This window comes from Ambystoma mexicanum, chromosome 3p (genome assembly GCF_040938575.1).
Source record: "Ambystoma mexicanum isolate Mex_15411 chromosome 3p, UKY_AmexF1_1, whole genome shotgun sequence".
Taxonomy (NCBI): domain Eukaryota; kingdom Metazoa; phylum Chordata; class Amphibia; order Caudata; family Ambystomatidae; genus Ambystoma; species Ambystoma mexicanum.
Genome location: NC_090925.1, coordinates 489,945,314 through 490,017,402, shown reverse-complemented (window position 1 = coordinate 490,017,402; position 72,089 = coordinate 489,945,314).

The window sequence follows — 72,089 nt, the reverse complement described above, 5'->3', positions numbered from 1 at the left end:
GATTTCAATTAAAAAAATCAATATCTAAATTAAAAACAGCATTATATACAAACAAAGTTACTAATTTGAAGCTTTTACAATTGCAGTGAAGACCAGTCTCCTGAAAAGAAGCAGCCAAATTCGAAGAACAAAGAAGAACTAAGAAGTTACCTGTTAATTTAAGAAAAAAAGCAAGTAGAATATCACCATAATATTTGTATTATTAATCAAACATACTATAACGTTAATACAAGCTATTTTGGGGCCTAAAAATAGAGATTGTCAAAAAATCTCCATGTCTTAAACAACGATTTACAGCCAGAATGGCCCACAAATTCCTATTTTTGGACACACAAATTAACCAACTGAATGCTACAATTTTCATATTAGAGAACAAACAACTGTTTTAATTGTATACATTAGATTTACTATTTGTACTTTTCCACACCACTAGCTTACTTTTTTTTTGTCATCTGAACCCCAGTTTAGTAACACATAAATTCAAGAATACCTATCCCTTCTAGTTGTACTTCCCAATGCACAATCACACACCATTACATACATCTTTATCATCTTACTCAAACACTCATGCACACAGCACACATACATTCCAGAACACCCTAACCCATATCTTCTTTATTTTTTTCAACAGACCCTAAAGAATGCCTACCAAAAGTCAAATCCGTAGAAAGCAACACAAAAGTAGAGCAAATGAAAATAAAAGTGTCCAACATAAGCATCCATCTCTAGCAGAATTTATAAAAAAAAGTTGAAACAAAACAGCTAATACAGTCATTTAGTGAAACACAAGAAGTTTCAAGTACAAAAACTTTGCCTCCTCTATCAAAATGTAAAACAAACCAAAAAACAATTAACAGAAAATCAGCTATCACTACAGATAAAACTACTCTTCAAATTTTAATATAGTGCAAGTTAGCATACCAAGAAAAGTATTTTAGCCAAAATGTACCGTCACAAAGTCCTTCAAAATCTTATAAAAACAGGAGAGAAATCAGGTTCAATGCTTAAAACCTATCGTAGGAAATTAATCTTAGAAGCGTTGATGGACAGTGCAATTCTTCTGAGAAGAAAGTTATTTATTTTACTGTTAAACAAAATGAAACCACTAACAAAACTAATAACTAAATTACAAAAAAGACTTCTCAATAAGCGAAATGTCAACAGAAAGAACTTCTTAAGTATCTGCGGAGGTGAATTGAATCACACTACGAGCACAGAACCATATTTTAATGAAGAAGCGTACAAACAAAAGCAAACAAATACAATTGCCATACATAGCAGTGGTCGAGGTTATGAAAAATTGAATAATAGCATAATGGAACAAGAAGTACTCCTTACAAAAATATGCCCTGAAAACTTAGAATTACCCCTCCATTCAACTGAATCAGAACGTCTAGTGTACAAATGGCCTTGCACGTCAATGTGTAACATTCCCAAACAATGTTTCAAATCTTTACGCCAATTCCTCAATAAATATGTAAAAAGCAAAGACAAAATCAGAATTAAATTACTGCAAAATATGGATACCTGTCCAGTGTGCAAGTAAACAGGACTACAAGGACATTCATTGGCCTGCATTTCAGGACCTACTTGTAAAACCACTTTCCATGATATCAAAAGGATATCAACACATCATTCAACTATAAGAAATCTAGTCTATAAACTGTACTATGCTAAAAGTCCTGCTTTAGCACTAGCAAAGTTAAATAACATCCTTCTGCACGGTACAGCAAAAGACCTACTTGAAGAAATTCACTATATCCAGAAAAAATATTTTGAAAGTGAAAGCCATTTACAGAATGAAATAGCGTTAAACCAATTAAGCAACAATTCTACATATGGCAACCTTTTGCTAAACACATACAAAAAAGAAATACTAAAATTTAAAAGTACATCAGCTGAAGTACCAAACCATGTATGTGTATGTTGCCGTAGAACTTTTTATAAAAGAAACACAAAAACTGTAGACCTATCATACAAAATAGAAGACAATGAAGATTCTAAATGGTTTGAATTAGCTCTCTACCTTGTAGCAGAAAACAAATACGAAATAACTGAGCCCTTAATACTTTGCAGTTACTGCACTACAAAACTTGACAACAACCAAACTCCTTCACGTGCTATCACAAATAATTTGGAATTATACCCAGTACCAAAACCCCTACAACAACTTACAGGGTAATTCATAGAAATTCACACAAAAATGGCGCATGCGGCTGGCGCACAGTGTCCCCGTGCGATACACTGCGCCAGCCGCGTGCGAAATAATCCTTTTCATCGCACAGCGTATTCATGGATTTTAGCCTCCGAAACCAGCCGTGGCGCAGAGTGGCGCAGCGACCCTGCAGCAGTGCCAGTTACACCCCCAAGAACGCCCTCGCGCAAGGCAAAGCCTTCAAAATCCCCAAATCATCGCAAAGGGCTGCGCTAACCCTGGACCAGTTCACAAGGCTGCCAAACAGCAAACGCCAAGTGGGGAACGTGTATTTCAGTGGTTCGCGGGAAGTTCCACACGCGATTGTCCTGGGTACGTGTACATCAGGGGTGCGTGGGAAGTAACACACGCGATTCCATCAGGGCACGTGCATTCCAATGGTGCGCGGGAAGTATCACACGCAAAAACAGCAGGATACGTGTATTCCAGGGGTGCGCAGGAAGTATCACACGCAAAAGCAGCAGGGTACGTGTATTTCAGGGGTACGCGGGAAGGATCACACGCGATTCCATCAGGGTACGTGTATTCCAGGGGTGCGCGGGAAGTATCACACGCAAAAGCAGCAGGGTACGTGTATTTCAGGGGTGCGCGGGAAGTATCACATGCAAAAGCAGCAGGGTACGTGTATTTCAGGGGTGCGCAGGAAGTATCACACGCGATTCCATCAGGGTACATATATTCCAGGGGTGTGCGGTGAGCACCACACGTGAATTGCACGTGTGGGTCCTCCCAGGTGTTCCCTCTACACCCTCCACGGCCCCTGCAGGTGGCCCACACCACAGGGGCCTACCCTGCACATGTCCCGCAGGCACCCCATCCACCATGGCCATGCCCCCCAGCCAACCCACATGTCACCTTGCACTACTGCCCACCAACGCATGTCCCCCTGCACCCCCAGCCACCAGGGGCACCCTCCACCAGGCCCCCACTCATGTCCCCCACCCCCCCCAAACCCCAGCAGTGCAGGGGCAGCCTCCACCAGGCCCCCACTCATGTCTCCCACCACCCCCACCCCCCAGCAGAAAAATAGCGTGTGCGTGTGTTCCTGGGTGTGCGGGAAGTTCCACACGCGATTAGCCTGGGTACGTGTGTTTCGGGGTGCGTGGGAAGTTCCACACTCAATTGGCCTGGGTACGTGTACTTCGGGGTGCGCGGGAAGTTCCACACGCGATTGTCCTGGGTACGTGTACTTCGGGTGCGTGGGAAGTTCCACACGCGATTGGCCTGGGTACGTGTATTCCGAGGTGCGCGGGAAGATTCACACGCGATTTCAGCAGGATACGTGTATTTCGGTGGTGCCGGGGAATGCTACACGTGATTTGGCCGTGTGGGTCCTCCCAGGTGTTCCCTCTACACCCTCCACAGCCCCTGCAGGCAGCCCACACCACAGGGTACTACCCTGCACCCCTGCTCATGTCCCACAGGCAACCCATCCACCATGGCCATGCCCACCAGCCAACCCACATGTCACCTTGCACTACTGATAACCAACACATGTCTCCCAGCACCCCCATCCCCAGCATCCAGGCGCACCCTCCACCAGGCCCCCACTCATGGCTACCATCACCCCCACCCCCCAGAAGTGCAGGGGCACCCTCCTCCAGGCCCCCACTCATGTCTACCACCACCCCCACCCCCCAGCATCCAGAGGCACCCTCCACCAGGCCCCCACTCATGTCTACCATCACCCCCACCCCCCAGCAGTGCAGGGGCAGCCTCCACCAGGCCCCCACTCATGTCCAACTCATGTCTCCCTGCACCCCCACCCCCCAGCATCCAGGGGCACCCCCCACCAGGCCCCCATTCATGGCTACCACTACCCCCACCCCCCAGCATCCAAGGGCAGCCTCCACCAGGCCCCCACTCATGTCCCTTATTACCCCCACCCCCCAGCATCCAGGGGCAGCCTCCACCAGGCCCCCACACATGTCCCCCTGCACCCCCACCCCCCAGCAGTGCAGGGGCAGCCTCCACCAGGCCCCCACTCATGTCTACCACCACCCCCACCCCCCAGCATCCAGGGGCACCCTCCACCAGGCCCCACTCATGTCTACCATCGCACCCACCCCCCAGCAGTGCAGGGGCAGCCTCCACCAGGCCCCCACTCATGTCCCCCTGCACCCACACCCCCCAGCATCCAGGGGCACCCTCCACCAGGCCCCCACTCATGTCCCCCTGCACCCCCACCCCCCAGCAGTGCAGGGGCAGCCTCCACCAGGCCCCCACACATGTCCCCCTGCACTCCCACCCCCCAGCAGTGCAGGGGCAGCCTCCACCAGGCCCCCACTCATGTCTCCCACCACCCCCACCCCCCAGCATCCAGGGGCACCCTCCACCAGGCCCCCACTCATGTCTCCCACCACCCCCACCCTCCAGCATCCAGGGGCAGCCTCCACCAGGCCCCCACTCATGTCTACCACCACCCCCACCCCCCAGCATCCAGGGGCACCCTCCACCAGGCCCTCACTCATGTCTACCATCACCCCCACTCCCCAGCAGTTCAGGGGCAGCCTCCACCAGGCCCCCACTCATGTCTACCACCACCCCCACCCCCCAGCATCCAGGGGCACCCTCCACCAGGCATCCACACATGTCCCCCTGCACCCCCACCCCCAAGCAGTGCAGGGACAGCCTCCACCAGGACCCCACACATGTCCCCCTGCACCCCCACCCCCCAGCAGTGCAGGGGCAGCCTCCACCAGGCCCCCACTCATGTCTCCCACCACCCACACCCCCCAGCATCCAGGGGCACCCTCCACCAGGCCCCCACTCATGTCTCCCACCACCCCCACCCCCCAGCAGTGCTGGGACATCCTCCACCAGGCCCCCACTCATGTCCCCCTGCACCCCCACCCCCCAGCATCCAGGGGCACCCTCCACCAAGCCCCCACTCATGTCTACCACCACCCCCACCCCCCAGCATCCAGGGGCACCCTCCACCAGGCCCCCACTCATGTCTATCATCACCCCCACTCCCCAGCAGTGCAGGGGCAGCCTCCACCAGGCCCCCACTCATGTCTACCACCACCCCCACCCAACATCCACCAGGGGCACCCTCCACCAGGCCCCCACTCATGTCTCCCACCACCCCCAACCCCCCAGCAGTGCAGGGGCAGCCACCACCAGGCCCCCACTCATGTCTACTACCACCCCCACCCCCCAGCAGTGCAGGGGCAGCCTCCACCAGGCCCCCACTCATGTCTACCACCACCCCCACCCCCCAGCATCCAGGGGCACCCTCCACCAGGCCCCCACTCATGTCTACCACCACCCCCAACCCCCAGCAGTGCAGGGGCAGCATCCACCAGGCCCCCACTCATGTCCCCTATCACCCCCACCCCCCAGCATCCAGGGTCAGCCTCCACCAGGCCCCCAGACATGTCCCCCTGCACCCCCACCCCCCAGCAGTGCAGGGGCAGCCTCCACCAGGCCCCCACTCATGTCTACCACCAACCCCACCCCCCAGCATCCAGGGGCACCCTCCACCAGGCCCCCACTCAAGTCTACCATCACCCCCACCCCCCAGCAGTGCAGGGGCAGCCTCCACCAGGCCACCACTCATGTCCCCCTGCACCCCCACCCCCCAGCATCCAGGGGCACCCTCCACCAGGCCCCCACTCATGTCCCCTATCACCCCCAGCATCCAGGGGCAGCCTCCACCAGGCCCCCACTCATGTCCCCCTGCACCCCACCCCCCAGCATCCAGGGGCACCCTCCACCAGGCCCCCACTCATGTCCCCTATCACCCCCACCCCCCAGCATCCAGGGGCAGCCTCCACCAGGCCCCCACACATGTCCCCCTGCTTCCCCACCCCCCAGCAGTGCAGGGGCAGCCTCGACCAGGCCCCCACTCATGTCTACCACCACCCCCACCCCCCAGCATCCAGGGGCACCCTCCACCAGGCCCCCACTCATGTCCCCCAGCCAACATGTCACCACAATCTAGATCCCTGGCCCATATGGTCGGCCTCCAAATGCCAAACACCCACCTGAGTATTGCATCCACCCACTTGATAGAACCCCAATTGCAAGTTTGGAAATGAACACATGTCCCTCACATACACCCAATAGGTGTCAGTGAATGTCAAAACCCATATCATGATATGCATGAAACCAATGAGATGATACTACACATTGAAGTTTTGAAGAGAAAATATGTATTAAAAGCAACATACATTGAATCAAAAATAAACAAACAATAATGGAAATTAAAAAAAAAAACAGCAGGTACGTGAAATAATGCAAAACCACAAATCATAATGCAAAGGAAAGGTGTCCAAAGTCACAGTCCACAAAAGTAAATCCAATGGAAAATTAAAAACGGAAAACCATTGCTCCATGGGGAAATCATAAAAAAAAATGAAAATCCAAAAGTCAACTATATACAGATAAACAATCCAGGGTCCATGATCCCAACCGAAGAAATGAAACCTATCTAATAACACTACCTAAAAAATAAAACTATATACAAAAATGTGGCCCATTGTCCAAAAGGTCCAAAAAAAATGCTAAACCAAAGGAAACCTAACACTAACTACAGAACTATTTACAAGGGCAGCGGGCTAGTCCGACGGCTCACTTCGGGATGTTCCGGGCCAGGGCATCATCGAACTCCTGCTCAATGTCCCGGAGGCGGTCCTCCTCCATGGCCCCAAGGGTCCGCAGGGCCGTCCACATGTTCACCCTAAACTCCCTGCGGATTGCCTCGAGGCACTCGGCCCGCCTCAGGGCCCACCACATGGAGTTCTCCGCCCTGACCATCGTGAGCCGTGCCTCTTCCGCCCGCTGCCGCTCCGCATCTATGGCGTGGCCCAACCGCTGCCACACGGAAGACAATTCCCATCCTGGGTCCTCCTGCCCTCCGGCCGATGCCTGCCCCTCCGATGTCAAAGGCCCCGAGCCATCATGACTCCCACCACATTGCTGCTGCGCCTCTGCCTGTGCACTGCCTCCTGCTGCCTGCACATCCTCCACTGGCTGGGGTGCAGTCGTTGATGTGGCCACCCCTGCTGGACGTCCGACTCCTGACTGTGGCAGGGATGCCTCCTCCACCAGCCTGGCCGCACCGTCAGAGGCAGCTCCACAGGGCACCCAGGTGACTGATGGGTGGGAAGATGGCACGGAGGACGACTGGCGCATAGGGGGTTCAGTTGAGGAGGGGGTCTGAGCAAGCCCCATCAAACGGAGGAATCCGGCCTGGGTGACCTGTTCCAGTAGGCCGACGCGGTCAACGAGCCATTCGAGATGACGTGCAGTCTCCTCATGAAAAGACTGCAGGTCACCTCGCATGGCCCGTTGACGCAACGCCACACCAGTCAGGACAGGCTCAACCCGGACCCGGATAGCCACGTCCGCAGGCAGAGGAAGGCCAGTTGTCGTGAGCTCATCCCCTGCCTGAAAACGGGTCTGGACGTAGGCATCCCTGCTGGTGCAAGATGATGCAGTGACAGGATAAGGGACAGGATTGCACACAGGCACCTCCGCGGCGACCTGTGCTGCCTCCTGTCCCTGGTCCTGCACTGCACCACTAGCACCAGTGGAATCCCCACCTCCAGACCCCGTCTCTGTTGCTTGCACGGCCTCCTCCTCCACCAAACCCCCCACCAACCTGGATGACTCCGTGCCATCTTCCCCCGTTGGGCCCTGTGGGGTCCCAGCTGCCCCTTCTGCTGCAGAGGAGTCCAACTCCGACCTCTGCCTCTTGGACCTCCCCCCGGCAGCTGCGGCCTGGGACGCGGCACCGGACTCCTCACTCCCCAACGAGATCACAACCTGGGAGGGGAGCCGGGCCTTGAGTCTCCGGCTGGCGGTGCGATCCCCGCCGCTGTGCTCCACAGCACCTTCTCTGCCCTCTTCATCAGTTGACGCTGCAGACAGGGAGAAATAAAACACAGGCATCAGGGCACTGTACAATGACACATACACACATGACAGTTGCACATGAGTGGCATTGGCAAACCTCAGACATGGCATCACAATTGGCAACACACATGTCATTTCAACTTGCACACATGAGCCATACCACAGCCACATCGCAACTGCCAGCACCATCCATACACATACAACAGCATGAGCAGGCAAAGGTGAGCCAGACATCACATGCAACACAGGGAGTGCACTACACATGCACGCACACCACCACACTTGCATGCATGTGTACACCTCAGCCAACTGTCGCAGTGTTCCGATGGGCATCCATGTCACATCTGCCAATCAGGCTTACACATCCCGCTGTCACATGCATCCAAGTTGCATCACTGTTGCACCCTTCTCAAATACACACACATGCACATGTACACAGTGCTGATACATGCAGCTGAAAACAACATACATGCGTGACATCACAAACATGCCTACTTACATATACATTCATCCAAACATGTGTGCCCACACAACTGCCTTTGGCATGCAAGCCTACACACACAAGCACCATCCATGTCTCACACATGACAGCCCTCGCATGTGTTAGCCTCATGGTCCTGTACACCCCTACCCATACTCAGCCCTATACAAACAGATGTGCAACCGGCACACTGGCACATCACCACACGCACAGCTTACAATCATGATGCATGTACACTTACCGCTCGACTCCAGACGGGTCTGCCTCTCAAGGACCTGGACGTGGAGCCCTGGGGATATGCGTTCCAGGACCCTCATCTGATCTTCCGACAAGTGGCCCCGGCGCCCCTTAGCATCCGCTGCCTTCAAGAGGCGCCGGGCCTTGTTCAGGGTCCTGGACCTGAAGTCCTCCCAGCGCTTCTTGACATGTTGGAAGTCGCGGACTGCCACCCCCTCCGCGTTGATGGCAGTCACGATGTCCGTCCAGATCTGAGTCCGTCCTTCCTTGTCGGCGCGCACACTTCCGTAGAGGGCATCATACTGCCCCAGGACTTGCTCCACCAGCTTCATTGCCAGGACACCAACTTCCCTGGCACTGAAGCTGGTGCCCCTCTGCCTCTCTGGCCGGGGGTTGTCAGTGGTCCCAGATGTTGCAGTGCCCGACATGACAACCCCAGAGGCAGGAGTGGGTGGGCAACTGGGTCCTGGGGCTGGGCTGTGGAGCGATGGAATCCCAGTCGGGAGTCTTCGGTTCCAGCAGGGGTGGTCACAGCAACAGCACCCCTGGCTGATGTGCAGGCAGCAAATGGCAGGGCACGTGGGCAGCAGGCAGTCAGGCAGCAGCAGATGGCAAGTGGGAGCGTGCTCGGGGCTCTGGGGGGCAGTAAATCGGCTTTGTGGGCAGGAGCATGGTCTTCCGTGTGCTTACGCGTGGCCAGCTTGATACGGAGTGGTTTGGCACGTGAAAAGTCCTGCACGTCTGCGTGCAATTCGAGGAAAGGCCCTTATCGCGTAAGCGCGTCTGCACGCATACGCGATTTCATTGGCCCAAAGGCCCCCATGCGCAGCTATGACGTCACGTGCATGGCCGTAGAGAATGGCGCGTGTAAAAAAATACACATCCGAGTGTCAAAGCGTGCAATTGATGGAAATGGCCTCATCGCATATGCGCGTCTGTGACGTGTGTATAAAAGGTACGTGTAGAACGCCATTTCCTTGTACGTGCTTTTCGTGGAGAGCGAGTGGGTGAAATCTGTACTTCTTGTCGGTTCACACGCGATTTACTTCACGGCGTTTCAAGTTCGTACTCCCTGTTACCTCTGACAGCTTTTTCTCTTTTCCTCTTATTCCTGGGCCTGTATCCTCAAACTGCATTCCCTTCTACTGTTGTCCTGTCTCCTCAGACAGCATACAATTCTTCTTTTGGCGGGGGTGTTGCCAACGCGCACACGCGCATATTTTTCACGCTTTTGTTCCTGGCAGACAGTGAGTCGCGCACGTATTTAACATCTGTGCTTGCCCCGTGTGTCGCGTACCCCTTCAGAGGTCATTCTAGGCTGCGGGTGACACGCATACGTTCATTCTTGTGTTTCTGGGTGCCACAGCGTAGTGCAGGTTTATTTTTCCACACACGTGGTCTAGGAGGGGTTGCGTGCACCTTAATTCCCTTTTTTGGGGTGCCTGTGCGTTGTGTGGCCTGTCATCTTTCCCCAGGGGTGACATACAGCCTTGCTAGAGCACTAGGGTACGATTACCATCTGGTACCCAACCCCTTTGACCCCCAATTGCCCAGGACAATAGTTCACATCGACTCCCATACGCACAATAACATCAGTGCCATGGCTGGGAGGCGAACAAGCCGTAAGGGTGGCAAAGGTGGCCGAGCACCAAGAGGTGGCCTTTGTGGATCCGGTAGGGGACGTGGCCGTGACTTGCAGGCTGCCCCTAGCCCCCCATGTGTGGAGGAGCAGTCAGGGACACCCATGCCCCCCCTCCCTGGTTGAGGTTAAGATGGCTGACACCATCCATGCTCAGCCCTTGTTGGACCAGCCCACTGTGAAACCAGACCTGGCACAGGGTGACTCCATGGCTGACTTCCAGGTCAGCAGGTCTAGGCCATGTGCGCCGGTGCACGTTGGTGTCATCAGGCCACGTGGATCAGGGGCAGCTAGGTCATCTGCTGCCCCGCGTAGCCAGGCTGTGGAGGCTGCAGGGGCAGCTGCGGCTCCATCCACCCCACCTCTCACACACCCAGCCAGGACAGTGTCGGTCCAAGTCCATCATGCTGACATTCCCCCTGACACCATCACACTTGAGCTAATGCCTGCACCAACTACCATGCTGAGTGTGCAATCCCACACTCCTAGTACAGAGTCCACCGGGGCTCCTGCCCCTAGCGTCCAGAGCGGCGTAGAACACTCAGGATCCCCACCACCTTCCAAGCGGAAGAGGAAGAGTTCTCGTCCAGTAGAGGCTGATGCCCCAGACACGGCTACACAGTCCAGCCCGTCAAGGAAGCCCAGCTTCAATGAGGCCGAACTGAATGCACTTGTAGAGTATGTGTCCGCACATGACAGCGAAATGGTGATTGTTGTAGGATCCAAGACCACACCTGCACAACGTCAGGCACACTGGCAGACCATTGCGGACATCATAAGTGCCCTTGGAATCGTGAGGCGCACAGCTACTGAATGCTACAAGCGCCGGAATGACCTGAAGCGCAGGGCAAAGAATAAGCTGGCCTCAAGTCATGCCGCAACTCTAGTGACTGGAGGTGGGTCTCCAGCAGAGGGCATAGAACTCACTCCACATGAGCAGGTTGCTGGGACCTACGTCACGGAGGAACAGATCCAAGGCGTGGGAGAACTGGCAGATTACGAGGCATTGTCCGGTGAGTGCACATTCATGTGTGTGTCATCCATGTGCATGGTGTGTGTGGGAGGGCTTCTGTTTGGGTGCCAGGTGAGGGTGTGTGTGCCTGAGTGGTTTGGGTCACCCATGTGCCTCATCCAATACATTCTGCGCACCAGCATTTGGGTATAGCAGCATCCCTTCTGCCAACATTAGACATCCAGCCCAACACCACGCCAGTTGCCCTTGAAGTGTCATCTTGCCACAACATTGTTGCTTATTTTCCTCTGTTTATTCAGGCAGATTGTTTGCATACCACCACTTTTACTCTGGATTTCTCAGTCCTATTGTCACATGTCTGACATGGCTATGGTACAGTGGACTGGCTTTGTTTCCTGGACATGATTTGTTTAGAAATGTCCCTGTGCTACAGGAGCATTTTGGACTGGCAGATCCAGGTTAAACATTTGAACCATTTAAATGAAAAAATCAATTTCATGAGCAAACTGGACTGAATGAACAATTGGTGCCCTCCTCTCCCTCTTCACTTTATGGCTAGGGTACATGCCATCTGTCTGATGGCATGTGTATTTGACCTGCCAATCACTGGCCAATGTGTGATGCCACTGCTAGGCAGCATGCAGCAAATGTGTTCATCTTCCATCTTGGTGTCATCAATGTGTGCCATCTGCCTACCCTTCACACGCAGTGACTGTGCATACATGGGAGGGTTTTAGTCATGTGGGACATGTGTCAATCAAGTACTGTTTCTGTAGCCTCTCAGCCCTAATTGTGTGCCATAGTGCTAATGCCTGTTTCCATTTGTTTTCTTTTATGTCTTTGCAGGGGATGACACACTTGATACTGCTGGGGTTGTGGAGATGGTGCAGACCCAGGAGGGGTCTGAGGCCTGACCGACCACCAGTGAGGAACGTGGTGTGGTGGTGGGTGAGAACCCACAACTGCTGCAGGTCGTGCTCTCAAGGGGTGTCTCTGGCTGCACCTCCCCCAAGCTGTATTCAGGTGTCGATTCGGATGATGAGACCTATGTACCGTCGCAGGTGAGTGTTCCTGGGAGGGATTCTGTTCTGTCCGACCCACCTACACCAGGGTTAGAACCCTCAATGGGGATGTCAGTGTTGGCAGGTACGCCTTTGGTGGTTACGGATGCAGGGTCACACTCCGCGACATCTGATCCTGTTCCTGGGCCAGCAGATCAGAGGGGGAATGCAGTCCTGCAGCCTCAGGCAGTGCCGGCACAGCAAGGCGCAGTTCGCCTTGCCCCAGACAGGTGTGGTGCCTGCCGACGTGGTGGCTGTCCGCCACCTGGCAATACCGGATGGGAGCAATCCATATATGGTATGGCAACCCAACAGGCAGCATCATCAGAGATGATGGGTCAGGCCATGGATAGGGTGGCCACTTCCATTGTCCCCCCGAAAGGCTGATGGAGCGACTACAGCAGGCAACAGACTCCATCTGCCAGTCACACAGGGAGGACATGTTGGCGTCCGACAGGGACAGGCGGGCGGCACTGGCGACTCTGCGGGAAGCCATTTCCATAGAGTCCCAGGGCACAGGGAAGCCCTGAGAGTGGAACTCCTTCACCTCAGGACGACTCTTGTTGAGCTTGAGGCTTCAACAAACAGAAGGACAGAACAGCAGCTGGAGCGTCTCACACGTATGCTCTCAGCTGAGATGCAGGCAACTAGGGTGGAGGTCCGGACATTCCGTGAGTTGTTGCACAGGGACCTCCGCACAATTATCCTCCAGAACGAGACCTACCACACCTGCATGCTTGCTGCCATGGAGGAACATACTAGGGCTATGTGTGGGCTGCCTCTCCTATAGTGCCACCACCTCCTGATGCAGCTGCAGAGGGTGAGGAGAGCTACAGCAGTGATTCTCCCACAATAGGGTAGCCGTGTAGACCATGAGCCCATGGAGGTGTTTTTTTTTCGCAAGATCCACACAGGTGGGTTTTGGTGTGCACCCTGTCCTCAGACCTCCTGGGTGGCCTCCCCACCCCCCCCCGGGCCCATTAATGGCCATTTTTGACGTTTTTTTTTTTTTTTTTTGGACAGTGTGTTGCCTTGTGTGGCTCCCGTGGGTACATGCTGCATTGTGGCTGGGCACATGCAGGCTTGTCATGAATTTAGTTCAGATGCTTGGGTTTTTGTGACACACACCCCTCCTGCTTCCCGTTTCCATGGGCTTGCAAAGGGTGTGCCCAAGTGACATTGACGTACATGGTGACATTGGACTCCCATGCGATGTGTGGGCAGTCTGTAGTCAATACTGTGTATACATTCATAGTGCATATTGTTGTTGTATTGTACACTGCATGGTGTATTGATATGTGCCTCTGCATCCATCTCATCCTCCTAATTTGCAGGTCCATTTCTCATGTCTTCACAAGGCGGTCCACCTTGGTACTGGAGTCCATGTTGTAAGCAGTGCACCTACACTCTTGCATGGCGCTAACACTGTATACTTGGAAGTGTTCGAAGTGCTGGCATCATCAGGTAGTGAGGCTAGCAAATTTTTAAGTCTGTAATGTCATGTTTAAGGTAGGTTGGAGGTTGTGTAGGTGATTGGTATTCTTGGTAAGTATTTGGTAATGTTTGTTGCAGGTCCTGCATTACTGTGAGCATTTCATGTGTGGCCATGTTTCCATTAGGGACACTGTAGCTGGTGACACTTGGGGCATGTTGTGGGGATTAATTTGTTTGCTCTCACATTGCATGACATTCCATGGTGTGTTGTGTGGCCGTGCCGGGGAGGGGTTGGGTGACATGGCACTGGTCTCATGTAGTATTTTGCAAGTGGGTATTCATTTCTGCAGCATGGAAGTGTGTCTTTTGATGACACTGCATTGGTGGTGTTTGTGTAGTTAGGGATGCACACATTGTGACACTTCCACATGAACAATCTCAGGCTGCTATGGTTCTGACAGTTGACTGTCCCTTTGTTCGTCATAATTGTCAGGTCGAGTCATCATTGCTTATCAGATGGTATGTACCAGGGCTGTGTGCACTCCACAGGGTGTGATTTCTATGTGAAGTAATTAGCCACCAGCTACGTACGGGCTGCCTCACCCCGTGCCCTTTCCCCTCCCATGCGCAGCGGGCGTGCATGTGGTTGGGGATGTGGGGGCACCACCATGTCCACAGCAAGGCCCCTGCGTGTTGCAACATTGTGCAGGACACATGCTGCCACTATGATCCTGCACACTACTGGGGGCGCATATAACAGCTGCCCGCCAGAACGGTCAAGGGAGCGAAAGCGTGACTTGAGCACTCCGAATGTGCGCTCCACTATGCCCCGGGTTGCAATATGGGCTGTGTTGTATCTTACCTCGGGAGGCGTGATGGGATTCCGAATTGGCGTCATCATGTGGTTGCTCAGAGGGTAGGCACTGTCCCCTGGTGAGGAGGTGATGGGTATCATTAGTGGGGTAGTGACATAACTCTGCATCTGACATGCATGCATGTGCAGTGGCATTCATACTCACCAAGCAGCCATGTATCGCCATGCCGCCCAGCTTCTAGGTCCCGGCTTAGGGTAGACATTCGGTAAATGAAGCTGTCGTGGGTGGACCCTGGATAGTTGGCATATACTGAGGTGATGATTCCCTTGGCATTACATACTACCTGCACGTTGATGGAATGCCAGTGCTTGCGGTTCCTATAGATGTGCTCAGATGCCCTGGGGGGACGTAGTGCCACATGGGTGCAGTCAATGGCACCTAGCACTTTGGGGAATTGTGCCACACCGTAGAAATCGAGGGCGGCAGCCTGCCTTTCTGCAGGTGTCCTGGGCAGGTATATGTGCCTACGGACTGATGGGCGTGCAGTGATGATGTTCAAGACCTGGTGTAAGCAATGTGACTGCGTGGCCTGTGACACCCCACCCACTATGGCACTTGTCCACTGAAATGATCCTGTGGCCAAGAAGTGCAGTACATTGAGGACCTTCTCCAGGGGGCTGAGTGCTTGGGAGCACAGGGTGGGTGATGTGAGGTCATCCTCCCACTCACTGACCAGGTCCAGTATTATGTGTGGTGGAAACCTGTACCTCCCATACACCTGGTCATCAGGCATCCCAAAAAGGCTGGTTCTGGGAGTGAAAATTCGGGCCCTCACTATCCTCCTCCTCCTCCTTTGGTAACCCACGGCCACTGCTGCTAGGAACGGTATATTCATCCTGGTGTCTGAGCTTGTTTGTTGTTTGCGCGCACTTTTATGCAGCACGGGTCGACGTACGCCTGCTTCATGCTGTCGTACGTGTTTCAGGATTGGACCATTTATTTTTCGGCGCGTTGTAGGCGACCGTGTGAATCTTCCCGCCCACCCCAGGAATACACGTAACACGCTCTCCCAGGCCCAGTCGCGAGTAAATATTCCCGCCCACCCCTGGAATACACGTACCCCACTCTGACAGGCCCAGTGGCGTGTGGAAGTTCACGCGCACCCCGAAATACACGTACCCAGGGCAATCGCGTGTGGAACTTCCCGCGAACCCCGTAATACACATAGCCTGCTGGTATCGCGTGTGGAAGTTCACGCGGACCCATAATACACGTACCCTGATGGTATCGCATGGGAGACTACCCGCGCACCCCAGGAATACTCGTACCCAGGAAAATCGCACGGCTGGGGGGTGGGGGTGCAGGGTGACATGTGTGGGGGCCTGGTGGAGGGTGCCCCTGGGTGCTGGGGGGTGGGGGTGGTGGTAGACATGAGTGGGGGCCTGGTGGAGGCTGCCCCTGCACTGCTGGGGGATTGGGGTGGTGGGAGACATGTGTGGGGGCCTGGTGGAGGGTGCCCCTGGATTCTGGGGGGTGGGGGTGCTGGGAGACATGTGTTGGTTATCAGTAGTGCAAGGTGACATGTGGGTTGGCTGATGGGCATGGCCATGGTGGATAGGTTGCCTGTGGGACATGAGCAGGGGTGCAGGGTAGTCCCCTGTGGTGTGGGCTGCCTGCAGGGGCTGTGGAGGGTGTAGAGGGAACACCTGGGAGGACCCACACGGCCAAATCACGTAAGCATTCCCCGGCACCACCGAAATACACGTATCCTGCTGAAATCGCGTGTGAATCTTCCCGCGCACCTCGGAATACACGTACCCAGGCCAATCGCGTGTGGAACTTCCCACGCACCCGAAGTACACGTACCCAGGACAATCGCGTGTGGAACTTCCCGCGTACCCCGAAGTACACGTACCCAGGCCAATTGAGTGTGGAACTTCCCACGCACCCCGAAACACACGTACCCAGGCTAATCGCGTGTGGAACTTCCCGCACACCCAGGAACACACGCACACGCTATTTTTCTGCTGGGGGGTGGGGGTGGTGGGAGACATGAGTGGGGGCCTGGTGGAGGCTGCCCCTGCACTGCTGGGGGGTGGGGGTGGTGGGGGACATGAGTGGGGGCCTGGTGGAGGGTGCCCCTGGTGGCTGGGGGTGCAGGGGGACATGCGTTGGTGGGCAGTAGTGCAAGGTGACATGTGGGTTGGCTGGGGGGCATGGCCATGGTGGATGGGGTGCCTGCGGGACATGTGCAGGGTAGGCCCCTGTGGTGTGGGCCACCTGCAGGGGCTGTGGAGGGTGTAGAGGGAACACCTGGGAGGACCCACACGGCCAAATCACGTGTAGCATTCCCCGGCACCACCGAAATACACGTATCCTGCTGAAATCGCGTGTGAATCTTCCCGCGCACCTCGGAATACACATACCCAGGCCAATCGCGTGTGGAACTTCCCACGCACCCGAAGTACACGTACCCAGGACAAATGCGTGTGGAACTTCCCGCGCATCCCGAAGTACACGTACCCAGGCCAATCGCATGTGGAACTTCCCGCGCACACCGAAGTACACGTACCCAGGCCAATTGAGTGTGGAACTTCCCACGCACCCCGAAACACACGTACCCAGGCTAATCGCGTGTGGAACTTCCCGCGCACCCCGTAGTACACGTACCCAGGCTAATTGCGTGTGGAACTTCCCGCGCACCCCGAAGTACACGTACCCAGGCCAATCGTGTGTGGAACTTCCCGCGCACCCAGGAACACACGCACACGCTATTTTTCACACAGCAGGTGTCTGTGTTTGTCGGTACCCCTTTGCACCTCATTTGTCCTAGAGGGCCACTGTATGGACCATTCATCATGGCTATATATGGGTGCTTTTTGTTAGCGCACATTTTGGCACACATTTTTTTCAGGCGCAGGGGCGCTACCGCCTGCTTTCTTATGGCGTACTTGTTTGGCCCTGTGCGCGTCTTTGACCGTGCGCTGGTTTGCCCTATTCGATTCCATGAATACGGGTTGTAGGCGAGCGTGTGGGCGTTCCGCGCACTTGCCTCCTGTTCTTCCCCCGTGACGCCCATATTTTCACGCATTGTTCCCCATTCCGAGTGTTACGCCCCGTGTTCCGCCTACTTTTGTGATGTGCGCCGCGCTATGTGCGATTTCGCAGTGGCCGTGGCGCACGCTGTTGGATGACCTGTGCGCCGGCGTGCGCGGCGGACATTTTCAGCGCACATCCAATGTTTTTCTCGCGCACGTACTTCCATGAATCGATGTGCGCTGGTTTCCCTGCGATTTTCGCACTTTTACTGCGAATCGCACGTTTTGGCACCTCTGCGCGGGAATTTTCGGCGCACATTAATTCCATGAATCGACCCCCTAATTTATATGAGAGCATCATAATTCAAACAGTACACCCATTTCAAGCAATAATACGCCTTCAACCAAAAACAGCAAAATTACCTCCCTCTGAATTGGTAAAAGGCATTTGTGGAAAGTAGTTTATTTACCATTAGATCTAAAAGAAAATGTGCATACTCTAGGAGTGCAACGTCCAATGCAGCAATCTTTAATTATCTTAGTAAATGGAGTACCTACAAAAGACAAAAAAATATGGTAACTGCTGGTAGATTTATATAAAGTTAGACAAGCCTTCCACTATCTTAACGAGTATAATGAATATTACAAAGAAATTAATATTGAAGAAAACTTGAAAGATACAACTGAAATAATTCAAGAAACACAAGAAGCTGGTCAATTTGAGCTACTAGATCCTGCTACAATATCAAATACTTTAGACCATGGGTGCACAACATACGGCCCGCGGGCCAGTTGCGGCCCGCCATGCCCTTTTGACCGGCCCGTGAGGCACAAAGACTTTCCTAATGGAGGGCGGCCCGGGGCCACCCTCCATTAGGAAAGTCTTTGTTGTCTTCCGGGCCGGTGAAAACACTGGCCCTCATTGGCTCAGCACACACACGCATCACGTCGCTCCTACAAGCCACATAATGCGTGTGTGCTGCACCAATGGAGGGCCAGCACTACGGCTGGCGTGGTCCATAAGGCTTGATGCCCGAAGGCATTTCAGCCTTGGACCACGCCAGCCGTAGTACGATTCCAGTGTTCCAGCTTACCTGTCGCTTACCTGCCTTCCAGCACGTCTCCGGTAAGTGGTCTGTTTGTGTTTGTGTCGGGTTTGTTTTGCTTTATGTTTGTGTGTGTATGTTGCGGGGGGGGTGTCGGATATGTATGAATGTTTGTATTTGAATGTATTTTGTGTGTATGTTGAGATGCGGGGGTGGGGGGTGTCGGATGTGTATGAATGTTTGTATTTGAATGTATTTTGTGTGTATGTTGAGATGCAGGGGTGGGGGGGTGTTTCGGATGTGTATGAATGTTTGTATTTGAATGTATTTTGTGTGTATGTTGAGGTGGGGGGGTGTGTCGGATGTGTATGAATGTTTGTATTTGAATGTATTTTGTGTGTATGTTGACATTCGGGGGTAGGGGGGTGTCGGATGTGTATGAATGTTTGTATTTGAATGTATTTTGTGTGTATGTTGAGATGCAGGGGTGGGGGGGTGTGTCAGATGTGTATGAATGTTTGTATTTGAATGTATTTTGTGTGTATGTTGAGATGCGGGGGTGGGAGGGTGTGTCAGATGTGTATGAATGTTTGTGTTTGAATGTATTTTGTGTGTATGTTGAATTGCGGGGGTGGGGGGGTGTGTCGGATGTGTATGAATGTTTGTATTTGAATGTATTTTGTGTGTATGTTGAGATGCGGGGGTGGGGGGTGTCGGATGTGTATGAATGTTTGTATTTGAATGTATTTTGTGTGTATGTTGAGATGTGGGGGGGTGTGAATGTTTGTATTTGAATGTATTTTGTGTGTATGTTGAGATGCGGGGGTGGGGGGATGTCGGATGTGTATGAATGTTTTGATTTGAATGTTTTTTGTGTGCTGAGTTGGGGGGTGGGGGTTCGGGTCTGTATGGGTGCATGTTTGTGTGTGTGCTGATTTGGGGGGTGGGGGTTCGGGTCTGTATGGGTGCATGTTTGTGTGTGTGCTGAGTTGGGGGGTGGGGGGTTCGGGTCTTTATGGGTGCATGTTTGTGTGTGTGCTGAGTTGGGGGGTGGAGGGTTCGGGTCTGTATGGGTGCATGTTTGTGTGTGTGCTGAGTTGGGGGGTGGGGGGTTCGGGTCTGTATGAGTGCATGTTTGTGTGCTGGGGTGGGGGGTTCGGGTCTGTATGGGTGCATGTTTGTGTGTGTGCTGAGTTGGGGGGTGGGGGTTCGGGTCTGTATTGGTGCATGTTTGTGTGTGTCCTGAGTTGGGGGGTTTGGTTGGGGGTGAGGGGGCCATGGGGTGGGGGGTTTGGTTGGGGGTGAGGAGGCCATAGGGCATAGTGTTTGGTTGGGGGTGAGGAGGCCATGGGGCATAGTGTTTGGTTGGGGGTGAGGAGGCCATGGGGCATAGTGTTTGGTTGGGGGTGAGGAGGCCATGGGGCATAGTGTTTGGTTGGGGGTGAGGGACATATGGGGCATAGTGTTTGGTTGGGGGTGAGGGGGACATGGGGCATAGTGTTTGGTTGGGGGTGAGGGGGCCATGGGGCATAGTGTTTGTTTGGGGGTCAGGGGGCCATGGGGCATAGTGTTTGGTTGGGGGTGAGGGACATGGGCATAGTGTTTGGTTGGGGGTGAGGGGGCCTTGGGGCATAGTGTTTGGTTGGAGGTGAGGGGGCCATGGGGCATAGTGTTTGGTTGGGGGTGAGGGGGCCATGGGGCATAGTGTTTGGTTGGGAGTGAGGGGGCCATGGGGCATAGTGTTTGGTTGGGGGTGAGGGGGCCATGGGGCATAATGTTTGGTTGGGATGAGGGGGCCATGGGGCATAGTGTTTGGTTGGGGTGAGGGGGCCATAGGGCAAAGTGTTTGGTTGGGGGTGAGGGGGCCATGGGGCATAGTGTTTGGTTGGGGGTGAGGGGGCCATGGGGCATAGTGTTTGGTTGGGGGTGAGGGGGCCATGGGGCATAATGTTTGGTTGGGATGAGGGGGCCATGGGGCATAGTGTTTGGTTGGGGTGAGGGGGCCATTGGGCATAGTGTTTGGTTGGGGGTGAGGGCCATGGGGCATAGTGTTTGGTTGGGGGTGAGGGGGCCATGGGGCATAGTGTTTGGTTGGGGGTGAGGGACATGGGGCATACTGTTTGGTTGGGGGTGAGGAGGCCATGGGGCATAGTGTTTGGTTGGGGGTGAGGAAGCCATGGAGCATAGTGTTTGCTTGGGGGTGAGGGTGCCATGGGGCATAGTGTATCTAGGGTCAATAAAATATATATAAGTTAATTAAACAGGCGAGATACAATAACTAAATAGAAATAAATTATAACAATGGAAAATGTGTAGTACAAAATGTAAGTTTGAAATGCAAATAAAAATCGTTACCCCTCAAAAACATTCTTTTTCCATGTGTTTAGTACAAATTGGGGGTTTAAAACGCCTCCTGCCACGCCCCGCCTACCACCCCGCCCACATTTACTTTTCGGCCCACTATAGCCCTCATGTAAGGTACTTTCGGCCCTCTGTCAAAATCAGTTGTGCACCCCTGCTTTAGACCATTATACAATTCATCCTTTGCACTGTAATGACACCGTAGAAGATGTACTGGAAACTTACCAAATGCGTCATCATGGCCCCCTCACCCCCAACCAAACACTAGACCCCATGGCCCCCTCACCCCCAACCAAACACTATGCCCCATGGCCCCCTCACCCCCAAAAAAACACTATGCCCCATGTCCCTCACCCCCAACCAAACACTATGCCCCATGGCCCCCTAACCCCCAAACAAACACTATGCCCCATGGCCCCCTCACCCCCAACCAAACACTATGCCCCATGTCCCCCTCACCCCCAACCAAACACTATGCCCCATGTCCCCCTCACCCCCAACCAAACAATATGCCCCATATGTCCCTCTGTCAAAATCAGTTGTGCACCCCTGCTTTAGACCATTATACAATTCATCCTTTGCACTGTAATGACACCGTAGAAGATGTACTGGAAACTTACCAAATGCGTCAAACAAAAGGATCGCCAATCAGCATATGGGAAAAAAGTATAGAAGCACGTGCTTTTCCTCTACTCTTTCCTACTGGCAAAGGAGGAAGGTATGATGATAGACCTATTCAAATATCAGCTTCAGAATACCGCTCATTACGGATGTATTCTGAAGATCCCAGATTTAGACAAAATGTGGAATACATATTCCATCTACTCTTTGAAAGTGAACTAGCAACTTTATGTTACGGAGTTGCACACATATTAAAATCAGGATCACACTTTCAAAATATGACAGCTACACAATTATTAGAAAAACTGCAACAAAAGGATGAGGTTTTACAATCAAATATTACAAATCTATTAGCAAATATGCGTGGTACTAAAGAGTACTGGTTTCGACGTCATGGAGATGTACGTTGTATGATCAGAAACCTTGGCCCACCCACTTGGTTTGTTACATTAAGTTGTGCAGAATATGCATGGGAAGATTTACATGATTTCCTACGCATATCAAATAAAAACAAAACAAACTTAGATATACTAACACCTGGAGAACTTTGTTCTTTGGATCCTGTTAATGTTTCAAGATATTTTCACCATCGCTTTATTGCTATGCTACATTTTATTTGTAATAAAACTGTTCCTCCCCTTGGAGAAGTGCAACACTTCTTTTGGAGAAAAGAATACCAAGCCAGAGGAGCACCACATATCCACATGCTTTTATGGATTAAAGATGCTCCTAAATTTGGTCAAGACAGTGATGCCACTGTTTTACAGTTTATTGAAAAATATGTCACTTGTGAAATTCCATCAGAAGCTACAAATATTGATCTTCATGCACAAATATTACAATTTCAAAGACACAAATGTTGAAAATATTGTCGTCGCAAATACAAAAATAAAGGGAAATATGTCATGTCTTCAGTTAGACATAGTGTTAAAGGTAAGTCACCTAAAAATACATATTACATAAAAAGAAAAGAAGAAGAAAAATATATCAATGATTATAATGCAATCATTGCCCACTTATGGAATGCAAACATAGATGTGCAGTACATTGCAGACAATTCTACTGCAGTTGCACGATATGTCACAGCATACTTAACTAAAGCAGAAAAGACAGAGCTCCAAGACCTCTGGAATGACCTGTCATCAGATAAAACAGTATCTCAGAAATTATACAACTTGGGAAGACTTAACTATACTACAATCAAAACTAAACCATGAGCAAAGTAGCATTTTTCAAGAAGTAACACAACAAATTGCACATGGTGTAAAACATGAAACTAAAGAATGTTCCTGCCATAATTATGAACCTATACTACTGTACGTCAGTGGTGAAACTGGTTCTGGCAAAACATTCCTAATCAAAATCATTAGTAAATTCCTTCAACAATTGACAAACAACAAACTGTCAGCTGTTGTCACTGCCCCCACAGGTTTAGCTGCCTACAACATAGGTATGTTACATTACACCGATTACTACTATTACCAGTAGAACACCAGCACAAATTAGACTATTACAAACTTTCTGCAGAAGCTGCAATGGAATTACGCAGAGTATTGAAACAAATGAAAATGCTACTAATAGATGAAGTGAGCATGGTCTCCAACCTGATGTTAGCTTTGATTCACCTCAGATTACACGAAGTACTCAAAACAGAATATGAAGAGCTCTCTGCAGGAAAACACATAATAGTTTTTGGAGATCTGCTTCAATTAACACCAGTAAAAGGTGAGCCTATTTGTAAAACATTAGGACACAAACTCTTCATGCACAAATATTACAATTTCAAAGACACAAATGTGGAAAATATTGTCGTCGCAAATACAAAAATAAAGGGAAATACTACACCAAATGCCGATTTGGTTTCCCTAGACCAGTTACAAATACAGGTCAAGTGAACAACCTCATGTCTTCAGTTAGACATAGTGTTAAAGGTAAGTCACCTAAAAATACATATTACATAAAAAGAAAAGAAGAAGAAAAATATATCAATGATTATAATGCAATCATTGCCCACTTATGGAATTCAAACATAGATGTGCAGTACATTGCAGACAATTCTACTGCAGTTGCACGATATGTCACAGCATACTTAACTAAAGCAGAAAAGACAGAGCTCCAAGACCTCTGGAATGACCTGTCATCAGATAAAACAGTATCTCAGAAATTATACAACTTGGGCATAAAAATGCTCACCCATAGAGAATGTGGATCATATGAAGCAGCTGATCGTTTAACTGGTATTGCACTGTATGGTAAATCTGAAAATATAGTATGGCTAAGTCTTGGTCCAGCTAAATCTAGAAAAAGAGTTCTAAAATCATATGAAGATATAGAAACAATAGCCAAACATGACCCCAACAGCCAAGACATTTTAAAAAAACAATTTATTGGACACATACTACCCAAACATAAGTAATACTTTGGAAAACATGTGTCTATACCACACAGCCCAAAACTACACATACAAAAATAATATGAAACCTGATGAAAAAAAAAGGTAAATATAGAGTGACAAACTGTGAAGGCAGCTTAGTTAAACTCACTAAACCAAATTTAATTAATCATATTAAATTGTCATTAAAGACTCCTCAACATAAAGAAGTATATTACATGTCCCTGTTACAACTCTTCAAACCATGGAGAAAAGAAGAACAATTACTAGATAACTATGACTCGTATGAGGATGCTTTCAAAGCAAATGAAAGCACTATAACTGATGTAAACTTTACACAGTACAAAACAATGTTGCACAATGAACAGCAACATGAAGAAGACCTCCAAGCCCAACTAGATAAGGACACTCCTGACAGTAGTCAACCTTCTGTAACAGGAAGCCAAGAACCACTGGGAGAACCACTAATAATAAATGAGGCAGAATTAGCTATGATAGAAGTAGAAAAGACCATGTTTCAGTATGAAGATAAGGAAGACTTAACTATACTACAATCAAAACTAAACCATGAGCAAAGTAGCATTTTTCAAGAAGTAACACAACAAATTGCACATGGTGTAAAACATGAAACTAAAGAATGTTCCTGCCATAATTATGAACCTATACTACTGTACGTCAGTGGTGAAGCTGGTTCTGGCAAAACATTCCTAATCAAAATCATTAGTAAGTTCCTTCAACAATTGACAAACAACAAACTGTCAGCTGTTGTCACTGCCCCCACAGGTTTAGCTGCCTACAACATAGGTGGTGTTACATTACACCGATTACTACTATTACCAGTAGAACACGAGCACAAATTAGACTATTACAAACTTTCTGCAGAAGCTGCAATGGAATTACGCAGAGTATTGAAACAAATGAAAATGCTACTAATAGATGAAGTGAGCATGGTCTCCAACCTGATGTTAGCTTTGATTCACCTCAGATTACACGAAGTACTCAAAACAGACTATGAAGAGCTCCTTGCAGGAAAACACATTATTGTTTTTGGAGATCTGCTTCAATTAACACCAGTAAAAGGTGAGCCTATTTTTAAAACATTAGGACACAAACTCTGCCGTAAAACTGTTGGCAGCATTGGAAATGTCAACCTTTGGCAACATTTCCAATACAGAGAATTAACAGAAAACATGTGGCAATCTGCAGATATCACTTATGCCAACATTTTAAAAAGTATCAGAGTTGGTATACTTTCTAAGGAAGCAGAAGCAATATTGAAAACCCGGCACATTAATGCACTTTATGGCGATAATGCATGTGCTACAGATGTTATGGAACAATTAGCCCACAGAAATGTCAATTGTATGGCCTTAATGCCAACTCTTGCAAGCTGTTTCAAATTCAATTAAATCATGCTAAGTAAAGAAATGCAACCAATCATGGAAATTAGCGCCACAGACAAACTAGATGTACATGGTATGACACTACCCATGTGTGACCAAGCCACAACAAGACTAAATAGTTTAGAAAAATCAATCTCAAACACAGCAGGCTTAGAAAAGATATTAAAATTATCCTTAAATTGCAGAGTAATGCTTAAATGTAACCTTGACGTGGACCAAGGACTAGTTAATGGAGCACTGGGTACAGTTGTTGGCTTTCAAACATACCCAAATGACAACAAAATTCAGTTTGTCAATATACTCTTTGACAAACTTTCAGAAGTAAAAAGGATAGGACGCTCAACAGCTTTATTCCTTCTCTTCAAAGATATGTATGTACGCAGAGAACAATTTTCTCTAACTCTTGCATACGCAGTCACGATTCATAAATCACAAGGTCTTACCCTAGACAAAGCAAAGATAGATATTGGTAACACAGTCTTTAAAGAAGGCATGAGCTATGTAGCACTATCACGCTTACGTACACTTGACGGTCTATTTCTAATCAACTTTGATGCAAGTAAAATAAACGCTGATATTCCTTGCATTTTAGAATACAATAGACTTCGCTCACTATACACCCCCCACCTAAACACATATTCTGTTCCACAAAAAGTAAAACGTTATAAAAGAAAAATAAATCAAACAGAAATGCAACAGGATGTCACTGCAAATCCTCCAAAGAGAGTAAAAGAAACTAATACTTCATCAAGTACCACAAGCAAAAAAGAATCAATTAGGGAAAGTAAACCAAGTACTTCTTTAAAGAAGGAAGACAAACTCCAAAAAAAGCAGTTAGATACAGAACTACCTGGACCATTTAAATTCTCAAATATAGTTGGTGTAAATTGCTACGCAAATGTAGCAATGAATATTCTATTTCAATTACCACCAATTGTTGACAACATTTACTTACACAGTACAGACCCATTGTGTTTACAAATGTTAGTACTTCACAGAAATGCAGCAACAATCCTGACAACACGTATAGTGTTTTTGGAATAAGACAACAATTGGACTACTGTGCTGGAATGGTTAAATTCACTATAAATTCACAGGACGATCCACAAGAATTTCTAATGTACTTACTACAAGTACTAAAAAACAAAAACATACCTATAAATGAAATCTTTCAGATTTCATACATGTGGAAACATACATGCACTCTCTGCAACAATGAAACACAAGAAGAAATCCCCAATGAGCGCTTCATATATATATCAATACCAAATTGTGAATCCATTCCATTTCAGCGACTTGTACAAAATGCAAACCATGGTAGATTATGCTCTACCTGCAATTCAGATAATCGCTCCACGTTAGTAATACAAACACATAGTAAATACATAATACTAATGCTTCTACGTTACAATGCAGATGGTACCAAAAACAACTGCAAGCTGACTGGATTCACACATGGTCAAATATCACTTGGTAAGAAAACTTTCACAACAATAGGTATAATCTACCACGCAGGAGCCACAACCAATTCAGGGCACTACACTGCATATATAAAAAAGAAATGTGGATGGTTTGAATGTAATGATAGTACCATTACTCTAAAGCAGAGATTACCAGGAAATCTTACAAACGCTTATTTGATGTTCTTAAAACCAACATTTGATAACTAAACTGTATTTAAACCCTAAGTAAACTTGTGTTAAAAAAATATAAACTGTTAGAATACTCCAAAAGCTATCTAACTGCTCAAAGATTCTACAACAACTAATCAGATAAATGAATACCACTAAATTAGACCAAGAAATACACAGTTAGAATACGCCAATTGGTATCTAACTTTACCAAAATGTAACAATATCCAAATAGATAAATAAATACCACTAAAATATATCAAAAAAATAGACAGTTAGAATACGCCAATTGGTATCTAACTGCTCCAAAATATTATAATATCAAAACAAATAAATAATATGTTACTGCTCCAAAAAAATACAACAAGCCAAAGTATAAAGCATTAGCCAGAAACAACAAGTGAACACTGAAAACAAACAAACAAATGAACTGTAGCATAACAGAAAAAGGTTTTGTTTTAATCCAACATGGATTTTTCTTTCTCCTACGGACCCAATGATTTTAGCAACAAATACAGAAACTGAGCAAATTGCACAGTACTCTGATTTGTAATCTACTAAATATGAGGGTCCAAAAAAAAAAAAAGTATATTGATTATACAATGTAATAAGTCATTACAAAATACTAATATTAACATGCTATTTTCTTTTATCACAGAAATGAACAAGAAAAACATGGACTCCCGTTACTAGACCAAATAGTAAGTATACAATAATAAAGAGAACCATAGCAGCATATCACATCCATAGTATCTAATACCTTTGTTCCTTATACATTTGTTTTTCACCCAAAGTTATAAGCAAATATGAATGTGATATGCTGCGTTGGTTGTTGCCTGGGCATAGAGTCTTGGGTGCATGGCCAAATGGCCATAGTCATAGTCAAACATTTCAACTATGGTCTATGGAAACTTTTAATGTCCGCGGACATTATGAGTGTCCTTAGGACACTTTCAACTTGCCAGCGAACAATATGGACAGTGTTTTCAGGACACCCCCTACGAACATTTCAGAACAACGCGATAGTTCTTAGAACACTTTCAACTTGACAACGAACAATACTGACAGTGTCCTCAGGACACCCCCATTTTGTTTATTTGCGAACATTTAAGGACACTGCGAGTGTTCTTAGAACACATTCAACTTGCCAGCGACAATACGGACTACGCCTTCAGGACACCCCCTACGAACATTCCAGGACACAGCGAGTGTTCCTAGAAACGTCTTCAGAACACCCCCATTTTGTTTATTTGCGAACATTTCAGGACACCGCGAGTGTTCTTAGAACACATTCAACTTGACAACGAACAATACGGACAGTGACCTCAGAACACCCCCATTTCGTTTATTTGCGAACATTTCAGGACACCATGAGTGTTCTAAGAACACATTCAACTTGACAGAGAATAATACGGACAGCGTCCTCAGGACACCCCCATTTTGTTTATTTGCAAACATTTCAGGACACTGCGAGTGTTCTTAGAACACATTCAACTTGCCAGTGAACAATACGGACTACGCCTTCAGGACACCCCCTACGAGCATTCCAGGACACCGGGAGTGTTCTTAGAAACGTCTTCAGAACACCCCCATTTTGTTTATTTGCGAACATTTCAGGACACCGCAAGTGTTCTTAGAACACATTCAACTTGACAGAGAACAATACGGACAGCGTCCTCAGGACACCCCCTACGAACATTCCCCGGACACTGCGAGTGTTCTTAGAAGCGTCTTCAGAACACCACCATCTTATTTATTTGCGAGCATTTCAGGACACCGCAAGTGTTCTTAGAACACATTCAACTTGACAATGAACCATACAGACAGTCTCCTCAGAACACCCCCATTTCGTTTATTTGCGAACATTTCAGGACACCATGAGTGTTCTAAGAACACATTGAACTTGACAGAGAACAATACGGACAGCGTCCTCAGGGCACCCCCATTTTGTTTATTTGCAAACATTTCAGGACACTGCGAGTGTTCTTAGAACACATTCAACTTGCCAGTGAACAATATGGACTACGCCTTCAGGACACCCCCTACGAACAATCCAGGACACCGGGAGTGTTCTTAGAAACGTCTTCAGACACCCCCATTTTGTTTATTTGCGAACATTTCAGGACACCGTGAGTGTTCTTAGAACACATTCAACTTGACAGAGAACAATACGGACAGCGGCTTCAGGACACCCCCTACGAACATTCCCCGGACACCGCGAGTGTTCTTAGAACCGTCTTCAGAACACCACCAACTTGTTTATTTGCAAACATTTCAGGACACCGCGAGTGTTCTTAGAACACATTCAACTTGACAGAGAACAATACGGACAGCGTCCTCAGGACACCCCCATTTTGTTTATTTGCAAACATTTCAGGACACCGCGAGTGTTCTTAGAACACATTCAACTTGTCAGCCACAACCCCCATTCATATTTGCGAACATTTCAGGACACAGCGAGTGTTCGACAACATCTTCAGAACACCCCCATTTTGTGTATTTGCGAACAATTCAGGACACCGTGAGTGTTCTTAGAACATATTAAACTTGACAACGAACAATACGGACAACGTCCTCAGGACACCCCCATTTTGTTTATTTGCGAACATCTCAGGACACTGTGAGTGTTCTTAGAACAGTTTCAGTTTGCTTGCGAACATAACGGACACATATTGAGTCCTCAGAACACCCCCCATTCAGTTTATTTAGAACATTTCAGAACACCCGTGATGTCCGCAGACATATCGGACACAAAAAGAACGTCTAACACATAAAAAACACAAATTGCATCCTATCTCATACACTCCCACCCTCCCCAAACACTCCTACACACCAACACACTCTACTAAATACAAATTTTGAACAAAGTTTCACTGTGCTGTCCGCGGATGACCGCGAATCCAAGATGGCGGGCGCTACCGAAAATCTGACGCGCTTCACGCTCCACACCATCCAATCAGCGAACATGTTGCATGTCCGCGAACATCACGCAAGCCGATTGGCCAATCAGGACACTGTCCACGGAGCGAACAGGGAAGTGTGTCCGCGGACTGAACACAGATATCACTATTTTTTTTTTACCTACTTGTTGGTCATTTTAAAAAAAAATACTGGACGGATTTTCACCAAATTTGTAAAAGCACGCTTTCGGGACCAAGCCGCCGGTCCTGCCGCAAATTTGGTGTAAATCCGTCCAGCAGTTTGGGCTGTAGGCGTGAGCAAAGTTTTTTCCCATTATGTCTATGGGAAAAAAAAAAGTTTTGGGACCTCCCCTATAACTTTGCCCCCCCTGGACGAATCCTCACCAAACTTTGCAAAAAGATTCAGAGTGACCCAAATACTTTTTTTGCAAGGTTTGGTGAGGATTCGTCCAGGGAGAGCAAAGGTATAAGCCACCCAAAAAGTGCTCTTCCTATGGAAACAGCAACTTAACCATAACTACATGGCCACTACCGTGGCCATGTAATATATATATATATATATAAGTATATATATATATATATATATAGTCCAGCAGTCGCCATACCATAGTATGTTGAGTATTGAGATACATAGCAAATCAAAAAAAATGTATTGTTTAACCTTTAACTCATATGAAAGGTTTAGCTGTTTTTTTCATTTTGGGAAAGATCTATTCCAAAATAAAGAAGTTATTAAGAAAACAAATAAATACAGTTTCTCCCTAGCTAGTCCCCATTAATTTTCCCATACACACAATTTTGCTCCACCATACAGAGATAACTGCTGGATGGAATTGGACCAGATATGATACAATTTAGGAATGAAGCATTGACTCGATTTCTGGGGGATAGGGGTTATTGCGCCCAGTAGTTTTTTTACTATTTGACCAAGAAGGGTATGCTCCCTTCTTTGAAAATTATAGCTATATCTCCCATGGTGCATTGCAGCACATAGGCTATTCAGGACTGAAAAGCCATAATTTTATTTTGTCCGATGCGAGAGAGTTTTGCAGATATTAGGGGTAATATTCAAGGTTATCCAAAAACAAAACGTTTTCAAAATTGCATTTGTCGGATGAAAAAGGCTCGAATGGCATCAGGCTAGAGGTGGGAAGGGGTAAAGAGGACACCATGTGAAATTGGGCAGTTGAGGGGACTGGGAACCAAGTTCAGAGCTTGAACATGTTTGCATAAGCGAGGTTAATTTATTCATATTCAAAGTTATTTTTCATGTTCTGGGTTATTTGTAGTTCATTGCTGGTATAACTGTGGTGATGGGAAAAAAGTTTTTCAAAAAGGTGAGATTTAAAAAATTAAATTGATACAAACTTGTTTTACAGCTACAATGAGCTGTGGGTAACCTATTGGGGCAACATTTCAAGGGTGAAATATGGCCCTTGTCAATGAGCCCTGTCTCTAGTGGGTCCATAAAGAAACATATTTGGGGAACATGTACAGTGGTCATGGCTGAAGTCCATGGTTCGTGGCCCGGTAGTGTTTTAAAATATCCAGAGGGCACATCCTTTGGCCATGCTAACTGCCCAGATCCAAAGGCCCTGGATAGTGTGCTGGAAGACATGTATAGTAGCCATGGCCAAAGGCTGTCACCACTTAGTGGGTCCAAAAGAAACATATTGAGGGAACATGTATAGTGGGCACGGCTGAAGGCCATAGCCTCTGGCCATGGCCTAAGCACATGGCTAGTGGTCCTGTAGTGTTTTAAAATATTCACTGGGCACATCCAAAGAACCGGGCCGAAGTTTGTGGCTACCTAGTCGGTCAAAAAAAACATATTTGGGGAACATATACAGTGGCCACGGCCGAAGGCCATGGCTCGTGGCCCGGTAGTGTTTGAAAATATACAGAGTGCACATCCTTTGGCCGGGCTAACTGTCCAGAGACAAGGGCCCTGTGTAGTGGGCCTGAAAGACATGTATAGTGGCCATGGTAAAAGGTTGTCTCCACCTAGTTAGTCCAAAAGAAACATGTTGAGGGAACATGTACAGTGGGCACAGCCAAAGAACTGGGCCGAAGTCTGTGGCCATCTAGTGGGTCGAAAGAAAACATATTGATGGAAATTTCAGTGGACACTGCTGAAGGCCTTGGCTAGTGACCCATAAAAAATATTTTTAATAACAAAACCCTTGAAATTCACTGAAAAAAACCTTCATTAAGGTGCAGTTAAGTTGAGCACATTTAATGAAACAAAACCCTTCAAATTTAGTGGATGTATGAAGTCATGACCAGCTTAACTTGGTGCGTTCCTGTTGCAAAGCCCATGAGCATATACATATTATAAGAGAAGGTTATACGTGATTTTACCATTCTACAAATATTGACAACAAGAAATAATGGTATCATTTTCAGAGCGTCCCTATGCATGCAATGGAGAAGGAAATTACATTGCAGAATAAATAAATTCTGCTGCCATCAGCACGGAAGGAACCAGAATCATATTTTCCAATACTAATATTCTTCAGGAAATATAACACATTAATTTGCAAAAGGCATACAAATTATAAAGTCAAAAGAAAATAGCTGAATAAAAAGCTCTGTCAGAAGGGGAATCCTCAAATGGAACTGTATTTAAAATAATATGCAAAAAAATGCCATTACACATTGCAGAGTATAGCGTTTAACTTGCTTGTTAATAGTCATGACTAAATGAATCAAACACAATTGATAAGGAATAAAATAATTAAATATAAAATTTACCAAACTTCACATTGTAAATATCCATCCATGTGTTCACTGTTTTGAAAAGAAGTTTTTTTCCAATTTCAAAAATCCAATCCAAGAACCACATTTTGTAAAATAAATCGAAAATCCCCACTAAATGGGCATCCAAGTTTCCAAAAGTAATCCAGTGATCAAAACCAAACATTCAGAGAAAGAATTCCATAATCCAAAGTATCCAGGTAAAAAATGATCAAAAAATGTGAAAAAATCCAAGTTCAAAAAAAGTAATCCTAAAAGAAATTCAGGGATTCAAACACGGTGTCCCTTACAAAATATTCTTAAAAACCAAAGAATCCTGGAAAAAAAGGCAAACAAAAAAATGTGAAAAACCAAGTGCCTCAAAAACTCCAGGCGTTGATGAGCGGGGACGTCTTCATCTGGAACAGTCTCCAGAAACACTGATGATTGAAAAAGCCAGGCATATGAAACAGGAAACGAAAACAAGCATGAAAGCCTCCAGTGGATGAAAAGGGAACTACACTAAATAAAATTTGCGCAACAGCCTCTAGTGGTTGAAAATGGGAACTACAGTAATAGTAATCACATAATTAAATTATAAGAACTTTAAAATATAGGACATTTAAATTAACCAAATTGCATATACATATATATGATTACATTTTCAATAAAATTATTTGGAGATATTATAGTATTTCATTGACTATTCACCACTGGTTATTACATCTTTATTTTTTCTGGCAATATTATCACTGGTTACCTAAGAGTAAGGATACATAAATGGCCCTCATTGCAACACCGGCGCTAAACCATGGCGCTATTAGCACCATGGTTGGTGCCGGTGTTGTACGAGTCCGCCATGGTGAAATGGGGAAATACCGCCCCACTCCAAGGTTGGCGGGGCAGTATTTCCCCATTTCACCACGGCCCTTCCCCATTCCCATTTTTGCCCCATAGGGCTCAATGGGAATGGGGAAGGCGGCAATTACGGTACCGCAAATTGCGGTACCGTAATTGCCTGCGAGGTCCCTTTGCGGGTCCCTACTTTAACGGCTGGTTCAGGTCGGGTCCCGCAAAGGGACCTCGTAGTAAGGTGCTAAGTGGTTAACGCCACCGCAGCCTTTTACGTTGCCGTTAACCACTTAGCGCCTGGGTCGTAATGAGGCCCAATGACATATAAAATGGCATTATCATTATAGGAGACATGGGGCCTCATTACAAGGAAGGCGGTAGCGGGTTAATGGGGCCAGTAGAGCTGCTGGCCCCATTAACCCCCTACTACCTCATTACGAGGTCTGCTCGCGGGACCCGCTAAGGACGCCTGGTTTACCAGACGCCCTTAGCAGGTCCCGCGAGTGGTCCAGCATACTAACACGGGCCCTTCATTAACGGGCCCTATGGGATCCCAAATGGGAATGGAGATGGACCGGGTCCGGGTTCCCTGAATGGGGAAATACCAGGACCTTCAAGGTCAGAATGGCACGGTATTTCCCCATTCAGGGAACCTGGACCCGGTAGCCGGAATGTGGGTAGCCATGCCGCAAAAAGGGGCATGGCTACCTCCTTCCTCGTAATGAGGCCCATGGTGTTATGATTTTTTTTGCAGATTTTTGCATTTCTATCCTGCATACCCCAGGTAAAATTCAAACAATAATGGCCATAGACGGCACTGAATGTAGGCTAAATGAGGAATTACAGAAAAAGGTGAGCTTTCAAATGTTTTCTGAAAACGGAAAGGAATTCAATCTGTCGTAAATCCAATAGAATTGAATTCCAGGAATGGGGGCCCAAGAAGGAAAAGCACCTGTGCCCCCGCTTTGTGGTTTTATTGAATGGAATCACCAGGATACCTTGTTCCATGGATCAAAGGGATCAATTAGGGCAGTGGATGACAATTTTAGATGTCAGATATGCAGAGTGCCAGGCCGTGAATATATTTAAAAACCAGGCATAGGATTTTAAACAAGATCGATCCTCTGCTGCACTGGAAGGCAATGAAGGCGTTTTCGGTACTGCAAAACAGATGATTTCCTAGGAATTGCAATGATCAGCCTGACTGCAAAATTCTGAGTGAACTGTAATCCCTGCAGTTGGAATTTTGGAACGCCCATAAGAAGGACGTTGAAATGATCCAACTTTGAATTTGTGAGTGTACCAACTACTGTTGGACGATCCTTCTCTGAAATGGGGGACAGTAAAGGCTTTAAGTTGGTAGCACACAGATTTAACAGTTTCATTGAAATGTAGATTACATTTCATACTGGACTACCAAATGCAACCAAGAATATTCACTGCCTGAGTATATTTAGTTGAAATGGGCAGAATGTAAGACATCTGCTGCCTTCTTTTTGGAGCCAAATACAATGACCTCAATTTTAGATGAATTAAGTTGGAGCTTATTTTCCAAAATCCACCACCACGCATATTCACCAGAGCCTCTTACCAACAACAAATGCAGTCGCAAAACAGGTAGATTTGGTTTACAACTTGAGCAGTCATCAACTCTCTCCGGATCAACATGCCGTACTTAACAGTATTGTTAAGAAATAGTGACAGGCCATGCACTCTGATTGCCAGTCAAGTTTTCCTGCATTGACTTCTCCTCCAAACGCACGTTTTCATGACTCCATCACTCTTCAGGGAGGCTGTGTTTCTTTTCCTTTTCAGGCGTGTCTTCATTTCCTTTTCAGGTGTAGCAAATTAATTGACTTTAGTGTCTCTAAGGATTCTGGTACTTGTATTTTTCGCATTTAATTTCACTTGCAGGTGACTGGAAACAACTCCCTCCATAGAACAAGTTTTACTGCCGATAGGGGGAGGGGGAAAGCCATGATTGTGGCTCTCCATTGTAAGGCATGGTCGCCCTGGTGCTGCAGCCTTTTGAGCCCGGGACTCCTGGAACATAATTGTTAATAAATAGTGACAGGCCACACACTCTGATTGCCAGTCAAGTTTTCCTGCATTGACTTCTCCTCCAAACGCACATTTTCATGACTCCATCAATTTTCAGGGAGGCTGTGTTTCTTTTCCTTTTCAGGCGTGTCTTCATTTCCTTTTCAGGTGTAGCAAATTAATTGACTTTAGTGTCTCTAAGGATTCTGGTACTTGTATTTTTCGCATTTAATTTCACTTGCAGGTGACTGGAAACAGCTCCCTCCATAGCACATATTTTACTCCTGAGAGGGGCAGGGGGAAAGCTATGATTGTGGCTCTCCATTGTAAGGCATGGTCGCCCTGGTGCTGCAGCCTTTTGAGCCCGGGACTCCTGGAACATAATTGTTAAGAAATAGTGACAGGCCACGCACTCTGATTGCTTGTCAAGTTTTCCTGATTGACTTCTCCGCCAAATGCACGTTTTCATGACTCCATCAATCTTCAGGGAGCCTGTGTTTCTTTTTCCTTTTCAGGCATGTCTTCATTTCCTTTTCAGGTGTAGCAAATTAATTGACTTTAGTGTCTCTAAGGATTCTGGTACTTGTATTTTTCGCATTTAATTTCACTTGCAGGTGACTGGAAACTACTCCCTCCATAGCACAAATTTTACTCCCGATTGGGGGAGGGGGAAAGCCATGGCTGCACTGCCAGGAGTCCCAGGCTCACAAGGCAGTGCAGCAGGGCCATCATGCCTGACATTGGAGAGCCACAACCATGGCTTTCCCCCTCCCCCCATCAAGGGGAAGATTTGTGCTTTGGAGGGAGTTGTTTCTAGTCACCTGCCAGCAAAATAAAGTGAGAAAAATACAAGTACCAGAATCCTCAGAGCTAATTAATGTGTTACACCTGAAACAGAAATGCAGACCTGCCTGAAAAAACACAGAAACTCAGCCTCCCTGAAGATTGATGAAGTCATGAAAACGTGTGTTAGGAGGAGAAGCTAAAGACTGGTAACAGAGCGCCTGCCTTCACATCTTTAAACATTGTTCCAGGAGTCCCGGGCTCACAAGGTAGTGCAGCAGGGCCATCATGCCTTACATTGGAGAGCCACAACCATGGATTTCCCCCTCCCGCAATCAAGGGGAAGATTTGTGCTTTGGAGGGAGTTGTTTCCAGTCACCTGCCAGCAAAATCAAGTGAGAACAATACAAGTACCAGAATCCTCAGAGCTAATTAATTTGTTACACCTGAAACAGAAATGCAGACCCGCCTGAAAAAACACAGAAACTCAGCCTCCCTGAAAATTGATGAAGTCATGAAAACGTGCGTTAGGAGGAGAAGCTAAAGACTGGTAACAGAGCGCCAACCTTCACATCTTTAAACACAGTACTTAACAGTAATTAACAAGGGATTATCCTTTGCGCCTTCGGGCTTCAATAATTTTGTTTAGCTACAAATTCATCTTTTTAAATTTATTCTAAAACTGAAACATAAGAAATCCTTGGCAACACAGGTGCGCAATTATATTGCCAAACCCACTGTACCAGTACCATCAGACAGCTCTTTACAAACCATGTTAAACACACATATGCTCATGTCATTAGAAGATTGCAGTCAGACTAAAGAGGGTGATTTGTTGAACATACTCAAAGATTTTAACATTGTACAACAGAATCTAAAAATTAACAAACTCACTAAGAGATCCAAGTTTCTGCCTGTCTTTCCTGCAGATAATATTGTTGATATTTTCTACCAGGTGGTTATCAACGATATCCATAAGTTGTCTGACAATGCAAAATCAAATACTAATTCTCAATTACAGCAACTAGTTTCCAATAAAATTTGATTATCAAGCTGACAAGAGGGGAAATGCAGTTGTGGTGGATAAAGCAGACTATATTGAGATGGGTATGAAACATCGGAATAAAGCAGGTTGTTATCAAATCTTGGCAGCTACCCCCTGAATGCCCTTAAAGTGACTTTGACAGCATTAGTGCAACATTGGCATGCAAAAGGCCTACTGACAGAAGTTGAAAAGGAATATTTAGTGGTACATGAACCGACAATGCCCACTATTTATTTCTTGCCCAAGGTGCACAAAACGTTTGACAACATCCCAGAAGGACGACCTATAGTAAGCGGGAAAGGAGGCATCTTGGAACCAATTTCCATTTACATGAACAAATGCCTATTACCTCGAGTTATTCATACACCTACTTACATCAGGATACGATGCGCCCTAACCTTATTCTAGTTACACTTGAAGTGAAAGCCTTATATACACCCATACATCATCACAGAGCTATTTCAAGTGTAGACTATGGGGTCATTACAACCTGGTTGCAAAGGGATACCGGGCACCGGTAATGACACCGGTGCCGGTAATCCCTTTGCACCCTATTCCGAGGTCCCTTTGCGGGTCCCTCCCTTAACGCCTGGTTTTACCAGGCGTTATGGACGGGACCCGCAAAGGGATACCGGGGTCAATAATGGTACCGCAATTTGCGGTACCGTTATTGACACCTTCCCCCTTCCCATTGAGCCCTAAATGGGAATGGGGAATGGCTTTTCAAATGGGGTCTTACCGGTCCCGCAAAGGTCGGAATAGACCGGTAAATCCCTATACCACCAAGTCGGTGGCGGTACCGGTATTGGTGCTAGTCATGCACCAACCTCGGAATGAGGGCCTATATCTTTAGGCAAGAATCGGCTTCATTCTATTCTGCCCGCAAATCCCTGTTTAACAAATGGGGGTTTGCGGACAGAATGGCGCACAAATCCCTGTTTTTCGGTGCACACATTCCATGAATAAACCCCTATATATCTCTCTCAGTAGTACATAATCATATTATCTGTTTCTTCCGAAGACAGATATGCATTTACGATGAGCCTTTCAAGGTTATAACAAATAATCCTTGTAGCATGATATATAACACAGCACCATTATGTCCAATGACTAATTCTGTGTTATTTATTGTTTCTTTCTCTTTTTGTATGTTTGTCTATGAATGCAATTGGTGTACAACCAATGCTTTTTGCCTTTCTCTCTTTAACACTTGTTACATTATCACATATAGTGTTTGACAAATGCTATTGGTTTTTGAATGACGCAACCCCAACTTGCCATGTAAAATTATCTTTGTGTTTGAATTTGTGTTAACTTGTTGGACCCCCGCCATGTTCCTTTGGTTTTTTTTGTTTCCCCTGGTTGTGATATCCTATATATGTTTGTATATTCATGGATTTTGTTATTTTTTGTTTATGATATGTTTGTGTAACTCAGTCTCAGAAGAAGGGCATATAACCCGAAACACGTGTCAGGCTGATAACAATACAATTCAACTGTTATATAATAAATCATCTGCAAATTTCGCAGCATTAATTTTGAGCTTTGTTGCGCAGTGTGAATGTACCTCTGAGTTTGTATAGTATTCAACGGTGGCGTATAGAGCAGTATACCCACACTTATACTCAGCTGCTGCATTTCCTCTTTGGATGAATCTTTATTGTGCAAGAGCACTTTGGTGTCGAGTCTTTCTCTGCTCATCCAATTGATAAAATAACAACACCACCTGCTTTCTGGGTCTCCCTATTGAGCCATTCAATTTGAAAATTTTCTGGTACGAGGAGGTGTAGTATGTAGTACAACTATTGTTGAACCAAGATTCAGTGATAAAGAGAATGTCAAATTGAGTGGTAGAGATGAGTTTGTTTATAGCATCTGCTTTCTTAATGGCAGATTGTGCATTAATCAATGCTATCTTCAGTGGTGATAACATAGTGTGATGTTGGGACATATGTTTATCACAAATATTGTTTAGTTGTCTCATTTTGATCAGGGCACATAATGAACGCATGATGTGCACTGTATCTTTAAGGGAATACAATAACTCACTTGAGTAAAATATTTTCATTGGTGCAACAGAAAGTAGTTAAAAAATTACCAGTAAAATTAGAATACTGCATAGAAGAGTTTTGATAATGTAAAATAATAGTACACTTGCATATGTGCTTACCAGAAAATGGAAGTTATAGAGGTGGAAGGGCCAGACTTCATGGACACCACAGACCAGCACAAACCGGTTGGTCTCTGTCACCCCGGCGCTGTCACACCTAGAGGCCAATAAAAGGTGGCGCTCGTGCTACTACTCTCTCAGGAGTCTTAGTTCATTCATTCTAAGTGAGGCAGATCATGTGCAGCGTTCTGCAAAGACGCTTTGTGTGTCTGCAGAAAGCAGAAAATAAAAATGGCCAGTCACAATGCAGCTCATAAGGAATAGCAGGCAAGTTTAACAGTTTTAAAAAAATGGAAAACTAAAAACGATTTCAATCCTGATGCTACAAAAAAAGTAATGAATAAACGTTTGTGATGCCAGACTATGAAATATTACTCAAACAAGTAACAGAGCAGCATGGTGCAAGCCACAGTGCAATATAGTGCAATATAGAGCAATGGGGGACATCAACGGCAGCGCGCCAAGTTAAGCTGGTCATGATTCCCACATGCGCTGAATTGTATGGGTTTTGTTGTGTTAAATCTGTGCAACTTAACTTCAACTTAACTAAGGCTTTTTCAAGGACTATATATTGAAGGTAAAATTCCCCCCCCACACTGAACATTTTGGGAAAGATCTGTTAAAAATGTAACAAGCTATTAAGTAATTAACAAAAAAACATTGTTTCAGCCTAGTCCCCGTTCATTTTCCCCTAGTGAAAAAGACACATTTTTGCAATGCTGGATGGAATTGGACCAGGTACAAAACAACTTGGGCATGGAGTGTAACTTGACTTCTAGGGAGTGGGGGGGTGCTGGGATATTCCATCTAGTAGCTGTTATAAGATTTGACGGAGAAGGGTTTCCCCTTCGCCCAAAATTATACATATATCTCCCATGGTGCTTTGCAGCAGAGAGGCTAACAGGATTTTCAGAAATCAAAATGCAGCGATTTTATCCTGAAATTCTATGGCTAATAACATTTGACTTGCTGTATGGATCTGCATGAAATTCTCAAAACTAAACGTTTGACAAGGGCCTCCCTAACTGCAAGATTTGTGAACAATACATTATGAAATTACAACAAAGTTATTAAGAAAACAACACACCACATTTTCACAGTGTTCACCCTTTAATTTTCCCATAAAACCGCTGGACAGATTTGGACCAAAAACTTGAGCACAACACATTGACCTAAATTACTTGCCTGGTTTGGGTAAAATCCATCGAGTAGTTTTTTAAATATTTGACAGTAAAGGGGGTGCCCTCTGTTCATTACAACCTTCATATCAGCCGTGGCGCTTTTTATAACAGAGAGGATGAGCGAAGCTAATACATTTTGACTTGTTGAATGGATTTGGATGACATCTTCCTAACTGTTTATCAAGAGCCCACCTAAACCAGACATCTTGGAAACAATTTTTTATAAAAAATGAAAAACATAAAAACGCTCTTTTCAGCCTACTTGCATTCATGTTTCCGTAGAGAAAAGGCACAGTTTTTGTACAGCCATTGCGTGGAACCCGTTTAGCAGATTTGTGCCAAATAAGAAACAATTTGGCCAAAAAGCCTTCACATAATTTCCATGACTGGTATGGGGGTAAATCGAACCTGGATTTTTTAAAATATTTGAGATAGAACAGTGTGCCCCCTGTGCCTTAAAACCTTTATATTGGTGTTGTTACTTTGAAGCAGAGAGGCTGAGTGAGGCTAATAACGTTTGACTTGCTAGATGGATTTGGGTGAAATTGTATAAACCAAGAGATTGTGAAGCCCCCACACCCCCCAAACTGGAAATTCTGGGAACATTTTGTCAAAAAATGAAGAAGTTAATTAAAAAAGATAAAAACACAGTTTTCAGTCTACTCCCATTTGTATTCCGATTTAGAAAAATTGCAGTTTATGAACAGCCGTACCGTGAAACCGCTTGGCAGATAGGGACCAAATGAGAAACAATTTGGGCACAAAGTGTTGACTTAATTTCCTTGACTGTTTTGAAGTAATTTTTTTAAATTTTTTACATTCATTGATTAATTCAACCAAAAATATAAAAAATCATAAAGGTGGTGAGGAAACAAACAAGGATATTAAAAAGGAAATTCATATGGACATGTATCACTTCAGTGGAGCATGTCATTTAACATTCAGAATCACGTCTCCCTTATTGACAGTCAGATTTAGCTTCTTTAACAGGCCGCCCACCTCCAAAGTAAGAAAAGTTTCCATTCCCGAAATCAAACTTTCCCAGAATGTTTTTGAGAGGAGTGAATGAGGGTCATGAACAAACCTTTGAAATTTCAACACTCTAAGGGCCACGTTCCCGAACATTCCATTAGTAAATGGCGAATAGATTGCGTAACATTAGCATCACATTTATCACAGAAATTTGTTGGGTAAACATCCCCATGTCGGTTAAGCAAAATCTCCCTAGTGGAGAGCAGATTAAGCCACAATCGAAAAAAATGCATCTATATGACTGAATCCGGAAATTCCCTTAGATATTTCGGGTCTGTTGACCTAGGTTTATCAATTGCAGAAGGTGATGACAACAATTTGTATAACCTCATATTATCTATAGTCCTGATCCAATTCATATGATAGAGAGCCTCCTTCACTTTCATCGGATTTGAGATTAGAGTATCGATGTTAGTATCGGCCGCAGCCAACGCTTCATTACATCTAAATCTTAGCTTATTCAGGAAAATAGATGTAGAATTTTCTAAGGCAATTGCAACTTCCTCATACAGTGAGGATTTGGGGGGGGGGCCAGTATCAGCTTGTACATCGATACCCATTTCCACACCATCCATGCACCGAGAGAGATTAGGCCTAGTTCAAACCTTACACAGGAAATGGGGGCACTATTTGGCAGTGTAAGTATTTTTTTCCAGATTTTACTTTCTATTTTACTCCATTCCACGTCAAGGGCCAATAGCTTGCATTCCATTCCAAATGTGATCACCGGAATGACCTTACCAAGAAGTAAATCTATCAAGTAGTTGTTAAAATATGGTACAGAGAACAGGGTGCCCCCTGCTCCTTAAAACATTTATATCTGTCTTGGTGCTTTGCAGGAGAGAGGCTGATTGAGGCTAATAAACGTTACAGAAGGGGCCTGTGGTCCTTCCGTCCGGTAGTTGTTAAAATATTTGACAGAGAAGGGGGTGCACCCTTCTCCTAAATTATAGCTATAAATGTGTCCAACAATGGTTCAGCAAGTTTTTTCAGAATTGAAAAAAATGCATTTCTTTTGTTTCCAAGCTGCAAGAGATAACCGTGATTATAATGGATGTAACTGTGGTTAGCCGAAAAAGAAAACTGGAAAAAATTCCATTTGGAGGTGGACAAATTATCAAATGGTATTAGGCTAGAAGTGGGTGGGGGTAAAGAGGACATCATGTGAAATTGGGCATTGGGGGTGCTAGTTCCAAGATCAGAGCTCAAACCTTTTCACATAACCCAGGTTATCTGGCTGAGAAACCGCAGTTATGATAGATGTTAATGTTAATGTTAAAGGATACTTGTACCGCGCACTATCACCACCAGAGTGGTTCCCTGGCACTCTGGTGGCTCTGAAAAAGGGAAGAGGGGGTGAGTTAGTGGGAATAAGCTAGAAAAGTGAAAGAGAGCAGTGATGAGCTGTTGGCAGCCTCAGCCTGGTGGGTCCGTTGGCTGGGCTTTGGATGTTTTACGGTCGTTGTGTGCTGTTATGCGAGTCTATGGGCCTCATTACGACCCTTGCGGAAATGGAAAAATGATGGCGGAAATGCAATACCGCCATCGAACACCGCTCGTTGCGATCATGACCCGTCACCGTAAAGTACGATGCCATTAGCGACACCGCAGTGAACGGCAACGCTAACTGCACCAAGTACGCGCACGCGCGCCTTGCAAAACCGGAATCACCGCCATGGCGCAACGGTACGCGAATTCTGACCCTAGCGGACATGTACTGAACGCCATCAAGCACGTCGTAAAGTACCATTCCGCCATGGCGAGAAATACGGCAACGCGAACCAACCGTAAATGGCCCACTGAGTGCCTGTACTCCACTCCCTGGCCTCATTGCACAACTCCTGGCAGGCGCAATGTACACACACTATGCAACCAGTGAAATCCACTATTCACCCATGCATGCCAACGTAGAAAAGCATGCAGGGGCTCAAAGCGCCCCGTGAGTGGGCATCCATGTACGGCATGTCACCATAGCCGTACTGACGCAGCACAGGCATGTGAAGGTACAACACATCAAAATGAAAATCAAGAACACATGACACAAAACAACAGTAGTCCCCCATCGCTTGCCACCAGCGCAAGGCAACATCCACAACAGCATCCTGAGGGGGATTGCACCAGCCCTGTACTCATGCCAGTAAACAAACCAACCATCAGCAGAAGCATGTACCACACAAGTCAACTCAGAAGGCGGAACACAAAGCAGATCATCATGCAATACATACCGCCACAAAGCGAAAATCGCCACATCACCTGCAAAGAACAACGCAACACGACAAATATCGGAATACAATTTAAATGCACATCCAAATGACAAAGGCCCCACATCAATTTGCAAAATCCCACCAAAACAACCATCATCACCGAGGGCTGCATCTGCAATAATTGACCGGCTTCCACTTGTGTGATGCCCTGTACCATCATGGCACACAGGGCTTACATCAACGTTCCAAAAGGCAACATGGAAGCGGCAAGAACCGCAGGTCCGTCCCATGAGGCAGGCACTAGTCGAGCTGAAAGGCCGAAATGTTGCACCTAGCCACCAGTACAGCGTAAGGGCATGTGGCCCATTGGCGATCGTCCCATATGATCGAAATGGTGCTCCACTGATTCACCCGAAGCTGCAGGAGTCGAGAGTAAAAACCATCTGGAGGAGTGGCGTAGAGATGGCATCTGCAATAGGGCAGGAGATACCTGTCACCCAAAAGAAACACAAATCAACCGATTGCATTACGGGACTCATGATGCATTACAATCTTCATTCAACACACCAAATCCACACCCATATGCATGCTAGCCCACTCCAAAGGAATATACACACCCCTAATCCAGTATCGAATCACAACGAAACCAATCGAGCTAAATACACCATTGGCAACGTCGGTTACTGTGCATGCGTCCGTCAAGACAGAACCCATGACATGGGATTAGTAACGTGCCTAGACACAAGTGTATGAAGGCGCGTCGAGACAGGGAGGATCCGACAAGGGCAGAGAGACGTATGTCCCACTATGGCAGCCTTGCATCACATAACGCAGGGGAAGGGGAGTGAACCAAGAAACCCATGTACATGGCAGACCCTAAACGGATTCATCAGTCCATGCATCCACACATCATTCCCTCATCCCGCAATGAAAACGCATGAATATTCACTCACATAATATGTGAAACTTCCATCGCGTCTGTGCGTAATGCAGTCCGCAAAAACCACTGTGCCCCCGGCCGGATCTGTAGTGTTGTGAAGCAAGATGGATTTGGGAACGTCCTGCCTTATCGTCCACTACGCTATTGCGCATCCCATTCAATTCATATCATTCATTGCCTGCTCGTTATGGGCCATGTCCCAAGGACATTCTACAATAGAACGTTACATTTCCAGCCAGACCTGTGGGCGTATCCTCGCCGCTACTTCAAAACCAAAAATGCTGGCCTTCGAATTCCTCACTTGCAACATTACGTCGAAAAGGCTTCTGTGAACGCTTGCATTCACAATTACATCAATGTAGTGCGGCTGTGTGTCATGATGCTAACTGGCTGCAATCACAAATGGCACGCCACGCCCGTCGGTGAAGTACGTTACTGTGCTGCATGAGGGTCGGCCATCGATCGAGCCCTACATACCACTGACTCTTCACAGGTATGTAAGCGGCTGCAATCATAGCATGTGTAACAATGGGAGCATAGCATGAAAATCAGTCAAAGTACATCACACTGCCATCGGGATTTGATACATGATTCCAATCCCAAGATGCCATGCGGCCAAATGCAGCCTTACGTGCGGGACGTGCTCGGCCAGAAGGGATTGCATCTGCCACAGATTCATTCAATCAGCACAGGTGGAGGCCATACAGGCCGACAGCACATATATTGCAGACCCAAACCCCTCCCACAACCACTCCCACTCCAAAATGCTACTGGCAGGACTAGCGATGTTGGGCCTGGGGTACCAGATAGCACTGCAAGTGCTACAACTACAAGAAGACGACGAACAACAACAGGTACAACAACCGGGCGCACAGGGGAGACGGAGGAGAAGGAGGAGGAGGAGGGCAAGGCAGGGTCAGCAAGGCCCACAAGCACTGCCACCACCACCACGCAGGCGGCCCGCAATCCCACGCCTCCGAGCCGATCCGTTCAACCTCACTGCTGAGCAGATCCACACCCTCTACCGTTTGGACCGGGACACCATAATCGCCATTGTGGACATGACACATGCTGACCTCGTGAGCATGATAGATAGCCCAACCGCCATCCCACCCCTACTGAAGGTGGTGTCTGCACTCCACTTCCTGGCCACAGGCACCTACCAGCACACAGTGGGACAGTTGCATGGCATTTCACAGCCACTGTTCTCACGGACACTCTTCCAAGTGCACGATGCCCTCCTGAAGCACGCCGACGACCACATCACACTACCACGCACGTACCAGGAGATTACCAACGCTAAAGTGGGATTCCATGCACTTGGCGGCATCCCGGGTTGCATTGGTGCCATCGACTGCACCCATGTTGAATTGGTTGTCCCACATGCCATGGAGGTCCAGTACCGCAACCGGAAACAATTTCATTCAATCAATGTGCAAATGGTGTGTGACTCCAACAAGATCTTTACGCATTGTTGTGCCAGATTTCCAGGATCTACCCATGATTCAATGGTCCTGAGGAACACAAGAATACCACGCTACATGGAGCGACACGCAGGGCACAGATCCTGGCTACTCGGTGAGTCTCATTTCATGCATGACATCGTGGCCCATTTGATGCGTCAATGTCCTTGCAGGGGGGGGGGGGGGGGGGGCTACTTAGCACTATCATTCCACTGACACCCTTTATTCGTCTCATACAGGTGATGCCGGGTATCCACTGAAGAGATGGCTCCTTACACCAATCCGGAACCCACAGAACGAGCATGAGGAGGACTACAACCATGCCCACTCACGTACCCGTGTGGTCATTGAACAGGCATTCGGCCTACTGAAGGCTCGTTTCCGCAGCCTCAGCAGGTCTGGCGGGGCACTCATATACAGCCATGAGAAGGTTTCTAAGATGGTCATGGCATGTGTCATGCTGCACAACATGTGCATACGTAGGAATGTGCCCATGCCCCCTGACGCTGTACTGCATGCACCTGAAGATGATGATGATGATGAGGGTGGGGATGTGGAGGCACCTCAAGGAGTCCATGAGGCACAGGATGCACGTGCAATCCGACAGAGCATCATAGATGCATGCTTCTAGCAACCACGCATGGTGCCTATTACACGGAAAGGGGACCTGTGGCACTGTGTGTGTGTAGTACAGGCACATTGTGGACTGTACGCCTATGAAGGCCTCGTACGCAAATATCAATGTCCACACATGTCATTGGATGATAATGAGGTGCTGTATTGTTGATGTGATTTGATTTATACACCCTATGGACCCGCCACCCAGTGAAGCCCAACACACCCCCTCCACCCTACTACCTCCCCCCCCAACACCAGTGTCCAAATATGCATGCTGTCCGTGGGTAGACGCTATTGCAAGCCCCCTCTACGGGTATCAGGGGCACCCCTGCCCGTGGAGCGCAGGTTCCTGCCAGATCTGCGTTGGGGGCTGCCCTGGACGGAACTTGCCACGGATGAGGTCTCTGCCTGCTCGCGTCCATGCATGTCTCTGAGGGTTTGTGAGAGCTCCGAGAGCACACGGCGCACAGCAGCAAGTTCAGCACAAACGTCTTTGGACGTCGCATGCAGTTCCCCCCTCAGGCTCTCGGTGCTTTTCTCCATTTGTGCTCTCAGGCTCTCGGTGCTTCTCTCCATTTCTCCCCTGAGGCTCTCACTACTTTTCTCTATTTGTGCCCTGAGTGTCTCGGTGGATGTTTCCATGGCTGCCCTGGAACCCCCGCATTCATTTGCATGGTCCTTGAGTAGCGTGGACGCTTCCTGCTGTTGCTCGATCAGCAGGTCGAGGGACTGTTGCCTCTGCTGGACCATGGACATTTGCGGTGGTGTGACAGGGGGGCTGCTCAACACATGTTGCCTTGGCACAGGACTTGTGGGGGTTGGCCAGTCGTCGTCTTCAGGGTGCCCCTGCGTGGTTTCGTCATGGTGTAGGGGATGGGACATGCAGGGGGATTGGGAAAGGTCATGGATGGTACCTACGTCGCCAGCACTGTTTTCCGTGTCGGAGCATGCTGGCATGACAGCTGTGTCCCCTATGGTGCTGCTACCACCAGAGGCGGTGCCATCAGATACGTTCTTTGGGGGGACCTGTGGTGCTGGGGTTGTGGACTTGCTGGCTGCTGGGGTGCCTGTTGCAGTCCCCTCCAGTGTGCTGCCACTTGATTCCTGCTGCTGCCGTGTCTTGATCCTTGCACCTGAGGTGGAGGCTCTTGGGACGTTGGTCCTGGCCCTCTTTGCAGGCGTGCTGGTAGGGGTGTCCTGCAGCTCGTCGTTGGTATCGGACCCTGTGGTGGAGTAAAGAGGGGCGAGCGTTAGTTATGGGTCTGTCGGATTTGGAATGGCAACGTATCAAATGCATTGGGGTGGTACATGAGGCTGGTTTGGGACTGGGCCTTGGAGGTGGTCTCATTTCCGTGTGGATTGAGGATGCATTCATTTGGCTGCCTGCAGTTAGGGGGTGCATGCTGCACATGTAGGGGTTGTTTATGGCTTCTTGATTGATTTGTTTGTTCATTCTGACTTTTAGAGGGCGCTGTCAGGGCTAAGTATGTATTGCACTATGGGGTCACATGGTACTGCACATGTTCGTGGTTTGTGGATTTCGCATTGTTTCTCTTGGCCAACCTACCTGATTCTCCGGATGTCGGCACTCCTTTCTCCATCCCTCCGACTCCCTCTATGCTCTCCATTCCTATGGTGGAGGCGCAGATTTCCTCCCAGGGGGTCAACTTGATGGGCGACTCTGAACCCCCCCCGGTAGCTGTGGCGATGTTCCTGTTCGCAGAAAGTATGCTGCGTACGCGGATCCGCAGGTCGTCCCACCGCTTGCGACATTGCTGTGGCGTGCGGGGTGTTGTCCCCACCGCACTTACGCGCTGTGCCACCAGGACCCATATGGCCTTCTTGTTGGCAAGGGCCGTCCTGGTCATTTGACTGGAGAAGACGACGGCGGAATTTTCCTGTAGGGTCTCGGTGAGCACGGTCAGTTCCTCTCGGGAGAAGTGTACCTGCCGCTTGCGGTCACACGCTTTCTTGGCTACCTTTCCCATATTTATTTTTTTAACTGGGGTTGCTAACGGGTTGGGATGTGTCAGGGTCGGATTTTTTATGGTTGTGTTGGGATTCGGATTTTATAGTTGTGCGGCGTGCTGTTTCCCGTTCCGGCCACATGCTTTTACTTCCGTTTCCGTATATTTACGGTGGCCGTAATTTGCGGTGCACGCTCGTTACGGTGACCGCTCATTACGGTGACCGCTAAGATGGGTGGCGGTATTGCACCTGGTGCAGCGTACGGCGGCGGTAAGGGCCGTTTTGGGGTCATTTCCGCCATCGCAGCCTTTCGGATTCCGCCATGGCGTAATGCTCGTGCCCGATGGGTCGTGATTGGCCGCACTTTGCTCCTTCGTGCAATGGCGGAAACGCTATTTACGCTGTTGCGGTCCGGTCAGTCGATTTCCGCAAGGGTCGTAATGAGGGCCTATGTGTGGTTTGTTCTATTGTTGCTGTGTAGTGAAGTTTGTGCAGATTGTTGTGTTGTAGGCTTTTGGTTGTCTTTGGTTAGAGTTTGAGAGGTGTATGCAGAGGGTTGACATTTTTAGTGGATTGCTTAATTGGCATTGATATCCTTGCAATCATGTCTAGGTGTGATGCTTACTATCATTCATCATTCCATCTGAGTGTGGAACTTGCTAATCTTCAATATCCTATCTAGATGCGAGGTAGGCTATTGAACATTCTTCCATCCAAGTGTGTCACCTGGCAACATTCACAGTTTCATCTAAGTGTGTCACATGCTAACACCCACAATCCCAACCAGATGTGACGCAGGCTGAAGCCACAAATTCCATCCAAGTGTGGCACCTGCTAACATTCACAATTTCATTTAAGTGTGGCACATGCTAACATTCACAATCCTATCTAGATGCGATGCAGGCTAAAGTTAAGCATTCCATCCAAGTGTGGCACATTCCAACATTCACAATCCCATCCAGATGTGATGCAGGCTAAAGTTAAGAGTTCCATCTAAGTGTGGCACATGCTAACATTCATTTTTCTATCTAGATGCAACGCAGGCTAAAGTTCAGAGTTGCATCTAAGTGTGGCACAGCTAACATTCATAATCTTATCTAGATGTGATGCAGGCTGAAGTTACGAATTCCATCTGAGTGTGGGACATGCTAACATTCACAATTTCATTTAAGTGTGGCACATGCTAACATTCATAATCCTATCTAGATGTGACGCAGGCTGAAGTTACGAATTCCATCTACGTGTGGCACATGCTAACATTGTTACACCTGTCTAAATGTGACAAATGCTAATCTTCACAGTTCTCTCTAGATGTGGTAATTGTTAACATTGGCAAGTATACTAGTACATAATGCATGGCAACATTTACAGTCCAGCCATGAATAGATTTAGGCTGGTGGTCACAAATCTCTCTAAGTGTGCATGGTGTACGTCTGTGGCAGGCTACGTTATGGAAAGGTAAGGTAGAGTGGCAGGGGCTTTCTGGAGTAGAGTAATTGCTCTACACCCCACCCAAGCCATAATTACAGTTTTTGTTGGTGTCTGTTGGCTTCATTGGCTTCGCCTGCGGACACCTGCAGACACGTCTTGCAGACGCCAATGTAGGAGCCGCCCTTTGCCTTGGGGCCCTTTGCCGCAGGGGTTGCCGGGTAGAGGGCTGCCCATGTCAGGACCAGGATAAGGAGTGGTGGACCAATCAGGGCCAGGCGGAGGGCTTGGGATGCGGGATTGGAGGGGGGGCTGGGGAGGGAGCAGTGCAGACCTCGAGGGTCAGATGGAATGGGAAATGAAGCGCTACATATTTTTAAATGGGCCAAGGGCACTACAGAAACGTAACGCTTAGCTGAAACCAAGTTGGAAAATGGCTCAGGAAGCACATGTGCACGGGGGATAGGCCCTCCTGCACAACAAGGTGCAATTTCATCAATCGGGGCAGGGGCGAGGGCTTGCGAGGCGGGTTGGAGGGGAGGCTGAGGAAGGAGCAGCACAGACCTCGAGGGTCGGATGGATTGGGAAACAAAGCGCTACATATTTTTAAAAGTGCCAAGGGCACTTCAGAAACGTAACGCTTACCTGAAGCCAAGTTGGAAAATGGCTCAGGAAGCACATGTGCACGGGGTTAGGCCCTCCTGCACACAAGTGCAATTTCACCAATCGGGGTCGGGGGGAGGGCTTGGGAGGCGGGATTGGAGAGGATTGGAGAGGAAGCTGGGGAGGGAGCAGCACAGACCTCGAGAGTCGGATGGAATGGGAAATGAAGCGCTACATATTTTTAAAAGTGCCAAGGGCACTACAGAAACATAATGCTTACCTGAAGCCAAGTTGGAAAATGGCTCAGGAAGCACGTGTGCACAGGAGTTAGGCCCTCCTGCACAACAAGGTGCAATTTCACCAATCGAGGCCGGGGGGAGGGCTTGCGAGGCGGGATTGGAGAGGAGGCTGGGGAGGGAGCAGCGCAGACCTCGAGAGTCGGATGGAATGGGAAATGAAGCGCTACATATTTTTAAAAGTGCCAAGGGCACTTCAGAAACGTAACGCTTACCTGAAGCCAAGTTGGAAAATGGCTCAGGAAGCGCGTGTGCACAGGGGTTAGGCCCTCCTGCACACCAAGGTGCAATTTCACCAATCGGGCCGGGGGGGTGCTCCCCCCGGCCCCGATTGGGGCCAGGGGGAGTGCCGGCCTTAGATAACTAGATTAGTAATAAAAGGGCTTCAGAGGAAAAAACACATTTTGAAGGGGAATGAGAGAGGGCTATGGAGGGAAAGAGGACCCAAGGGGGGCTCTTGGTGAGACCCAGGGAGGGATGGGAAGAGTTTGGGATTTTACACGCTTTTTCATGGATAACTCGGTTATCTGCGGGCGCCTAAAGATAACCTCGGTTATTGGAATTTTTTTTAAAACGAGGTAAAAAATATGGGCAATACTACAAAAAACATGGAATTGTATAGCTACAATGAGGTGCGGGTCCTAGCTAGTGGCCCGGTAGTGTTTTGAAATATACAGTGAGCGCGGTCGAAGGCTGTGATCACTGGCCACGGCTTTATGCCTAGGCTACTGGGCTGATAGACATGTATAGTGGCCACGGCCAAAGGCCATGGCCACCTACTGTGCCCAGAAGAAACATATTGCGGGGACATGTACAATGGATACAGATGAAGGCCATGGCTGGTGTTCATGTATGTTTTAAAATATGCAGTCGGCATGGCCGAAGGCTGAGCTCTTTGGCTCTGGCTAGTGGGTCAAAAATACATGTATATTGGCCACAGCTAAAGGTCTTGGCCACCTAGAGGTTCAAAAACAAGCATATTTGGGGAACATGTACATTGGACACGGCTGAAGACCGTGGCCACTAGCCATGGGCGAAGGCCCGTAAAGAAATCTATGGTAACAAAAACATTGAAATTCACTCAAACAATGTTAGTTACAGTGCAGTTAAGGTGTAGTTAAGTTGATCAGATTTAACACAGTACGACCCTTGAAATTCACAGAAAAAAAACTTGAGTTAAGGTTCAGTTAAATTGAGCAGATTTAATGCAGTAAAATCCTTGAAATTCAGCAGATGTGGGAAGTCATGGCCAGCTTAACTTGGTGTGTTTCCCTTGTAAAGCCTATGAGCACATACATATTATAAGAGAAGGGATTCACAATGACATACCAAATGGCATTCTGGGGGACATAGCATTAATGGGGACATCAACAGGAGTGTGTCAAGTTAAGCTGGTCATGACGTCCCATATCTGCTGAATTTCACGGGTTTTGTGCATTCAATCTGCTCAACTTTACTGCCCCTTAACTAATATTTTTTCATTGAATATGTATGTATTATGGTGTGGTTGTCTCCCAAAAAAAAAAAGATATGTGATTTTTATTTCTATTATTTTTTGAAGTGTTATACTTTCTTACTTTCTCTTATATCAGTGCATTTTTGGTATGGTAAGCATGGTTGAAAAGGTAGTTTATCTGTTGAGTCACAACAACCATTACATCTAATATTCTTACAACTGATGATAAAGCATATGGCCACAAGGTGAAGTACATGTACAAAGAATAGGACACACTGTCTCACCAATCTGTAAGGCTGAAAGACATGTTCGATCCATTATCTTGTGCAACATAGCTTCGGTGTACAATTTAAGTACTGCTTTGTGAATGGAATAACGTCAGCCAGAAACTTCCCAGAGAGGATTGCCATATGGCAGTGGAATCCAGGATTTTCCACAAAAGAATATGGAAAGTTAGCCATGTTAATATCAAGCAAGTGCTATACGTCATGGGACTTGTGATATTTTTCACCAGGCTCAAACACTTCCATAACACTGCCCTGACACAATGAAGGATCACTGATATGCGCCGCTGGGTTACTGGGAGAATAACTGGGTGCCCCACAACCATAGAACTGACAAAGTTGCTGCATTTTCAGTTGTAATTGTTTGGGCTGTTTTGGGCATGCTGTGTTTCGGGTTATATGGGGGGATATACCTCAAAGCATTTGACTTGTTCCAATGTCTGTGTATGCTGATAGTGCATATGAAACCACATAGATGTCATACCCAGATGTGTCCACACCTTTCCCTGTGCAATGATTTGATCACTTTGCACTCATTCCTGCCACATGTGGGCATAATTTACAAACTTGTTTATATTGGACTTACCTTCTGACTCCTACAGCACATTATTGTACTCATTTGGGAGCTCAAAAGCCCTATTTTCCATTGCAATTCGTGTTTGTATTAATTTTGAGTTGTTGGCACCTAGTATGCTTTCTTAGTTAAAATACCACACCTCCCAGTATTCCTTACTCACTGCTTCATCTCTACCCTTGCAGGATAAGGCTGGGTGGAAGATAAGGAACGCCTGTGGCTGCAGGTGCTAGCAAGCATCACACCTGATGCCCGTGATTGCTTCAATCCAATGCTGGTCATTTTTGCAGTATTCTTGTTTGTGACAGGTCCCTTGCTGGTTCTTATGCATAGTGTCTAGTTTCTAGTTATTTATATTTCCTGGATTTCAAATTATCAGTATTTCTTTGCTGTCTGGATTCCCTTTCTGTCTTCCCCGGTTCTGGATTCCCTTTCTGTCTTCCCCTGTTTTGCCATCAGCACTTTACATTGCTTTCCTTTTCCTGTGCAGTGTGTGGGAGCGAGGGGCCAGCAGGCCCCTCGCATCCTTTACTTCTCAGCACAAAACTCGGACCAAGTGCCTCCAGTAGTGGGTTCGCCCCTTGCCCTTTTGCGATGTCAACTTTGGTTAACATTCGCGGAGATGGGACCACTGAGCAGGACACAGGGCATCCATTTTTGTACTCCCTTTCGACTCCATCTTGGTGACTAGGCCTCACTGCGATAGTACAAAATGCTTCACTTCCCTTTCTCGCAGCGGCCAGACGCGCAGGGCACATGACCCCACCAACTTTCCCACTCTGACTGAAAAACTCTGCAGCTCCATTCTCACGATGAAGCCGGAAGTACTTGCAACAAATAATAAATGTAACACTCTTCCTCTGAGATCACTGTCCTGCGTGTGAACCAGCATGAGCTAAGCACATAGCTTGTTCATCTCCACAAACGTGTCCTTGCCACCGCACCCTTGCCAGTGGAAACTTACTGCCATTGTGACCCTGTGCCCCTGCAAGGTATTCCTTTCACGTGCCAGACCGTTGACCACGCTATGATGCCCACCCAACAGATCCCCAACTAACATTAGACCCCTGCTGCAGTAAATCGTTGTCTATCACTAACAAATAACACATACCAGAGATTCTTATGAACACAGACCCTCACTTCAACCGGTGTATTATGGTGGTCAAGGCCCTTAACCTAAGGCCTTTATAATCCGATGTAACTGAGAGTATAGATGCACGTGTGACGTTTATAGAGACATGATTAGTTATTCAAAGACTTCGAACAATTATTAATTAGTGCATGCATTTTGAGAATATATTATGTTAGCTTAGCTAGTGACCACCCTGCTTCACACCGACCTGACCTTCACCCATTCAGAGCACAGATGCCTGACGTCCATCCTCCCGCCAACCAAGCAGCCAACCCGGAGGAAGAGATGCCACCCACACCATGGGCACCATATGGACTGTCCAATCCGGGAACAATGTAGTATCCTATGTTAGTTATGTCATTTGCCCTATAAAAAGTATTGTAACATTAATTTTGGTCAGAGCGCTCTGAGGCAACAGAGATCTTTGAATGCCATTTACTTATATAAACCTTGCCTTGATCTCTCGCAGCCTGCTCTCTTTGCCTCATTCCCCATCTGGGGTGTGTCCGTTTTATTCTTTTGCATCAGAAAGACGGGGAGGGCACAAACATTTGGTGACCCCCTGCAACGTGATTTGGTGAGGTGCCTCGAGGCCCGCACCATGCTGCGAGATCTGGGACGCCCCCCAGCAAAACCATCGCCTCCCCAGCCGACCAGCCTGTGTGCACTACAAGAAAGGGTCAAGGGTTCCCGGTTGATGAATACCCAACTGAAAAAGCTGCTCGCCGAGGTGGGCCATGGCTTGGTTGGGGTGCGGACCTGACTGGGGTCAGACCGTGAACGGTGACCCTCGGATTACCTGACTGAACACGGGAGTGCTGGTTGCAAAAGTTCACAAGGAAAGGTTAGGGGGAAAATAAGGGAACAGGGGAACAGGTGGTAGTGGGTTAAAGCCAAGAGTAGGGGCTGTGTGAGTGATGTTGAGGCTTTTCTGATCTATACTTTATATGGCCTTTAGGTTTTGTGAGAAGTAAGAAGAAGAGAAGAGGTATCCTAGCCCGAACGGGGTAGAAGGCCGCTCCGCGTAGCATTGTCTCGTCCAGTGCAGATAAATAAGTGAAGATAAAGAGAAAATAGTAGGAGTCTCATATATTGAGTAGACTCGGAGTAGTTATTTAGAATATTCTTTTTCCGTGTGAGCAAGAATTCTTGGGAAAGAGTAAGAGGGTGTAAGAGGTGGGGAGTGAATGAGAAGAGTAGCCAGCGGGGGAGGATAAAAAGTGTTCAGTAACGGGAACAAGGGGAGATAAAAGCATGCAGGTAGTGCATGTTATGTGTTATATGTCTTTTTTGTCCATTATTGTCGCGTATGTCAAAATGTTGTAAGTGATTTGTTGGTAAGGGGTTATATATGCGAAAGGGAACTGTTGAAATTGGAAATGCAATGATTACAAAGTTAATGTTGAATATTGATGTACAATAACTGTCAGTAATTGAGAAATGCTTAATATATTGTTGACCTATAAAAAAGAACGGTGGTTGAAGGGTGATGATTAGAGGGAGGATCAAGTGCAAGCGCGTACACAAAGCAAAGGGAGAAACATCGCCATGGGGGGAATAACACCATTAGCTCACATTTGCCAACATCGCCCACTATATAGTGACAGGATACAGAAATCCCACGGTCAATGGGTGACAGAGATAAAAGGGAACAGCGTGACACCAATTTGGCCAGAGGGAGGGTCGTTTGACAAAAGGGTGTTAGATTTAGTATGCACACATTTATTGGCAAAATATAAGGGAAAACAGTTGCAGAACAGAAGAGAGGTATTGGACCTGTGGCGAATGTTCGAGGAAGTTACCCCTACAGCAGAGGTGAATACAGAAAAAACAATTGAAAAACAGAAAACACAGGAAGAGGTAAGCGGGACACCAAAGGGTGAATGGACAACGACCACAGCTGAGAATGATACAACCAAAATATACCCCTTAATGACAAGACCAGCAGTAGGATACAGTGAGCCTCTGTATATACCAGCATGCCCCACCCCCACTGCCTCAAATGGAGCGGTAGCCACGGCGCCACCACCATATGATAAAGGAGGCCTTTATGGCCCGACAAGTGCTCCCCCTGTACATTTAGCGCGACTAACCGGAGAGTTAGACCGCCAGTTAGTGCATGCACAAATGGAAATAACACGGCTAAGAGCACTGTGTGACAGGGGACAAATGCTACCGGGGGGAGGGGAAGTACCACCATTGTCCGTAGCAGATCTCACACCTCCGCTAAGTGCAACAGGGGAGTTAGCTCCAGTGATGCCAGAGCCAGTGCAGTCCATATTGTCTCAGGGAGCACCCACATCACAGGGGCGAGAGAAAGAATGGCGATTGGGAGAATTCTGTTCCATCTGAATGATAAACCAGTGAGAATCATATGCCCAGCCACCCCAGAAAGCCAGCGAGGGGAAGAACAAGAGGAGAACGGCGAGCAAGAAGAAGAAATAGAAGAGGTGTGGAGTGATCTAGACAAATACAAGGAAGGAGTGGCAGCTGTAGGATCCCCAATGCCACATCATTTCGATGACTTAGATCCACGATCAACCCCACAATGGCAGGGTAGATTAAGGCAGCGAGTAGGGAATATGCTGGTAAGTAAGACAAAGAAAGGGATGGTTAAGTTAAACAGGAAAGAAGCATAAGTTGCAGAGGCCGTTGATACATAAGGGAGCAGGTAGGCCACACTATATTCCGTGGGCCCAGATGGACAAAAACAACCTGTTGAAACTCCTCCCTCCACTTGCGGGAGGAGCAAGGAAATGGACACATGCGTTCAAGAAGAACACAGCAGGAGTTCCGTTAATGATAGGTGATGTAAAAAGTTTGCTAGTGTCTGCCGTCGATGATCAAGCAGACGACTGTGTGGGAAAAGGCAGGGTTCCCAGGAGTAACAATGAGTTGTGACTGCCACGATGGATCATCCTTCAACAATGTTCGAGCACAAGTATGGGACGCATTGCGGCGCACGTTTCCAGATATTCCAGATTTACATTCGGTAATGCAATGTACAATGGAGAGCGAGGATCCTACGCAATTCATACTGCGGGTGCAAGACTTGTGGAGAAGCGAAACTGGTATGGCGTGGAACCAACCCACCGCCTTGTTCTATTTTATAATCAAGAAAGGGATCCCGAAGGAGGTACAGAAGGCCTTGGACACGATAGCTGGGATAGAAGCCAAGGGTTGGCCTGAAATTCAGAGCATAATTGTGCACCACTGTAGGAGGATCAAAGAGAGAGAAAAGGAGATAGCACAAAAAAGGCTGGCAGATGAAGCGAAACTGGTACAGAATAAATGAGTGAAGGTCGCCACCATAAACGCCAGCGTAACAACAGATAGAGAGAATGAGGGGGATGAAAGTGCGGGAAGCAGGCCAGTCAGAATAGCAGCGCTGTGGACAGCAGGAGGACAAGGACCGTGGAACGGAGAGGAGCAACACAGAGGACCACAGTGGCAAGAAAGGCCGGCAAGAGGATGAGATGGGTACCGTGGCCAGAGAGGGGGGTTTGGAGGCATAGGGAATAGAGGATTCAGTGGCCAAGGGATGAGAGGAGGACAGCAAGGATCATGTTCGAACTGTGGGAGATGGGGACACTATTCAAGAGATTGCAGAATGCGGCCCTCAGGGTATTTCCAAGGGCAATCACCAGTGGACAATGAACAGGTATGGGGATGCCCAAACCCAGGTAGCCACTATGGATTACCAATGGGAGGGGGAAGACCACAGGACCAGTGTTATAACGAACCCCAAGTACAGCAAAGACAACCACCCTCAAAACCACATCAGAGTGCATCACAGCCCATGACAAGACAAAACAATGTAGGAAACACCAGCAGCATCCGTTTTGCGACAGCTGCACATGGTGCACCTGCACCGTTCCGTGGTGCAACAGTAGTTGGAGATAATGTTTTTTCAGTGCCCGGACAAGAAAGGTACGCAGATTAGGACAACACACTGGGAGCACTTGCGTGTCCAGTCCTATCCACCACCCTACATGCAGAAGAAGAACCACTAGTGGGGGCAGAGATAGGAAATAAGCAGTTTATCTTTATGGTAGACTCAGGAGTGGAAAAATCATGTTTTATGGAAGGGCGGTTTCTGCTCTCAGGCAGGAATTTGGAAACACAGGGGTTCTTTGGGGCTATTTTAAAAGTTCCTTACACCAAAGATATTGATATAATGGTGGGGGGAAAACAGTGCGTGCACACTTACTGTACCACGAAGACGCGCCAATCAACTTGCTGGGTAGAGATTTGCTAAGTAAATTGAACATGACCAATTCGTTTACCGAGCGGGGAATAGTGTGTTCCACCCTAATAGTATGCCCAGTGCGAGCAATGTTAATGATTAGCACGATGATGAATGAAGTTGTGGTGCGAGGGATACCCATTGACATAGACATGTTTATCTATGGCATGAAAGTGTTAGCCCGAGTAGTACCTGAGATAACGAGAAAAGAATGGAGGACACCATTAGACTTTGTGTTCCGCCCAATTGCAAATACGGACGTCGTGCCAGGCACTATAATGACATTGAGGCAGTTCAGGTATCGAGTAAACGTATTGTGGTCATAGGCTTGGACACGCATGGACGCGAGTGGAGAACTGTGTTATGCATAGATCCAAACATAATGCTAAGAGATCTAACTGACGAAGAACTATTCACTGACAATGAAGATGATGGAAAGATAATAATGGAAATAAGCATACCATGTGATATCATGATCCAGTACAGAGAGGTACACAACCCACTTATGGCTTGTGTTAATGCCCTACCAACAATATTTGAGGAAGTCATGGCAAAAGTAGCACCAGAAATTTGGACTACAGGCACTCATGATGTAGGGTTATTACATGAAGTAACACCAATAAAGATAAAACTCAAACCAGGTGCCATACCGCCAAGAGTGAAACAATACCCAATATCAAGAGAAGCAGAGGAAGGGATTAGGGAGACAATAAATGCACTCCTGAACCAAGGTATAATAGTGCCATCAAACTCCCCGTGTAACACAGCCATCTTTCCGATTAAAAAAGCAAAAAGAGGGGCGTGGAGGATGATCCAAGATCTCCGCCCACTTAATGACATCATTCAAAAAGAATTCCTGCTAGTGCCTAACCCGGTATCAATACTGTGCAGTATACCCAAAGAATCTACATGTTTTACTGTGGTTGACTTGAAGAATGCCTTCTTCTCCATACCACTTGACCCAGGATCGCAGTACCTCACAGCATTCACACTGGGCAATAATAGATATGAGCATCGCAGACTCCCACAGGGATATTGCGAAAGCCCAAGTATTTTTAACAGAGTATTACGAGAGGACATTGGAAATATAGATGTAGAGTGCACCATTATACAATACGTAGACGATTTACTCGTCTGTAGCAAAACAGAAGAAAAGTGCAGAGAAGACTCTGTGACACTGTTAAACGTATTAACTACCAAAGGATACAAGGTTGATATAGGGAAACTACGATATTGCCTTGCCGAAGTTGTATACCTCGGACAGTTAATATCGAAAGATGGAAAACGAATACTCCCTGACAGGGCAGCTGCTATACGTAACATAATAATACCAAAGACAGTGAAGGACATGCAAACATTTCTTGGCATATGTAACTATTGCCGAGCATGGATTTTTGATTATGCAGCATACACATGCCCATTATTGCAAGCATTAAAAGAAGCGCAAAAAAGTAGAGCCCCAATAAAATGGACACATGACATGATGGCTCAGTACTTCAGACTGAAAGACCTCATCGCCGAAGCTCCACAGTCCTCGCAAACCCAGATTATGAGAGAGAATTTTTCTTGTCCTCACACTGCAATGGAACACTGATGACGGCAGTGTTGACACAGAAAACATCATTAGGCCACAAGCCACTGGCTTACTACAGCGGAACACTGGATGCAGTGATGCAGGGCCACTTTGCGTGCGAACAGGCCCTCGCAGCAGCGGCCTTCGCCATTGAAAAAAGTGCCACAATTGTAATGGGATGTTCAGTAACATTGTATGCAGAGCATTCACTATTTGCGATTCTTGAGCGGTCAAAATCAACACTGACAACACAGAGGGCAACCACATATGAGATCATTTCAAGCCCCAACGTGCATGTGGTCAGGTGTAAAACAGTAAACCCAGCAACATTCATCACAGAGCCATGTATTATGGAGGATATGCAGGAACACGACTGTGCAACCTATGAGGGGGAGGGGGATGATATTCCCAAGGCGAGTGAAAACGCCCTGAAGGAAGGAGAAATATACTTCATAGATGGTTCAGCATCAAGAAACCCAGAAACAGGAGAGAAGCATGTAGGGGTGGCAGTAGTACGAATGGAGGAAGGTAGCTATGAAACAATCATCCAAAAGTGTCTCCCATCCCATTACTCCGCACAAGCAGCTGAACTAACTGCAATAATTGAAGCTTTACGTACAGCCAAAGGATGCACAGTGACTATATACTCAGATTCAGCATATGCAACTACCACTGTCCATTCGGGATTATCACGCTGGCGTAGAAGAGGGTTCAGACGAGTAGATTGCTCACCAGTACAGCACGCCACACTATTGAATGAATGAATAGAGGCATTGGCAGAGCCATCGGTAGTGGCAGTGGTGAAATGCCAAGCCTATACCAACAACACAGATGCAATCTCATTGGGAAACGCGGCAGCCGAAGCAGCAGCGAAGGAGGCCTTGTATTTCAATATAACACCAGCGGCTGAGTGCATTATTAAAGCCACCACCGTAGAACCACTAGCAGAAGTCTATAGTAACATGGCCATAACACAGCTAATAGAGTTACAGAGGAGAGCACCATTGGGGGAACGAGAATTATGGAGCAAGCGGGGATCTAAACAATCGGCCACAGACCTCATTTGGAGGCAGGAGACAATGGGGAAGGTAGTGATGCCGGTAGAGCTAGCATTCCAACAGCTGCACTTTCCAGCCCATGTAGCAAAACAACACATTGCCGCAGACTTTCAGGAACATTGGTTTGTCCCCAACTTACAGGAACATTTGTCAAAATTTATCATAGACTGTACAACATGTCAAACATACAATTCAGGGATGACATTGCGGACATTGCGAGGTACTTTTCCACGACTGGCAGGGCCCTTCAGAGAGCTCCACATAGATTATGCAGATATGGGAGAGAGATGTAACAGGGCAAGATATCTAATTGTGGTAGTATGTCCTTTCTCAAGGTGGGTAGAGGTGGGTCCATGCCCCACCCAGACGCGAAGTGCGCGGCAAGGTTTCTGGTGAGAGAAGTGTTTTCCCGCTGGGGAATATGTGATGTGATATGGTCGGACAATGGCACGCACTTTGTGAATGACCTCTTCAAAGAAGTAACGTCACTCTTAGGGGTGAAGCACAAACTGTGTTCCATTTATCATCCGATGGCTAATGGAGTGGTGGAAAAGATCAACGGTCTGCTCAAGAGTAAACTATCGAAATTGTGTAATACACTAAAGACAAACTGGGTGTATTGCTGTATTGCTTGCCCCTAGCATTGTTCCATCTCAGAACGCAACCATGAAAGGACCACCATTTGAGCCCCCATGAAATTGTGACTGGGAGGCAAATACACACACCACTCTCCCTGATTAAGAGAGCATCAGTTGCACACAGGACTGACACAGTGCTGGGGGAAGAATTTAAGGAATACTTGACTCAGCTTGATGTGCGCAGTACGCAGCATAGTGCGACAAATAGCACCGCCTTTTACTGAAAATGTGGCAACTGATACTACCATGTCAGCTACAGATAGCCCAACTGGGCCGCTGATGCCAGGAGAACAGGTATATGTGAAGAGTTTTGTCGGGTGTTGGAATTCACCAAGGTATCATGGCCCATATGAAGTGATTTACAGTACGCCCACTGCAGTGAAAGTAAAGTGACTGAAATATTGGGTGCATCTCTCAGATGTGAGGAGGGCACGTGATAGTACACTCCCTCAGAGCGACCAGGAATGTGGAAGTGGTACTACAAGTGAGGTTGGGAAGCAATGACAACCTGATGAAATGAAACAAGGAACTTGTAAGGAGCAAAAACAATGATGTGCCTTCTGATTTGCCTTGCCCTACTTCTCTATCTTTCTCACTTTCACTCTCTTTTCATCACTATATCTTCCTCCTGCTATAAAAATGCACAGTAAAAAAGAGGATATAAGTGAAGTGAACAGAAAAATGTATAATAAGTACAGCAACCATAAACGAAAACAATGAGTAAACATGATGTGTGTGTGTATATATATATATATATATATATATAAAATGTACATATTCTGGTGACTTAACAAATTTGTATCGTCCCTCCAGGTAACAAAATGGCCCAACGAAGTGCACTCGCAGAGAACACGTTAATGTTAGATAGCAATAGGGATGCCATTAGGGCTAATAAGTTTAGCAGTGTTCAATGTGTCTTGAAATGTCCTGCTGTTTTGCTTTCTGTGATGTTGTTCTTCATGGCCTGGTATTACACTCTCTTATCTCTGGTTAATAACATGCATAAAGGGGGGGAGCAGGGCTAAGCTGGTACGGGAAGGGTCAAGCCTAATATGGACTGGAGTAAAGACAATATGGGGAGAAACATATATCATTGGTATTAACGATACAAATGTAACACAAACTTCAGAGCACGCTCCTGCTGATCCAACGATTGTCTCCTTGTCACATCCGGGCATAAATATGAGTAATGATTATGAATCAAATGAATATGATGGTGACTATTATTGGGCGAGTAACTTAGCCAACACAAGTATGCATGCATAGACCACCATAGAACCTACCTCATATTACGCTGCTGCTACTAACGAGTATACACATGCCATATTCAAGAGCAATGATACTGCCTGGGCTGAATGTTCTCAATACATTATCAAAAGGTGAGAAGCTATCCGGAGGAAGGGAAAAGGAGAGAAAAAGGGGGGTGGGAAGGAAAAGATACAACATTTATCATGACCTGGGGTTAGATGAAATAGAAGACCCCCGCCACCCGGATCAATCTAACAAATGCTATTCAGACATGAGAGCTACGGCAAAGCAAGCAACAAATGAAAGCTGCTATGTCTGTTCACTCATACTGCATGCATCAGGGACACCCAAAATGTTGGTACCACAGGAAGTGCCTTTGTCGGAGGCTCAATGTTTGATTCACTTAGTTCTGTGTAGGATAAAAAGCACCTTCCAGGCACACACCATCACTATAGAGAGGCTGGAAAATGAGAGAACATGCACGAGCCGGCGTCAAGGAGTAATTTGCATCAGAGAGCCATTTCTTGTCATAAAAGGAATGAGGTATGCCGAGAACAAATGGCACGGTGAAACCATCGAGTGCAAAGCAGAAGCACTCCGGGGACTATCTGAGGACACCTTCCAATGGATAAAGGAAGTGTGTGCCCCTATTTAGTCGCAACACGTCACTAAGCTAACATGGATCACAGCACTAGAAAAGCCTATAAAAATAAAAAAAGAAGTACCGCACGAACTATGCTTCCATGGGGAAGGGAAAGTGAACATGGGGGAGGCAAGGAAATGCAACAAGACAGTAATAATACCTGATATGAAGAAAGGCACCGCAGCACTCATGGACATGTACTGAATTTGTGGCAAACAAGCCTACCTGCATCTACCTGCATCCTGGAAAGATACTTGCGCCTTAGCTACCCTCCATACGGCCCTGATGGTTATACCTGAAAGCCATATCCAAGGAGCAGCAGGGGAATTTGCTAGCAGATCGGCAGCAGGGGAATCGGCTGGCAGATCGCAGCAGGAGAATCAGCTGGCAGATTGGCAGCAGGGCAATCGGCTGACCCATCGACAGCGCCCCAACAAGTAAAAACAGAACCTCCAGCTTATGAACTGTTGTCAGAACACGAGTTAAAAACAAAGTTATCACAAAGTAAAAGATCATCCAACTATATTTCGTCTGAATCATCAAAACTCCTTGCTGAGATCCCACAAAAGTACAAGCTCTTCTCATCCGCAGAGACATTTTTTGCATCGCTCCTAGCGCCAGGGCTCCAAGCACAAGCAAATACCAAATGGTTACAAATAGTGCGCTGGAAGCTAATCCAACTGGCCAACGACACTGAAGAAGGATTCAACGTTATAAAAATAGAGCTCCGTGCCTTGCGCCTAATGACAATGCAAAATCGATATGTTCTAGATCTCCTCACGGCGATGGACGGTGGTGTTTGCCGAAAAATCGTGAGGGCGTGTTGCACATTAGTGCCATCTGAAGATACAGATAACGGGACACTCTCACATGTGATAACAGCAGTTCACAACTTAGGAGAGAGGATGTGAACAGAGGGAGGAGCAGAAGAAAGTACATGGTTTGACAACATGTTCAGCTGGATACCATCATGGGTAAATGTGATGATGAAAATACTCGTTCCTGTCATCGTCTTTGTGTTGCTATTCTTCTGCGTGTGCCAATTAGGACTCCGGTGTTGTGCAAAAAGTATGCCTACCTCAACTATGATGATGGTAACAATGGGCCGGCCGACAACGGTAGCAACTATGATAGATGCACAAATACAAACAGGGGAACATAACACTCCAAAATACAGGATGACTGCCATCTATAGGCAATATGGGGACAGGGTTGATAATTTATACCACACCATCATCAAGGAACCAAGAGAATTGCAATGGTATAAAGAGGTATGGGTAGACCTGAATGGGGATGGTGGGATATACCTAACATGCACTCCAGATGAATATGCAAGAAGAGGTAATAGCTTGAGAAGTGTATGCAGAGCATGGATGCCAATAAAAGGTACCCCAGCCTGGGAAGAAGCAGTTGCTGAAGCTGAGTACTACCGAAGGGAGAATGAAAGAAAACAAGTGTCATAATTTGTTATTTTAGATGTAACGAAAGGGGGGAATGTGTGCGAGTGAGGGGCCAGCAGGCCCCTCGCATCCTTTACTTCTCAGTACAAAAGTAGTGGGTTCGCCCCTTGCCCTTATGTGATGTCGACTTTGGTTAACACTTGCTTAGATGAGACCACTGAGCAGGACACAGGGCATCCATTTGTGTACCCCCTTTCGACTCTATCTTGGTGACTAGGCCTCACTGCGATAGTACAAAATGCTTTGCTTCCCTTTCGCGCAGCGGCCGGTGCGCAGGGCACATGGCCCCCACCAACTTTCCCACTCTGACTGAAAAACTCTGCAGCTCCATCCTCACGATGAAGCCGGAGGTACTGGCAACAAATAATAAATGTAACACATCACTCTTCCTCTGAGATCACTGTCCTGCATGTGAACCAGCATGAGCTAAGCACATAGCTCATTTATCTCCACAAATGTGTCCTTGCCCCAGCACCCTCGCCAGTGGAAACTTACTGCCATTGTGACCCTGTGCCCCTGCAAGGTATTCCTTTCATGTGGCAGACCGCTGACCATGCCATGATGCCCACCCAACAGATCCCCAACTAACATTAGACCCCTGCTGCAGTATATCCTTGTCTACCACTAACAAATGGCACATACCAGATAGTTATTCAAAGACTTCGGACAATTATTAATTAGTGCATGCATTTTAAGAATATATTATGTTAGCTTAGCTAGTGACCACCCTGCTTCACAGTGACCTGCCCTTCACCCATTCGGAGCACAGATGCCTGACGTCCATCCTCCCGCCAACCAAGCAGCCAACCCGGAGGAATAGATGCCACCAACACCATGGGCACCATATGGACTGTCCAATCAGGGACCAACATAGTATCCTATGTTATTTACGTCATTTGCCCTATAAAATATATTGTAACATTAATTTTGGTCAGAGCACTCTCAGAGGCAACAGAGATCTTTGAATGCCATTTACTTATATAAACCTTGCCTTGAACTCTCGCAGCCTGCTCTCTTTGCCTCATTCCCCGTCTGGGTGTGTCCGTTTTATTCTTTTGTATGAGAAAGACGGGTAGGGCACAAACAGCAGCCCAGTTGTCTGTGTTCTTTATTCTTTTGACATACCCTATTTTGGGGTGTAACCATGATCCTTTAGACACCCCTTATTTATAGATTAACTATTTTGCACCATTGCCCTTCCATCCCTGGATGGGGAGATGGGAGACTTTGCACTTGTAATTTCGTTTTTCCCTTCCCTGTTTCTTTACTTTCTGTTGGAAACGGTCCCTATGTTTCCCTCGCATCTTCCTGTTTCTTCCCTATTAATTGAGTATTGTCTGTAAGTTAACTTGAACAATACAATCAAGGAAGTTAGCTCAAAGATTCTGTCATTGCTTGTTGTGTATGTGGGTTTAGCGCTGACAGTGCCTATAACAGCAATTGTGGGTGATGAACTTGTTGACTCTCTTTGTACTCGTAAGGAGCTTAGAGTGCTTAACCCACATCCCTTTTTCTTATATTTGTGTTCTTATCACACTCTACTTGCACATCCTGGGAGTTAGTGTACATGTGTCTTGGTTCCTGAGTGCCTGTTTTTTGACATAAAGCTATTCACTGTGTGTTCTTGTGTACATTTCCCTTGCTATATCCACTGCCATTGTCCTCCCATGACACTGTGGCACACCTTTTCTGGCAGAGTGTGCAAGTGGCCAGATTGTGTTGGTGTCTATGCCTGCAAAGTACTGCCACATGTTTTACTTTTGTAGTATGCTAGAACAGAGGCTGAGTGCTTGTGGTGTTCTGTATGCCACATACTGATTTGCTTTCTGATAGGCAACAGAAAGGTTGTTTCTAAACTGTATACATGTGGAGGCAAACTTCCATTAGTTTTACTGCCTCCGCATCTGTGGTGTACTTTGCTTCCTCCTTAGTATCACTGCTTTCTAAAAACCAATTTCTGTTCCCATCTAGATTCTGACGAAGGACAATCTTTGTCTTGATCACCATCCATCTTATCATCATTACTGTCTGGCCCAATGAGTGGGGCAGCAGAGCTAGAGATCTGACATTGTCAGTCTCATCCTGCTGTTCAAGTACTTTGTTTCTTTATCTTCCTTTACCTTTGTTTGAGGCTAGAAACCTCAGGGTCACCTTCGACTCCACACTCTCCTTCTCTCCTCACATCTCCGACATCTCTAAGAAGTCATTCTACCAGCTGCACCTCCTCAGAGGTATTCTTCCTTTCCTCTCCTTCCCCCCAGAAGCTCACTGTCTCCAGAGCTCTGGTTCTCTCTAGGCTGGGCTACTGAACTGCCTCTTTCTAAATCTGCCCGCTTCAACTTTTCGCCCTCTGCAACTCATCCAGCACAGGACTGCGAGACTTGTCCTTGGCCTCAAGCCCAGAGATTGTATCTCTGCAGGACTGAAATCTATGCACTGGCTCCCAGTGGGTCCAAGGATTAATTTCAAAACCCTCTGCATTGTCCACAAGGTCTTCTGGGGCTTGGGCCTCAATACCCTCAACTCTCGCTCCCTAAATACCTTCCTTCTCGAGCTCTTCGCTAATCCGCCTCCAACTCCCTCAGGGTCAGTCGCTTCTCCAAGTAACAAGTTGGTGGTAGATCTCTTTCTTCGGCTGGGGCCTTCCTCTGGAACAGCCTCCCTGCCACCCAGAAACTTGAGGCTAATCATCTCCGGTTCCGTAAGCACCTCAAAATCATTCTCTTTGCCTCTGCCTTTTCTCCTCCTCTCCCCTGTTGAATTCCTAGCTGAAACTGAAATTGCACTGTCTACCTGGCCACCCTCTGATCTCGGGCCCAGGTCCCTTACCCCGCCAGTCACACTCCTGCATTGCCTTCCGGGCAAACCCCACACTTGGGGACTGTCTCTGTATCCCGTCAGTCCCACTTCCTGCACTTGACACCCGATGTCTGCACTTACCCTTGCACTTGCCACCAGCTGTCTGCACCTTTTCCTATTGTTATTTATCTACTGTCCCATGTGCCGCACTGTCCCCTTCCCCATCCCCCTCACACTTTCCCCTTGCCCCTTCCCATGCACTTGCGCAATCTGAGTGTCACCTGGCCTAGTAGGATTGTTGTTTTTGTCTTCCCACTGTTCCCCCTCCCTTGCTTCGTCGAGCCTTGAAACACTTGTGTATAGGTGCGTTATAAATGCCATATCATATATCATATCATATCATAGATAAGATTTGTACACTTCCACCTTCTGTCCCTGAGATAGCAGACAGAACTGAATGTGCAAACTCCTATGTCCATCTCTGTGCATGTTCATTGCTATTGCGCAATACCTGTAAATGTTCTTCTACTGGAACAAGTACCCCATAGGAACATGTAACAGGGATGTGGTACATCAGCTGGATGATACCTTTGATTGACTACATGCAGTTCTGGCCTCCAACTCACACAGCAATCTGTGTTGCGGGAGTGCAAAGACAATGAATAGCAAGTCCTCTGTCCCTTCTCACTTGCTTGGTTGCTCAGAATCTGTTCTAAATGTGTCTAAATGTGTTATCCACCTACCCAGCCCACTACTGCTCCCTCCCAGCAAAATCAGGCAAATGTGATTTTCACAAGCTGCCCTCAGTGTTCCACACCTCCTCCCAGGTGTCAATCAATGGCATGTGCCTTTTCCAATCACTTCAATGGTGGACACTGACCGGTGTTCACCCGCCTCACTGAATTTCTTCTGCCAGCTCCCATCAAATTCAGGCAAGCATGACTCTACCACATTCTTCACACCAGTATTCTGTGTTCATTCTACTCCTCCTCCCAGGTGTCACCTGATGACATTTGTCTTGTCAACTCACTTCAAGAAATGCACACTTACAGATGTGTTGCATGTCTCACTAAATTTCTGCTGATACCTCCTGGCAAAATAGGGCAAATGTGCCCCTCCCACAAACTGCCCTTAGGGATTTGTGTCCCCTTCCAGTCCTCCTCCCATGTGTTACACCATGGTACAATTCGTATCCACTGACTCCAAGAGACAGTCACTGTAGTGACACCCATTTATCCAAATCTCTGTTTGGGGCAATTGTATTGTTGGCTCTCTACAAATGCAGGAATGTGTCAGACAAATCTGCGTATGCAAAACATTTCTAAAATCGTACTCTTCAACTGTGCACCAGTCACTCACTCGACTCCAGCAATGACCTGCTGCCGCTCTGGAAGCTTCCCGAGACTGCGTAGGGGCTCCAACCATGTTAACCTTGTTTAGCTGTGTGGTCAAAATGTGGACTAACTTTTGAGGAAATTCATCTGAGGTTTAGAATTCGGTTGATTCGAGTTTGTTGACAGAAAGTGTTCCCATGTCTAACGGACTAACCGTACTTATGTATGACTTTAACGTGCTGGATCATACACTGTCCCTTTAATTTCCAACTATCTAAACTAGGCACCACATTTACATTACATGTTTTAATGGCCTGCCCGAAAGCGGCCTATCAGATGCCATTCAGGTGGGCCTTTTTTTAAATGTCACATTGGAAAGACGACTTTAGCTGATTACACAGCGCACACGAAGTAACAGCTGCTAGCTGTGTCCCCAGACCCAGCGAAGTAGTCTGTTTGAAAGAGAGTAGCGCACAGCCGAGTCCATGGTTAATAGACCAAAAGGGACAACGCAAACGCCATGTAATGAAAGAAAGGCAGAGTTAATTGGCACGTTATGAGGCATTGATTTTTGGTGGGCGTCCTTGGGCTTGCTGGGATGATAAGTCGCATTATCTGTGTCTGGTACTGCAGGCTTTCTGAACCGTAGTGATTCGGTTCCATAGATTGAGCATTCTCTGTACAGCACCAGGCAACTGATTATTATAGACTGTACAAGGAGGCCAGAAATCGATGCTGACCAAAGGCATTTCAGAACGGGGCTGGGGAGGGCGGAAATTAAGTGACTAGTGGACTTGATAATATAGCTACAAAGGCATTTCGATCACCTTTTAAATGCAACAGAACTTGTTTTTATATAGGCAACCTTCGTTCTCAGTATAATGCAATACAAATGATGCCAGGTGACTGGATGCGTTTTATCTTTGAAGTGTAGGTGTTTTCGGATATTGTGTTGGCTCGCAGATAGAATGTATCCATCTTGTCTGGGGGTTTGTCATTATGCGGTCTAACCTTGTGTGTTCCATTGCTGAGGCGTTCTCTTAGCTTTCTTTGGACTAAACAGTGCTCAGGATGAAAACCCGTTTCAGCACTTTATCAAGAATACAGCTCCGAAGGATTGTATGTAATGTTTGCTGTGAAGTATGTAATGTGTACAAGGGGTCTTTTGTGACAAATTAACTTCATGAACATCCTACAGTCCTGCACGGCATAACTCATCCATGCACTGTGTCTAGATATGTCATTTTCAGTCGCTGCAGTCTGCAGATGCAAGTAGGACTCAAATTGAAGGTTCAGCGTTGATTGTTTGTGTTGTTCATTTTCTGTTTGAATGTACTCTGGTTGCTATAAAGTGTTTGTTATAGTATGAATACATTAAAACTATTGTATGTGCACTAATGAAAAACTGCCCCTTCATTTTCCATAGACAAACGTCTATGCTACACGTTGGCCTCTGGTACCGTTAAGTGGCACTACAAATCGAGCCGGGGCTCATCGAGGGGGCGTGGCCTAACAACGGGGGTCTTCATGGCTCGTTAGGCCACGCCCCATTGACGAGCCCCGGCTCAATGGGCTACTGGCACCCCTGCCAGGCAGCCTTTTGTAGAGATTAGCACCCTCTCCCCAGTGGGGAGAGGGTGCTGATCTCTGCATTTATTTTGTATAGGCTTGCCTGGCAGGGGACAGCGCCTCGCCTATTCAGCCTTAATGGTGATGCTGCCCCTCGCCAGCTGGGGAGGGGCAGCGTCACCATTAAGGCTGAAAGGGTGAGGCCACTGGAAGCAGAGGCCTTTTTTCAAGACTGAAACTCCCGCGAATCCGCGGGAGCTTCAGTATTTAGAAAGCAAGGCCTCTGCTTTCAGCGGCCTTACGTTTTCTCCATAATGGTGGCGTCGGCCCACGTGCATCACTTGATTAAAGGGATGCCTCGCAGGTGCGGCACCACCATTATGGCTAAAAGGCATTTTTTTCTGAAGCTTGAAGCTCTCGCTAACGAGCGAGAGCTTCAGGCTGTTAGTGGGAGATTAGTGGGCCCAGCCCCGGGAGGCCCCGGCCCACTTAAAGCCCTGCCAAACCCTCTCCTAACACCCCCTCTAATTTCCTGTTGTCTCATCCCCTCTCTTTTCCTCTCATCTACTCTCTTTCCTTGACCTCC